Raw genomic sequence first — 72,089 nt, forward strand, 5'->3', positions numbered from 1 at the left:
TGGCACTGGACCTTCTCCCATTTTCATTTGTTGAGGCTGTGGGATTTCGAGAATTAGTGGCAACCCTCTGCCCAAAATGGAACGTTCCCAGTCGCTACTATTTTGCAAGAGTTGCTATTCCAGCACTACACCACGACGTGCTGGAATCGATTGGGAAAGCCTTACAACAGAGTGTTGTCCATTGTATCCACCTGACAACAGACATGTGGAACAGTTGCGAAGCTACAGATTACATGTGCATCACCGCACACTGGATCTCTTTTGCAGGTGTTAAAGACAAGCTAACTTTAGGCCTTGACGTCGCTGGGATTTTTAATGATACTCGCAGACATGCAACTGTAGCCATGTTTGGTATGGAGAAAACTCATACTGCTGAAAACATTTTGTCTGAGTTTAACAGCAAGGTCTTTGAATGGCTGCAAACAAGAGGCCTTAAGATTGGTTTTGTTGCCACCGACAATGGCAGTAATGTAGTGAAGGCAATGAGAGAAGGACATTATTTCAGGGTACCCTGTTTGGCACACTGCATTAACTTAGTCGTGCAAGACTTTCTGAAAACTGAAGCCAAAGTCAGCAACATACTGACCATCTACAGAAGAATATACACGCATTTTAACCATTCTTTTAAAGCACAGAAGCTGCTACGGGTCATTCAGCGTGAGCATAAATTGCCAGTCAAAGCACTGATCCAGGAGGTCCCAACACGTTGGAACTCTACTTAATTCATGCTTGAGCGTCTCTTTGAGCAGTACATACCACTGAATGCTTATGTCATGTCAAGAAGATTAGGGGATCCTACTGTTAATCTTAAAGCCCTGACCGTTGAGATGTGGCAGTGGGACCACATTAAATGCTTAACAGAGATGCTACTACCTTTTGAGGTCTTCACACGTGCAGTTAGCAGGGAGGACTGTACTATGGGCCAAGCCATCCCAATGTTGTACATGCTTGAGCAACAGCTGAAGGAGGTCTGTGAAACATACGAAGGTGACGAAGAAAAAGTTGATGCATATACCTTGGCCAAGGCCTTAGCCAACCGCTTATCTCTAAATGCAATGCTTCAAATGATTGTGCCAGGTCAACATTACATAACTGCAACAATGTTGGATCCACGGTACAAATTATTTGTCAGCAGTAGCGCAGTAATTCCTTTTTCAGATGGGGATGTTGCCAAGTACAAAACTTCCATAGCTGCGGAAGCTAATGATTTAGAAACTGAACGGCTGTTACTTAAAGGCCTGCCAGTGCCAGCCCAGGACAGTCAAAGTACTCCAGGCCATCCTCCTGAGGCAAGTTCTTCAGAGCATGAGAGCAGTGCATCTGCTTCCCAGCAGGCACCAACAGTACCAAAAGCAGCACCTACACGATCTGATTCAGCAGACACAACCAAAAGCATAACTGCTTTTTTTCTACAGAAAGGGATGGGTAAGTCCGTTGCTGTTGCAAAGGGGAAAGAGGACCAGCAAAGCCGAGCACCAATGAACACTGAGCGGATGGTTCAGGCCTATCTGGATGACACAACAGAGGTGTTCATGGAGCAAAGCCCATTGGTCTATTGGTATGAAAGAAGGAGACAGTGGCCAGTGCTGAGCAGGCTGGCGATAAAGTATCTGGCTTGTCCTGTAGCTAGTGTCCCTTCTGAGCGGGTTTTCAGTGCTGCTGGTGCCATTGTGACAGCGAAAAGGACCAGTCTCTCCCCCAAAAGCGTGGAGAGGCTGACAATGATAAAAATGAATCAACACTTCATACCACCAGACTATAAAGTACGTGAATCAGAGCAGGATGAAGAAAGCGAGTTCGGAGACATCATCACTACTGTGTTACATGACCTACTTCTGTCCGAACCCCCAGAGTTTGAGGACAAGCTCCTCTTCCCTGACAACTAGGCTTTTAAATTGTTACTTTCTCCCTTCCTTTATTTGTGTTATTTATTTTCTTATTAACAATGGCTTTCTGGTGCAAAACTGCTAATAAAAACCACAACCAAATCCATCCCCATCACTGATTCTTTTTATGTACCTACTGGAGTTGCACGCCTGTGAATTTATTTTCACTGTATCTTTTTATTTACCTCCTGGAGTTGCACCCCTGTGCATTTATGTTCCATGTTGACTGCACTCCTCAGAGTCTTGCTCCATCTTCTTGACTCCCACTCAAGTCAACACAATTCCATCTTGCCAGCCATACATTGGATGTTGTAGATATTGTACAATAATGTAGCCTCTAACAGTCCCTCCATAACAAGTGAACCGTACATGACTACAGCGATCCTCTATTTCATTTGAAATCTGCAACTTATCACTGTCTTACTCTTAAGGCTACCACCTCTCTCTGCAGGCATTCATAGACGACTCTTCAGTGTCAAAACTTGAGCAGGCATCCACAACTGAAGTCAACTTGTTGTGACTCGTCATTACTTTTAAAAGGCTCGGCAGCATCTGTGATCAATCATCTGACAGTGAAAGAGAAGAGCAAGACAGGTATATTAAATGAATGATGCCATGCATTGCATTGGATGTTTTGCTGACTCTGAGCAAATGTGCATGGAGTTGAAGTATACTAGTAACTTCAGACTCACGTGATAGCCAATTTTTCCATGTTATTTAATAATATAAATTATTTACGCACTTGTGTTCCTACTACTACAGGTGCAGCCAGGACTTAATTTATCGTAGTCACTCACTACAGACTGAGTTGCTGTTGCTGTTGGACTAGACGTGCCACACCTGATAATGATGGTGACCACCATATCTTTGCACGCTGTCAGGCAGTTGGATCTGAGCTGATTGATGTACGATGTTTCTTGGAGTGGAATACAAGGTAAATACAAATAAGAGGCACAGCACAGTAGACCCAGGCTACTACATGTGTGTGCACTGTGCAGTGGTAGAGTACAATAGTGGTATGATTGATGACTGAGAATGACGCATTGATTTTGTTGATTAATTTTGAAAATGATAGGTTGCTTTTTTATGCCCCTTTCTGTGGCTCAGTGAAATATTTAGGGAAATACAGATTGTGTTACGGGCGACCCTGTGTCGTGGGTCTGTTCTGTGCTGGCTCCTGTCTTTTCTTGTACTTCTAGATTAATAATGATGTGCAACTAGTAGGCTTATACATATTGTATTGAAGCCGCCTCAGTCTGAAAGTCCTCTCTTACGACTACTCCTCTTGTATTATTTTTTTGATCTTCACTGTATTACAATTTGTTTAGGTCATTCACATTCTTTTGTATTTGCCTTTTCTTTTTCAGGCTGGATGTTTTTCACCCACTGCTATTATACTATGAGCATCATCTCACCCTTACCACTAATCCTCATCATCAAGCAATTGGATGGCGGGAAACCAAGAATGATATTCAGCGTGTCCTTTTCCTACGTTTATTCCTTACATTCATTGGCTAGTGGATCAACATCATAAATCATCGTCTTCATTGTTTTGCTTTTGTTGTCTCCATGCGTACTGTTTTTCTTTCTCAAACCTTTCCCAAAACCCCCGTACCCATCCATTCAACAAACCCTAACCCTCTTCCCCCGGGCTGCGTGGTTTCATTGAGGTGTGATGTTTGTTACATTAAATATACACCAACAATTTGATCACGCGCTTGCTGGGGCAGATGTGGTGAAAGCCACAATAGTGAAATTTCAACAAGGCATGGCCAGGATCTTCTTCTGCTTCCCAACTCAAGCTCTGTGTATAATGCCAAATAATTTACCATTACCATCAAACAACGAATACATCTAATGAATTGGCGTCATTGTTTGGGTTTAAGTTTACAGCATTATGATTTAGAAAAGTTTGACGTTGCCGTGAGTACTACAACTACAGTTGAACTTCTTATCTTCTCTTGCACTTAGTTTCCAGTCCCCAAAACCATTGTTTTGTTTCAGTTTAGCAGTTGCAATATTGTTTTTGGGTCAGTCGTGTAATGTACTGTACTTAATACTTATACTACCGCCACATTGTCTATCACGCAAATGACTGCCTCTTTCTTTTTGTCTCAAAATGCTACTGGCAGGGTCTGTCTACTACTACTATCACAGAAGTTCAGAACCACAGATTCTTCTCCATTGTCTTGGGAAACAAATGCAGCCCTTGCAGTGCCACACTTCATCATCAATCATCATCAGCAATCACAGGTAAGATAAGTTTGCTGTGAGGTATAACGCAAGACAGACTGGTAGTTCTTCTAATACTACAAATATAACTCGATGAGGGTTTACCGCATCTATCTGTCTGCATGTTAAAGATGTGGCCAATATATTTTTTTATTCGAAAGCACTGTCCGCTGACCTGCATGGCCAATTAAACCTTGCGATGTTGCACAACGTACATTATTTGGTGAAACAGTCCCCCCTCCACCCCCCCAACAAACAGAAATGAACTTCAAATGTTTTCTTTTGAACATAACTTTGTGTCTCATTTATTTTACCATAATATAAAGAAAGATGATACAAAAATAAAATATATATTAAATCTTACCCCACAGCTGTCCCTACCCTCCCCTAACCCCAACCAAATTTCCAAGTTCAATGTAAACCCCAACACCCAATTCCCACCCACCAACAAAAGGATTGAAAAAGGGGCAAACAAACAGGGTCCATCTCAAAGCCGGCGGGCTTTCAAGTGTTTGTCCACAATGAGCTTCACCCGCTCCTCTATTTCATCCTCAAGCCTCGCTACCCGGAGGAGAATCTTTTTTTGAAATTGACGGCACCTACATTGGCATGCATGTTGTGGGGGGGTGACCGATGAGGAAAAAATCGGGCGGCGGGCGGCTGCCTGACCACGGCGACGTACTCCTGCAGGCTTGGGGGCCGGGGCATTGGAAGAGGCAGCAGCTGCTGCCGCCGCCTCCGCCTCCTCCTCGGCCTGAGCCACCAGCCGGCGGTAGGCCTCAACGATGGCCTGCAGTTTCCGCTGCCGGGCCCGGACTGCCAACTCCTTTCTTGTTGGTTTTGAAGGAGTAATTATAAAGAAAGAGACAGAATTGTTGTAATCCAAAATCCCAGCAAATCAATAACACAAAATGTATTCAACACATAGTGGCACAGTAGCACTAGCAAGCAAGCTGAGTACAAAAAATGGTGTTGTATCTATCTTGAACATTCTACGGCCTATATAATTAATTTGTTGGACTTTTTGGCACGGCATTATGCCTGCCCTAGTAGCATGGGTGTACTGCAACGGTCACACACATACGAACACCTGTCTTTTTCATATCTCGTTTTATATCATATACTCTGCTTCCGGGAACAGTGACAGTCTCAAACTAACATTAATTAACAGGGGCCAGCTAGTAGTAAATGTCTAGTGGAGACTATCATTCTTTATATTGCGCAACAAACCTTAGGTGGTTTGTGTTTCCCCAGCAACGACCCATGCATCCAGTCGTCCCCTCCTTCCCTTGCCTTTGGGTTTGACCAAAACACCGCTGCTGAGACTATCCACTACCCACCGATATTGGGTGTGTCTCCCACCCACGCAGGAAGCTGTGTTTTCCCCTTTCCATGCTTCCACAACAACCCATGCATCCGACTGCTATCAGCCACCTGCATTGCTGATTCCAAAGTATCCTTCTATATTAGATGATTGGTGCTTTTTCCTTGCTCCTTTCATCATACTTAAAATAGATCTCCTTAGTGTTAATCCATCGCGGTCATGTTGTGGATAAGACTTTTAGTCTGCCACCAACCTTTCACAGCTGAGTTGTAGTCAGATAGAAGAGGCCTGTTATTTTATCAATTCTCGCCAGTGGTAATGCTAAGCATGGTAATGACAAATAAAGGTGGCGTCATATATTGTCCAGTAGAACTTCAAGTTTATTATAAATCTCAGAGTACAGTGAGGAAGTTTTCTCCTCCCACCAAGTAATGCGGATCACTATTGAATGTAACTTACCATCGCCCACCGTTGTTGGCTCCTCCCCCACTGCTGCTGGTGCTGGTGTAGGTGCCTCTGGTCCTGTCCCCTCCGGGATCGCCTCTGCTGACGCTGCGCCGCTGTCCCCGTCGGCACTGGTGGATGGTACCGGTTCTGCACCTATAAAAATAAGTACACCTTTTTAGATGGATGCACAGCCCCCATTGTACTTGTTCACAAAGAATGGAGTCCTGCAAAACAGTTAAGTACAACGTAATCAGTAGTAGTCCACATTGCATAGTACAGCAGAGTCACTACACATATTAGCATTCATTTGTTATGGTATGGTACCCAAGCTCATCTCATCTCTACTGCTACTCTAGTCCTTGGAAATTTAGACTGAACCAGGTAACCTTTGTACATCAATGTCTACAGGTTTGCGCATGCTACCTCGCAGCTTGTTGCGCAGTACGAGAAGACGCCTTTGAGGCCACATGATTGTTCAATGCATACACCGGAAGAGGTTGGAAAATAAAAAGGCCCGTATTTACTTTTTGTATGTGGATTGTGGAATCGAGTTTGCTTACAGGTTACACCTTTTTTTTAGCATGACTGCAAAAAACTTGCATAAATGTATTTCATACTGTCTAACGTGCACCACTTTTGTAATTATTTTTCGGCAGATGAGAAGATTTCCTTCTACGAAGCAGAGATTTCCAGAGCTTACCAAAAAGAGGCATATGTAACCAGTATACGTTCAATGGTGAGGGGTCTCCGACATTTCCCACATTTCCCTATCGAGCACTGGTAGCTGTACAAATGTAGATTACTTTATTCAGCCTTTTTTAACTCTGGATTTTTTCTGGTGGGCCCTGACGTATTTCACGGAACAACTTAAAAACATTAATGTTACTTACTTACTTCTAACAAAAGAAAGCTTTTGAAGTACCACATTGACTTGGAAGTATATTTTCAGTGTCTGTTGTCTTGTAGACTTACACGAGTGAGTGAGCAAAAGGGGGTTACTTAGGTTATGGATTGTGTAATAAAAGCATTGGGCATCTTGGTATTGGGATAATTGAATAATTGACCAATGACTGAGCCCATATAGGTTGTCGTTCAGTGAATTGTGGGTTCCTCAGAGTTCTGTGACTGAGGTGTAAGTAAGGTCCAACCTGCCTATGACCAACATCCAATTTTCTGGTGCATACATAGTTATGTATGTGACTGCATAGAAGAATACCCACAAGAGTAGTAGTGGTATACTAATGTTTACAAAATACTAGACCAACATCTGGATGCATACTTGGTTGGTGTCAATTGGCAAAGCAGAGACATTACAGAGGAAAAAGCATAAGACAGGAGTGGACCCTGTGCCTACAGCTATTCTATCACAGATTTTTTGAAAAGATTAATACCTTAACAAAAGAGTGGGCAACAGGGCAAGCTTACCTACAGACAGTCTAATACTAGTAATAGCACAGAGAGTCATAGCAGAGGCTCTTTGAAGGAACAGAAAGGCAGGGACAGATACCCAAAATTTTGAAAACATAATGAAAATCAAAAAAGCATTTGTCACAATTTATTTAGGAAAAAATGTCATTAATCGGTTGGAAAAAAAAGCTCCGTTAGAAAGTTAGGGAAATATCATTGTTCCAAAAGAAAGCACTGTTGGACTTACTGGGGACAGCAGCAGGATCCTCAGTAGAGGAGCTCTGTGCCTGTGGTTCACCCGCCGACTCGGTCCCAGCCTTCTGCTTGCCCCTGGGTTCTGTGGTTCATGTAGGAAATAATAAAGAAAGAGAAAAACATTGAGTGCTGTGAAACATAGACATCATTTCAAAAACCACTGCTAGAACATTAAAAGAAACAAACATTGATCTACCAAATGACTACTGCCTTGCAGGATTCACTGACTGTATACTTGGAGAAAACAAATCAAATGTTCCATAAACATTCTGATTGCAGATTACTAAGTAACACAGAGGCAGTAACACCTGAACAACACCACTGATTCAAGAATGGGGTAATCAATTATCTGTAAGTAGGCATTTCTTTTTTATTTTTGCCAGCAAAATGCATAGATCACAAGGAGGAGACATGCTTAACTTTGTGCATACTAACACGAAATTGTACGTTCGTTGCATCATATTTTGTTCTGCTACTGACTGAATGCTACTGCTGCTAAGCCTACCCACTCACTAAACAAACTACATCAGTTCTATGGAGGGCTGAGGTAGGGGCGGCTCTAGGCTCATGGTGGTCCTGGGCAGGGAGCGTAGGTAGGGGGCCCCGGAAGAGGAGGTCGGGGTGGAGCACGGAGGCCAGTGAAGAGGGGGGAATCCGGGTGTTTGGAAGTGGAACAGAGCCGGAGGCACCAAATCCCTGCCAGGGGCCGCCACGCAAATATGTATCCATCCTCAGAGGATTATTAAATTAAGGATATATATTGGTGTGGTGGCCCCTGGCGTTTGATGGCCCTGTGCAGTTGCACAGCTTGCACATGCCTAAAGCCGGCCCTGGCTGAGGTAAGAAGAACAAAGTAACTTTAGCATTCATTGCCAGAGGAGGATTCATGCAGAAGAGAAGGCCGTGAAAAAAAAATGATACAATATGCAAACTACGTACAATTATCCATCCACCGCTATTTCACTGACGGACAAAGAAAGGACAAGACTCTATTAATAGCATTAACTAACTTCAGTTCTCTACAATAAAGAAAATCTCACATCAATAAACAGCAAAAGCTAGCGCCAAGTTGAAACAACACGCAAGAGTCAGTGAAGAAGCGCAGCACAGACCAGTGTCATACAATTACAGTAGATGTGGCATCCTGGTTCTCTGTGTCTGTGCTTCATGACATAGCTGCGCTGATGTCATGAAGCACTAGAATCACCTGCACATCTCATGGAATGTTATGCTTTGTTCAGCAGTCAGTTACAACCAGGCTTTGTTGCTGACTGGATGTTCACCTGTGGATGGGATCTTTATTCTTAATAAACCACAACTTATAATCATCATCTTGTGGATGTCTATTTTACATTTGGCGACGAGGATGGGATTTACAACAAGAATAAAGATCCCATCCACTCTTGCCTCTTTGTGTGTCAACATGAGGTATTTGTTAAAGAAAGGAGTGGAGTTTATTTGGGAAGAAAAGTGTCAGCAAGAATTTGAGGTCATCAAGGAGAGACTAGCCTCTGCACCTAAATTAAGCAGTTTTGATCCTTCTGAAAAATCCATTTTGATTACTGATGCAAGCTTGAAAGGTTTGGGAGCGGTACTTGTACAGAAGTTTGAAGGGACTGAGAGGGTCATCCTCTTTTTGTCAAGGAGTTTAAAAGGAGCTGAAACTCGATACTCGGTGATTGAGCGTGAAGCCCTCGCTGTTTACTGGTCGGTCAAGAAGCTCAAAAACTTATTATGGGGAACCACCTTTGAGGTTAGGACAGATCACAAGCCGCTTTGTGAAATTTTAAAGAAAAAGGGTATTGATGCAGTGTCAGGTAGGATCACGAAATGGGTTGTTGGTTTACAAGATTATGATTTTGATGTAAAATACCTACCTGGAGTGGAAAATAAAGTGGCAGATGCTTTGTCTCGCCTTGTTCCTGTTTGTGAGGCTGATGGTAAGGATGATTTTGATGATGATGATGATGAAATGGTTTGTGTTGTTGAGGAAGCTATCATTGATAAAGAAAGGTGGTTGACGATGGTTCAAGAGGATTTAATTCTTGTGGAAGTACTTAATCTATTAATGACTGGGTGGAAGGTTAAACCAAAGCCTAATGAAGGGATTGAGAAGTTTTGGCATGTCAAAGATCAGCTCTCAGAACAAGATGGCTTACTTTTTAGGGGCACTAGGTTAGTTCCACCTGTAGCTCTTCGGAATGAGCTTATGTCTTTAGCACATATCGGACATCTAGGAGTTTCAAAAACCAAGGAGATTTTGAGGAGATCATATTGGTGGCCAAATATGGATTTGGAAGTGGAACGTAAGGTTAGGGATTGTATTGACTGTGCTCTTAGTGAAAGGGTAGCGAAACCCAAGGTCCAGCCCATGGTAATTAGAGACAGACCGAATGCACCATGGAAAGAGGTTGGTTTGGATATTTTGGGGCCCATAGTTTCAGGTGGTTGTGAGTGGTATGTTCTTGTCCTTGTTGATTTCTTTTCCAGATGGCCAGAAATTGCCATTACTCGTGGAATTGAGACTAAAAATGTGGTGGCATTTTTGACCAAACTGTTCGCAAGAGAAGGCATTCCTAACACCATTCTCACTGATAATGGCCCCCAGTTAGTATCTAAGGACATGGAACAATTCCTCTTAGAACATGGTATCAAACACAAAAAATCATCCCTATACCACCCAGAAACCAACGGTACCGTTGAGAGATTCAACCGGGTTCTTAAAGAAACCATTAGGATGGCTAAGTCTGCTGGCACGGATTGGAGGGAAGATGTCTTTAAGAAAGTTAAGGTTTATAGGATATCTCCCCATGCTGTTACTGGGAAGACCCCCTTTGAACTTTTTAGGGCACGTACTCCTAATACACTTGTAGTACCCGCATGGGTCAATGATTTACAGCCATGTCCTCATGATGTCGGGGATGATTGGAGGGTGCGTGAAACTTCTAGGATTGAGAATAGAAAAAGAATTTTTGATGCAAGGAATTCTGTAAAGGTCACTCCTGTCAAGGTGGGTGATTGGGTACTTATTAAAAACCCCTGCAAAAACAATAAGGCACTTGCTGCTACTTTTAAAAAGCCTATCCGTGTCATCAAGGTTTTTAAGAACGCCATCAAAACTGCAGACCATCGAGTTTGGAATTTGAACAGGGTGGTGGTGGTTAGTAATGATATTGTGGAGGCTTCTTGTAGTCGTTATTCTCAAACCAGTGATCAATCTTCCTCACTTCCTCGAAAGTCTGCAAGGGTTTGTCATTCTCCTGAGTATTTAAAGGACTACATAACTGTATGATTTATGTTTTCATTTTAACTTATTCCTCTTTGTAATTTTGTTCTTCTTGTTAGAAGGGAGATGTGTGGCATCCTGGTTCTCTGTGTCTGTGCTTCATGACATAGCTGCGCTGATGTCATGAAGCACTAGAATCACCTGCACATCTCATGGAATGTTATGCTTTGTTCAGCAGTCAGTTACAACCAGGCTTTGTTGCTGACTGGATGTTCACCTGTGGATGGGATCTTTATTCTTAATAAACCACAACTTATAATCATCATCTTGTGGATGTCTATTTTACAGTAGATATAACGGAATACATCGGAAATGTAACTAGGAGCACCAGTCATTGCGTTACTTATTCAGCCAAGATTTAGAAAGATACAATAACAATACTTATACTACTATAGATATATATATATATATATATATATATATATATATATATATATGTATGTATGTATGTATGTATGTATGTATGTATGTATGTATGTATGTATGTATATATATATATATGTATATATATATACACTTTTTTTCTTTTGGGTAGCCACTAACCAAGACCCACGACCTCGACACCAAGCAGGTCCAACCGGTCCTGCTCCCGGTCCAAAATGTCTGCCCAGCGGTGGGAGAGCTGATGGTGGGTACGTCGGATACCGGAGCAGCGGAAGACTGCCCGGTGCACCTTTGCCCACCGCCGGAGACGCTCTTCAATCTGGTAGCCGGAGCCAGGCCTGCCGCCTGCTGCCAAGGTCAAGGGGAGGTGGCGCTGGATAAAAAAGACCAGGGCAGCCACCTCCTCCTCTCCAAAAAGTTGGCGGCCCGTCACCCCTGGGGGGCGCATTCTGCCGCAAGGCAGCCGGTTTTTTTTGGGCACAGGCGCCTTGCCCTTTGAGCCGCCGCTGCTGCTGGCGCCCTTCACCATAGTTCTGGGTGGAGGGGAGAAGAAAAGTTCAAGACAAAAAGGTAGGGGAAAGAAGAAGCTCGGTAAAAGAAGGAAGTAAAATAAAACAATAGAAAAGTTGTAAAAGTAGAAATAAAATGAAAAATATAAACCTAGGCACAGAGAGAGATAGGTAATAACTAAAGAAAGTTTGAAAAAGTGGGTAAAAAGACCAGGATTGAAGAGATATGAGCTAGATGCTAAAGTAGGCCCAAAACCATAGCCAGAGTGTGAAATCCAAGATGGCTGTGCCCATCGCGACCGCGTGGGTAGGTTCGCGCGATATTTAGCGCGATCACGCACTTTTGTAGTGCGAACGAGAAGATGAGTTCCCGAACATGTCTTGCACAACCCGAACACGTTACTTGTGACCCGGAACAGGAAATAAGGGAACGCAAGCGGGCGGGACAAACCTCTTGGGTAACTTAGCGCGCTAGCCATCCCGAGCATGCAGGCAGCGCCCCGAACACGCGCACTGCGCTCCCGAAGACGAAAAACGGCGCGCGAACGGGTCTATCAAGCAACTACGCATGTCTGCGGAGCTACGCGTAGGTCGTGGAGTGCAAGTGCGTCTTTGCGTAGCTCCGCGGAGTGCGGCTCCGGAAACTATGCCCAGGGTTAGACAGTATAGCATTTAAAGTATTTTAAATCTATGATATTTATATCACACTTTCAATAGTTTATTACCACTAACATCTTCACCGACCATTAATCTAATTAAAATTCACCTTTTGTATTCAACCTATTGTTCTCCATCTCTAAAAATGTGTCCACTTTCTAGCATACTTTGACGTTGCTACATTCAAATATTAGAGATAATAAGGGCCTGATTACGACTTTGGTGGTCCTCCTGCGGCAACGCTATCGCTTCTTCCACAGAAGGTCCACCAAAGCTATGGTGAGTCGCCCACCAGATTCGAAGTAGAATCCAGGTCCGGTGGGCGGTGCCTCAGCGGTCTCACACCGTTGGGCTGTTAGGCTCATAAGAGAGCATTACATGCAGTCCGCTGCTGTGACAGCGCCCGCAGTATGTTTCTTCACGGTATGGCATGCTTGCCACAACGTGTCGAAGAGGGGTGCAATTATATGGGGGGCACAACATGTGCCACCCCCGCATTCACCCCGAGCCCATATCCGGCAGGGGGCCCTGTTAGGGCTCCCTAAGTTGCCGCTCTTCCACCCTTTTCGCAGCGGTCTCACCTCCATGAAAAGGGTGGTTAAAAGGTAACTTGTAATATGCTTGGCGGTGCCAGCAGTGGCACTGCCAGAATATTCATGCCAGTTACAGAATGCGGCTCAACGGAATCCTTGACCCCGGTGGAGCCGGCGGTCTTGTGGCGGGCCGACTCCCCACTTTGAATACAGCGGTCAGACCTGCAGTGTGGGCGTGATCGAATGGCCACCAAGTGTTCTGTGTCCTGTGGACTGCCAGACTCGTAATTAGGTCCTAAGTCTTGGATGTGTCGTATCTGAAGCTCTCTAAAAACAGTTAATAATATTTTCCTTTTTTCAATTTTAAAAGCAGTGCAGAAAATTACATAGAGTTAAAGCGCCTTATGGGCAACATGCACGAAATCCTTTATTTGATTGTCTGCCTTGCAGCTCCCAAAGCTGTATTTTCGTTTTTATAAATGAAGGCACTTGACCTATTGTCTGCTTCTGCCTTTAACGTCAAGTATTTTGTGCTTTTATATCTTTAAAATAAAGTTGTAACTTGCCTATATAAGCTGAGCGAAATAAGTGTACAATTTGTGGTCTCTTACTGCCATCTTTAATGTCCGCTTGCAGAGAGTAATTTTTTAGCAAAGTTTTGATATCATTCTTAGTAGTGCTCTACTGCAATTCATTATAGGTCAAAGCTAACGACAAATTCAAAGCCTGCAGGAATTCCCTAGATTCAAAATCCAGCGGATTGCATTACTCAGTTATAACTGACATTATATCAGACACCTAAATGACCCCCTTTTTGATGACTATAGCGTCACACCCTAGTTTCGAATTATCTGCCAAATATCTTTGTTTAATATTAAGAAAGCCCACTTCCAGCATAAGCGCACTATTAATTGAACATTTTGACAGGTTCAGCCAGTTTTTCCATATTACCCTTTCTATTGATTGCAGGTATAATATATCAGTTTCCGCCATTATTTCCGAGCCTTACAGCAGCAGGATCACTGTTCTTAGGGTGCGCGTTTCTTTCAATAACTTAACAGATTTGTGACCCACAGCGGAGTCCAATTTCTCCGAAGACCAGGCTACAGCCTTCGCCCTCTGTTCCTGTGAGGCCAAATGAGCCTTAAAGTTAAGGTTATCTTTATAATGCCTACCCACATATTTGTATTCCTTTACGACTTCCCGTTTATTTGATCTAATCCACCATTTTAACTGATTTTGCTTTTTCCTTGCTTTTGACAATATCAATACTTTTGTTTTTGCAATATTAATTTTCAAATCAATTACTAGGCAATAAGTTGAAAAAGCATCCAGCTTCTTCTGGAGGCCTCATGGACTATTATCCAACAAAATGGTGTCGTCCGCATAAAGTATCACTGGAATTGGCTCTTCTCCTAATTTTGGATTAAATATTCAGCTAAGGCATACAGTTTCCAGGAGATCTGATACATATAAGGAATAAAGCAGCGGAGTCAATATACAACCTTGGCGTAACCCATTCGGAGTGTATATTTTCCTTGCTAAGGCTCCACATCTTCCCAATTCAACTTGGGTCCAGGCACCATCATGCATCAGCTTTGGTAAACACAGGGGTATATTCCAGTTCATCAGTTTTTCCCAAAGTGTACCTCTATTGATCGCATCAAAAGCAGTAGATACATTTATATGTAATACATATATCGCTTTGTTTCTTTATATGAAATAATCTACTTCCACTAACATTTTTATTGCAAAACACCCGTCTACAGTTGAATGCTTATTCATATTTGATAGTAATTAACTGGTTATGCCTGAACACCGAAAAAAATTAGATGTTTTTGCCAGTCTGAGAAGCTCCATTCACTGTTATTGAAAGGACTATGGTCATACTCGAGTCGGACTGGCCAGTCTGCCGCTCTAACATGTGCACAGTGAGCATCAGAATATGGGGTGCTACTTTCAGAGAGGGTGGGTTGCCCATGACCTCTTCATTAAAACCTCTCTAGCACCATTCAGGTAGCAACCTACAGCAGTGTGGATTTGGTTTGAGCATTTTCTTACCTGGGCTGATTTTTGTTTCCATTCTGGCCTTGGACATCCACACTCCTCACCAAGAAGGCTCAGAGTTTAGCAGTCATTCTTTTGAATGTCAAGTATAACTTATTATCAAATTACACAAAGCACAGATCTGTACTATTATGGTATTACTATTAACTACATTGGATAACACACATTCTCCGTAAGGCTGTCTTGCACTGTAAGACACACATTGACACACTAGCATTCCAATTTTCTCTAAGGCAGGTAAGGCACCTAGCTCCATGTCTTTTTCCTGTATAGTCTGCCCACTTACATCTACACTGACCTATTCAGACTCCCATGACCTAAACCACCACTATCATAGCAGCCATAATAGCTTCCTCACAAAAGATCATGGATGGAAAGCTAACATTAATCGCAGCCACTGGTAATTCGCCTGACCACACTTTGTTGTTCAGTAAGCAACTGGAAACATGGACTGACCAAGTGAAAACCAGTTTGGGACAGTTCCAAAAGGGGAGTACAGTCATAACTGCTATGAAATTCCCTCTTTCCACAAGCCACCTCACACATCGCTTAACTTGGTTGGGTCTCATCAGCAGGATGCAGCTTGTATCCAGTGTCACAGTGTGCTGAGCATATCCTTTGCATCACTTAGAACAATAAAAAATGGAAACACAGGAGCTTCATTTTAATCTCGACCACTGACCTTATTTGGAGTGGGCATGATTGCTGTGCTGCATGAAGTTCTACCTAACTCTAGTGGCACAGTGAAAAGTAAAGGAAGGACTGACCTGCAGGTCAGAATAACTACCAATGGCTGATATGAATATAAGCATTCAATTTCTTTGCTATTTCTCTGAGAATATCCGCTTTCTAATTTACTCTGCATAAATGTCAAGGGCCGCACGGGGTGAAGGCCTTTCAAGTCCATCTCTCTCGAGTGCCCGAATGAAGGGGGGCTCTTCACAGTAGCCTGAGTGTCATGACTTTAAAGGTACACATTAAATGTGTCAAGTGAATTTTGAACAGGATCTAAATTAAGAAGCGAAGCCACAAAGGGCAAAAAGCCTTCTTGTCAATCCTGTAGCTCTTGATTGAAAACCACGATGCAGAAGTAGGCACCAAATTCTTCTTGACAGCAGTGAAGCAGACAGAGTCTCGTCAAGACATCCAATACAATATTCAAAGGAATTCAGGCTGCATGGAGCAGAAATCAGAGTAAAAACATTTTGAAGCAAGTGGGCGATGAATGCAACCAAAAATAAGGGAATGAAGTGATGTGACACATCTATCACTCGTTAATGCCTCCTTTGTATATGGTGCAAACAGGGACTGACTTAGAAGAGGCATAGGAAAAGACTAGACTTCATCTTTGATTGGGAGTCTCAGAAAGAAATATCTGGACCTATCATCATATTGGAAAGTGCAACTCATAAGGGTTGACCATGTCTCTCTCTTCTAACACATGGGGAAGACTAGGCACTTGAGAAAGAAACTCAAGCTTGACATCTGTTATTGAATGCATAGCTCACAGTCTCACTGCCAGTCTCACTGACACACTTCCCGCCCGATGCCTGTCCATCAATTGTTCTTTTTGCATTTGTCACCCCGAGTAGGATGGGTATGCCCAGACTGGAGTGAAGCTATCCTGGCTGATGAGGGCTGAAAGCCCGAAACCGGTCCTAGAATGCTTGTTTCCAGTCCAGGGAGGACCTGGCCTGGCAGTTCGGGCTGGACTGTTCCCATTGGGTGAAGGGTCAAGACTGATTTGCATATGGCTGAGTCCAAACTGGAATGGCATGGTGAGCAAAAAAACGATGGATTTAGGCCCAGATCTCCATACTGGGGTGAATGTATGACATTGTTCTGTATTCTGTCTATCAATTGTTCTTTTTGAATGTTGCAGTTTGCACAGCACCCCTATGGATGATTGTGACGGAAATCCTGGCATGGTCTAGGCTGCAAGTATACGCAGCCATGCACTGAGCGTGGCATTCTACAACATACTGCCCGAGTGTATGATAACAGCACCTTCTTCCTCTTTATTATTATTATTATGTTTCTTATATAGCGCCTGAATCGACCCCCGAAGGGGTATCTCCGCGCTTGCCTTGGAACCCGTCCTGGCTTTTCCCTGTGAGATAGCCCCTACAGGGCATCCCCAAGGTGAAAGCCAGGCATCCCGCCGCGGGGGGGCCGTTGTGGAGATTAAGCAAGCTTAATGCCCAGAGTTGCAGAGTGTGAACCCATGATTAGGTCAGGCACCGAAGCGAGAATTATCGAGTCCATGGACATTTGAGCTCAAGACCCTGCCGCGTCGGGAATTGAACCCTGGTCCCGGGTCTAACCTCTGCTTCAGGGTCTGCCTGCTCTAACCAGTGAGCCACACTTCTCCACACTGCCTCTGGTAAGCTCTCGCGGGGATGTAGCAATATAACTCCATTGCTATGCACTCATACTGCATGTAGTAGACATTTCCAGGCCAGTTTCCAAATAGCTGAGATAAATAATGTACTATTAACATGCATGTACTTATTGCAGCCTCTAGTAATTATACTGAAGTCATGACTTTGATTTTGGTGTAGAAACTCCAGTAGCTTTAGAACAAGGCATCCAATTTGCCTTGAAACTCAAGTTCAGCCCTAAGGTTGTTCCATTCAAGATTCTGTTATTGAGTTCTGTAGTCACAGCCCTTGGTCAGGCTAAGCTCGATGAGCTAAGAGGTTGACCCATACCCTGGCACAGACAATTAACTTAGCCTACTGAGTATTATTTTGTGTATACAAGTAGTGCCCTAACTATATGTAACGTTATCTTCACCACCAATCTATGTTGTACACCTTTAGCTGACTATGATGTAACAGACAATGTTATACTATGTAAGCGTTTCTAATAGAAATGGTTACTTAAAATGAAAACAACTGAATACAAATATGCATGCTTAAACAGGTGGCCATAAGAGGTCCAGCTAGTGGTATCTAAGTAGTACAAAAATACAACAGTGCTGTCACTGCTCACTGATACTCATGTAACCGAATAGTATTCATCAACCTTGGAAGGATGAAAAGCTTTGTCCTCTTGGTCTGTAAACCTGTGACTTTCAGGTTAAACAAAGACCCACTGACCTAACCCAATCTACCAAGGTGCGGATGCTTTGTTTATCATAACACATGCACAGATAAGGCCAGTTTTGCATCATCAGTGGCAAACAAACCAGTGAAGTCGGCGTAGATCCTCTTGAGTCGCTATCACAATATAGAACACGACAATGCAAATGATTCCCATTTATAGTCATTGAATGGAAGTGCATCCCAATGTGGATATCCTGAAGCTAGGGCATGGTTTGGGCCATGATCCCGTAAGGTCTACACTGGAGACCCACGTTTAAAGGATCCTTTACTTAAATCCCTTGTTACCTGGCCTGGCATTTTTTTAAAAATACACTTCAGGATTTTTAACGAGGTAGACCTCAGAATTACAGGTATGTTGGTGGTTTCAGACATCTGATGTGTGCATTCTCTGACCACTGAACGAGGATAAAATTAAATATCATGATACAAATATAGATATTTATGAGTTAGAGTTTCATGTAAGGAAAACATATTCATCATTCATTTAACCTCATCAAAAGTACAGAAAAATAAATGGATTTGACCTTAACTAAATTCCATGTTGAAATGGTCAGTCCTCTCCCCACGCCAAAGATAGCGTCGGTGACTTCAAAAGAAAGGAAGGGGTGGGGGAGAACATTAAAATGCTGGGAAACCGGAGGGAATTGGCAAGAGAAATGAGCAAGGACTGGAGGAAAGGTCACTGCCCAGAGCACCATAATTATTCATAGTACACAACATTCTGATATTTAATTCATGACACAAAGAACGCATTGAGACCAGAATGTGGAAATATTGTTATTCATTTCCCAGACAAAGAAGTATCAATTGTGAGAAAGAGCTTAAATCTAACCACTTGTACTATCCCCCATCAGATGAGAAAGAGATTGCTGTGACACGGAAGTACAATGTGTCCCCACTCCCATCTTCAATCAAGCGAACTAAACATCCTTCCTGCAGGAACAAGCAAAGGCACTAGAAGTAGGGGTGTGTGGGGTGCTGCACCCCCAAAATAATGCTGGAGTTCAGACGGTTAATGAGCAATAACGATCCCTGTACATTTAGTTTTTATCTTGTCACATTAGCTGTGACGCTCAAATAGACTAGTGGTCAAATCTCAGGCTATGTCTGCTAACAAGCTGCCTGATATAATAGCCTGGAGATTGAGGTTTACTTTTCTTTGATTGCAAAGTGAGAGACCTTTTTTAAGCCAACTACAAGACTTGTGGGTTACAGGGAGTGTGAAAGGAAAGGCTCTAGGATGTCAATTGTTTTGGAACACACAACACTACTTAAATATCTTTAAATTATCTGTACAAATATTTGAAACTATATCATTAGCTAGTAAAGCACAAATGAAGTACATTTTAAATTCTATAGGGAGATGGAAACAAAGATTTTAATAGAATCAAAATAAACCAAATCATTTTACTTAGTAATGTGCAAATGATAAATATTGGCTGAAACCCATGTTCCACACATTATCGTTTGTGCGCTATTTGGTTTTACCAGTAAATCTGTGTCTGTGAAAATTTAGTGGGCATTTCAATTGAATGAAAATTGGATGTTTGCAAATGGCAATCTGCTACAACATAGGGGCCTCATTACGATGTCGGACACCTTCTTGGTGTGGGAACTGCCCGATCATAGGTAGGCAGTTTTGCACTCTGAATTAGGATGTGACATGGTGTGGTCGTGAACTCCCATTTCTCTATAGGAGTTTGTGTGGTGGGCGGAAACCACCTGCAGCACAAGCTCCCATTGGGAAATGGGAGTTTGTGAAAATCCCTACACCGTGTGGCAGGCACCTCATGGTGCCTGCCACATGGTGCTGGGATACTCGGGGGGCACCATAGGTGCCACCCAGGGGCAGAACCCGAGGGCCAGGGGGAGAAGGGGGCACTGCTAGGGGCCCCCAAAGTCGCTTTCTGACAGCATTTCCATGTCAGAAAGGCCGACATGGAAAGGCTGCAGGATAGATCATAATCCCGTCAGTGGAAAAGCCGTCCTTAGGGGTTATGAGCTTATTCGGCTGGCCGACGGGCTCTTTGAGCTCATTGGAACCAACTTGGTTTACCCAGCTGGTTTACACTCCGACCGCCGACATTGCAATTTCGGAGTGTAAACCTAACATGTCAGTTGGAAAGCTGGCGACTGACATCGTAATAAGGCCCATAATGTTTTAGAAATATATTGGGGACACTGATCTCCAAAATGCATCATCTGCTACATACTACACCCTTATTACTGTACTGCTGAATTAGTGAGGCTCAATTGCTACACTTGTCTATGTGTGATGCGCTTGGGTTTTTCACAATCCCTATGACTTCAGTGATGTATTATTGATGGCAGCACCCCATCTCTGAAAAATGTTCCTGCACCCCTGGGAATAAGGATGCTGTGCAAGGCTTCAGGATTTCACATTGGTAGAAGTGCAAAATTGCAAAACTTGACTGACCTCAAAATGACATATTTTAGTACAATAAAACATCAGGTTTTAAAAAAAAGGTGCAATTTTACCTCAGAGTGCCCAGTTCGTCAACTCTGCAGTTGTAAACAAACATGCCAACCTCCTATATTTCACCATTGCAAATGTTGTGCAATTCTATAGAAACGTTTATTAAGGCCACAATATTTCGAGGTTCGCAGTCTGAGATAAGCATATGCCATGTTAGGTAAACAGTTAGTGACAGACTTTCCAAAAGTCAGTCTCACGAGCTATGTATGATAGTTCAAAGTGGGAGAAAGCATGCACTTTGTACACTGCACACTTTAATTTACAAAATGGATTTTCACATGTGCAAAATGCACAGCGTGTGCACAAAGTGCATCACACATATGCAGCTGACTCCAGCACAAAGTCTTTTTCCATTGTATTCCCCAGTTTGTGCTAGGCGCTTATATCAGAGAGATGCACACATCTGTGTTTTGCACCTCCTCGTTTTGCTCCAGGGCAGTAGAACTGAGCTGGAGCAGAACTACCATCGTGGAGGGCGCAATGTATGCAGAGGACATAAAAGGCCAATTTCTGGCATTGCATTTTCCATATTCCAATACCCTTAAACTTCACGAAATTTGCCAACGGTTGCTTGTGAGAAATTCGTCCAGCCTTTAGTGTTTACTCCGGCATCAGATTTTTTAACTTTTTTTTCCTGCTGTGGTCTTTAATATATTGACCGGGATTCACTCGCTGCAATAACTAAAATGTCATTCTCTTCCATATAATTGGGGTCACTGATACCATGGACCGGGAACAATATTGTGACACGTCACTAAGATGACATTGGGAATGAAAGATATTAATAATAATAATTCCTATTTGTAAAGCACAGACATATCACCCCTTAAGGTTGCAAGGCACTGCGGGCCGTCAGGGAGATTACGTGAGCTATTGCCCAGAGTCATATGATGCTGAGCTGCCGCTGCAACCGTGAGCCCTGCACTCCAGAGTCAGTCGCTCTGGCCACTGTGCAACACCACTCCACTTTATTAACTACAGCATCATAAAATGACTATAGTAGTATTAGCAGTGCATGGCCCCCCCAGTCCATTTACATGTGTGTTATGCCATGTAATTGCGGAGGAGCAGAGTATTATTTTCCCCACCGTCAAATGTGTTCAGTGGCTTTTTTAAAACCCTCTTAAAACTACCTCACGTGGTTGCATCTGAATCTCCTATAGAACAGGACATTGGGCCTTAAATTACTAATTCAAGTTTGGTGGTGGCATCTATAAGCTTAAATAATACATGGGGTACGTATCACAGGGCTAATATGTTCATTGACTGCATTATAAGTATTATTTTATTTTCATAATTAATTTTTTTCTGACAATGGGCCAGAATGCCCAAATCGAACAGGCAATTTCAATGGTCTCATTAATTGTGTAATATAACTGTGTCTGGGGCCTCTGTTCTCCCTCATGGGCACAGGTTCAAATCCCAGCAGGTTCACTCAACCTTCTGAGGTCAATAAAATGAGTACCATTAGGATGGGAAACAATAAACATCTGTTATTCAGCTCCAAGATACCCTTGGGTGAACGTGCACTTTACAAATACACATGGTATGTTATAAAAGATGTAAAAATGAACAGTGAAAGGGCCACACGGGCCATGTATCTGATTGGGCATATCCCGTAGGGCAGGAGCCATTGCCGAACAGTTTTGAAATGGCCAAAGCCGGCTGCCAATGGCTTTTGTATTATTCTCAACAATTTCCTGAGGTTTATTGGCGGTGACACAGAAAGGCACCACCGGCTTGTGAGAGGCTACTGTTGCCGGCACTAATACAACATGCAGCATTTTGGAAAACCTGGGGCCATTTTGATTGATCAAAACATGGGAGCAGGTGAACCAGTTTTCTATACCAAATTGGAAGGGGTACATAAAATGAAGTGGCCATATGGTGACTACATTCAACAAGAGACGTGGTTTCATAGGACTGATAACTGGATGACTTGTTGGATCTTTCCAGGTATTCTAATCCAGAAATGCAACTAATACAACTTTTTGTCATTTAAACTTTGTGTCAATGTATTGAAGTAGAATTCTTAAAAGCTTTTACCACAACATTTAAAATAAATAAACTTACAATTCAAAAAAATACTTTCAGAAGATAAAATGTGAAATTAAATGTTCAAGTTACAAAGGTATAAGTATAACTTTTAAACTTATTGGCAATGAGGTCAGATAGCATAGACCAACCTGGGCAGCACCAGAACACATATGGTCCGATTTGGAATTTGGTGGCGAGGGTACCCAGTCTCAGTAGTCTCTCTGCCAAACAAAAACTACACCTGCAGACTTTCAGTTTATAGATAGTGGAGATTACTCTGTCTCCACCTCATACATACCCCCCACGACAGCCCGACAGAGTAAGAGCAGTCGGAGGATTGGCCATGTGTCTGCCCGCCTGATTTAATGTGGGCAGGTACATGGCCAATTTTTACTTTTACAAACCACCGCCAGTTGCGGCTGGCACAGATCGGGGGTGGTGGAGCAGGGGAGAGGGTGGTGGGTCAGGGGAGGGGGATGATAGGTCAGGGGAGGGGGGTTGAGTAGGAAAGAAAAAAACGCTTACTTCTTTGGCCGGCCGCATCTCTCCTCAGCTTCCCTTCTGATGAGCCTGGAACGGAAGCAGGAAGCACACAGGTTTCCCTTAGCCAATCACGATGCTGCTAATGGCAGTGTTGTTATTGCTCTGTGCACCATAGTTCGGTGCCCAGAATGTGGCAATGAGCCTGTGCATGTTCTCCACTCAGGCTGTAACTTAGCCTGGGTGGAGAAAATGCAAAGTGCCGATGACGGTTTGGCTGCCCAAACTTTCATGCACACTTAAGTGCTCACCACTCCTCCCCCAGTGCGATGAGCAGCCTAGCCCTGCCCCGCCATGCAAAACTGCCACAGCAGGAAAAAATAAAATAATAAAAAATGTGTGTTGTTATTTTATTTTTCCTTTTTTACAATGCTGAAAGCAGTGGGGCAACGCTCCTCCGCCTTAGCGAAGGAGCCGCCACTGATCACAACTGACCACCGCCCACAACAATGTGGCAGTATGTAAAAGTAAAAACTTTTCAATTACCTTCATGCATTGGAAAAAAACTCCTATGGCGAGGAAGTCTTTACTTTTTTATTTTTAGAAACAAAATCCCGGTTTGGGAAACGAAATTCTCTTGACTTTGAAATTAAAAAAAGAAAATGAAGGTGTGCAATGCGGCGCCATCATGTTGACTCAACAGTGTGCCTTTGTTGAGCTCACAAGCTTCTTTCGTTGAATGGTCAATGGCCACTGCCATTGTGGGTGAGGCTGTGGGGGGCAGTGGGCATGGAGTCCATCTGTGCCCTTGCCTTGCTGGAGAGAAAAGTGTCTGCTCCCCCGTAGTGCTGAAGGGGCGAGCAGGGGCAAGACTGTTCCTCTTGCCATGTTCCTGGCCCTGTCCAGCCATGGTTTTACTGGGTGCTGATCCACACCTGCTACAACCGAGTCCAGTGTGACCAGTCCCAGTTATTTCAGGTCCAGAAACATTGGACCCTTTGTAGTTGTCTTGACAAACTTTTTAAGGGGGAACTTAATATTATTTATTCAGAACAATCTACATGCCTTCTTTATATCAGCGAGATGATAGAAACAGAATGTATCTCTCTAGACAGAGATTTCATCATGAAACCTCACAAAACCTTCTTTGTCGCTAGGGTCTGAGAAATATCCACATGACACCCTCATACATGTCAGTAGAACTGATTCAGGCTAGACTCACAATTTCTTTAAGCCAAAATCGCTTAATTTTAGGTATCTCCCACCTAAAATTGCTTCTCCTTCAATACAAATCATGTGGCAAATACATTCATCCAAACTTGTTTCCAAAATCTCCAACATCCCACATTGAAAATGTTGGCATGTATGCACTCTACACTGTGTTGTCTAACATTTGGAGCTGAAGCAAGGACTCACTTCCCCTCTGGACTCACACATACGTGTCATACACGTGGCACCTTATTCTAGTCCCACCTTAACCTAGTTAACCCCGTCATACAACTGTACCAAAGTCATACTGGCCATGCCTCTACCGTAAGACTTAGGTGACGCAACCACTTTGGGCTGTCAATATAGGAGCTTGGGCCACACCATGAGTAGCTTGGATTCCGCCCTGATGGAGACTTTAAGTAAGAGCTACCCAGGAAATTTCACAGATGTGGAATCTTCACAGGATTCCTGATGGTTCTGAGGAGCACTGCACCTACTGCTAGGGTCCAGGTTAAGTTGTTTCTGCAAAGTTACAGTCACATAGAGAAAGCTTCATTAAACATTGGAATGTGGTATTACAGGAATCTGCCTGGAAATGTCTCCATTTTCAATGCCTGGAATGGAAATATTTGTGGGATTGCACATAACTGCACCTCCTCCAGGTGCATTGGTAGCCCATGTTTACAAATGTTTTCTCTACACATTCAGGAGATGTTACGATCTCAGTTGGAAAGCCTCCGGCCACTAGTTGGAGGATTTCCGACCGAAAGAGTTTGCGATCCGACCGACGGATTACGATGTTGGCGGTTGGACTGTCATTCCAACTCGGTTCCAACCAGCTATCGGAGTCTTCCAGCCAGTCGGAAACGCACGGTAATCCCCTATGGACAGCGTTTCCACAGTCTGGATTAAGAGGTCGGTTTCCCACAGCCTTACAGTGCCTGCCTTTCCGACACGGAAAGGCTGTCGGACAGCAACTTTGGGGGTCCCTAGCAGTGCCCCCTTGCCTCCGTGGTCAACAGTTGGCGGTCAACGGGGTACCTAAGGTAACCCCCTGTAAACCCCTGCACTGTGTGGCAGGCATCAAGTGGTGCCTGCCACAGGGTGGAGTTTTTCACACACACACACGTTTCTCTATAGGAGCCCGTATTACGGCCAGTTTACGGCCGTGACACAAGCTCCAATAGAGAACAGTGGGAATCTGACCGAACAGTGTTTGGTTGCATCATAATCAGGCAGTTGGTACTGCTGACCTCAGGTAGATCAGTTTCGAGTCAGAGACGGTGACGGTAGAAGGCAACTCCGTCGACATCTTAATCGGACCCTCAGTGTTTACTGGCTTTTTGAATTTTTGATTTCCGAGCATCGCCTAAAGACATAGGGAAAATTTTGTGACAGAGTCTATATTGTAAAACCATAACTAGGTTTGTAGACCTTTCAAGAACAGTTGTATCACCACAGAACCATAGTTTAAAAAACTTACAGAGAGGGTGCTTGAAGAGAATAAATAACTGAATATTTTAGCAAATCAGACGTAACGTACATTTAAGAGCTACTCAGTAGTGTATTTCATTGCTTGAACTAGCTGTACTGCCCTGAATAGAAATCCACATCTGGTAAGAACGACCAGATGCACTTAGTTGGTCCAATTATTGCCAAAATTAGCAATGCAGGCATCAATTTGTTTATGTATTTGCTCTCATATTGTGATCACACCTCTAAATTTCACAGCACTCCTACGATGAGACATCCACTGCACGTGGTGCTCTTTGAGTGTAGAACTTCTTTATGTAACAACAAGCCACCCCCTGGCAAGTCTTATCTCATAACTCCTGGCTCTGGAGGCACAGCTCTTCTACATCAGGTTTTACTCACCCTGTTCATTCATTTCCTTGAGGCACAGCCCCTGCCATCTTCAACTGCTCTCTTTTCGCTCTCTGGATAAGACTTATTGCAACAAATGTAGTCATAAATATAGTTTTGCTGTGGGAGTAGGCACACGGTTTTCAAGTCAAATTGGGTTACCAACCATATTTCAAACTATATTCACTCACCCTAAGCTACAATTTCAAACACAGAATCACTCATTCAAACCAAATTCTCTTGACTTCAGTCTCGCCAACTGTGTATTTGTAGTGCCTGTGACTGAATGTTTTGGTATCTGACAATTGGATGGGTTGATTTTGTGTGGTCAATTACAAACACTTTGTGATATGCTAATTTAAGTTTAAAAAGGAGTAGGCTCATCTACATAGTAGCCACTGCAAAATGAAGTGACTCTTGGTGTTGTCTATTGTGCCTATTTTTAAAATTGGTCGAAAAGTACAGGTTACTGGTCAAATTGTAATGAAAATCAGGGATTGTATGGATATCTAAGAAATCTAAACCACTTCACTGATCTTCCAACTGATATGAATGTTGCACTCACCACAAAATGTAATTTGTTTTCAAATATGTAGGTCATCTGCTTTTCTACCATTCTGGAATTTATTTGAGTTTTTCTGAACTTACAGTTTTGGATCACCTATGTTTACAACACCCTCAACGACCATTTATGGTTTAGATGGTAAACTTGCTCTGTACTGACTTTATGTTAATCAGCAAACCACTACACTGTGCTGGAATTATGACAGCTTAATCTGAGAGGAGAGCAAACAAAAGATTCCTGAGCCTGAACTGAGTCAGGATCAATCTAGCTATCTGGATTTGTTCCAAGAGTCAAAGCAAAGCCAATTTCTGGATGACTTGCAGTAATTCTCATTACGCTTAATCTCCTCTTCAACGGTACATCTTGACTGGCCATCCTTCCACCATGATTGTAACATGCCCTTAGTTTGGATGTTAGAAATTCCCTTGTAGTTCCAGGATGTAAAGGGGTGCAATGAGGTGGAGCAATGTCTAGGGACGGGAGCCAGAGGAACAAAATGGAAAGTTAGAAGAAATAGAAGACTTCTAGGTACAAAACAAAGGCCTTCAAAAAGGGTCTCGGGGAGGCAGCATGACTCACCTTCTCACAAATGAATGATGAAGAGGAGTTAATAGTAACTTTAGTTTAATTTTGCAATGGCAGTCCTTAGAAAATAAAAAATGTATAAGGAGCCAAACAGTAATTGATATACACGTGTAAACATTATTAGAACATTGGAATGTTGGGAGCTCCATTGAAAACAATGGAGTGCTCTGGGCTTATAATGGCTGGTATAAGCCCGGAGCTCCAACATTCCAATGTTTCTTTGTTCACAGCTCTGGCTGTGAACAAAGGCTTCAGGGAGCCTGAGGGGATTCCAATCCCCTCGCGCTCCCAAAAGGCTTTGTTTTTTTTTGTTAGAACATTCTGTCCTCTAGTGGCAGAATGTTCTAATAGCCTTATAGCCCTTCGTATATGGGCTATACCGCTATTAAAGTCCCTCTCCCTTGTTAAAGGCCCTCGCCTTCGGCTCGGGGCCTTTAACGCTGGAGAGAGCCTTTAATAGCCGGTATAGCCCTCTACGGCGGGCTATAAGGCTATAATATATCCGTTTGGGCATTCGAAATTAAGCTGGCTTGATCACATTACTTCTTGCAGAAAATATTACTCAAGTGTGGCTCTTTCTACAGAAAAAGAGTTGAGCTTATAACTTGGCTTCAGCATTCATTGGCTATCCACCTTACTCACAAGATATGTGTTTTAATTTCAATGAAGCATAATTGAGGTAAAAACATAGGGACAGTTTAGAGTTTAGTGGATAGGATACTATGTCACCAACGTGAAGGAATACTTTATCCACCAAACCCTCAGTCGGCCTGCCCAACTTTAAGTCGGGGGACCATCAGTATCCCAGTGGTTGTCTCCTCATGGGCACTGTTGTAGACAGAGTAGGGGCATTGGATTAAAGCCATGAGACCTACCACCCTATTTAAGGCTGATCGCATTATGACTCTTTATTCTGTCCATCACTGCCAGGAAAATAAACAAAAATTACCTGAAGATGGGGGTTATTTGTTTTTACGAAACAAAGTCCCGCTTTTGAAATGAAACATTTTATTGAAGGCCATCAAAACTGTCAGCAGTCGCCCACCAAACTTTTTGTACTTTCAGAGGCACAGAGATAGCTGGTGATCTTAAAGTTTAGCAAGTCGTGTTCTGTCAGGGTGGAAGACGTAATGTCTTCAGCCATCCTGACTGATGAAAAACCACCCTCAAAACTCTAAATCTGGCCCATGGTTTTGTGCAACTTTGTCCTTTTTACAGCCTTAAAGTTCCAAAATCAGTGCCTCCATACAGTGGAGAGAGGGATCTTTCTTTAAAGTGATGATATATACAAGGCTATTGTTTAATCTCTGTAAAATGTACCACATATGACATTACCCTACAGAGCGCCTTGTATGACAGCTCTGTAGAAAAGATCAGAGAAGTTGAAACGGAATTAAATTAAATATAATTTACTGAATCGCAAATGGTAATGGCATTAAAATATAAGCAACATTTACAGATAATGGAGCATGTTTACTTGTAATGCAAACGTTCACAGTCTGGTGCATCTTGGTACTTATTTTTACTGAACTCCCCATTATACTCATGTTATCAACATCAGAGTGATGAAACGCTGAGTGGACCCACAGATATTCCAGTCTGTATCTGTGAGGTCAAAAACGGATACAACGAATGGATGCATTAGTCCATTAAGACACCAAACCCGGCCTACACACTGGTTACCTGGGAAGTTCAGTTAAAAATGCATTCTGATCTATGCTTTTTTTTCCAAGTCAAAATATTTTGAGATTGATGTTCTGTTTTGGGAAAAATCACACAGTGACATTTCTGTCACCAGCCTTACAAATGAAGCCATTGGTGGAAATGTGCCTTTTAGATTAGTACATCTTGACCCTGCCCCTGAGTGCCTAGCTTCTCCAAGACGCTGGAATGTCTTCCTGGGAACTCCATTGAATAGCTCTAACTGGCAGTGTGATGGCCACCTACTGAGGTCCTCGCCCCCAGGTCCCTGCTGGGATTGCCAATTTCATTGATGGAGCCAATTCAGCAAACATAGCAGACGGCATTCACGGCCCGCATTCCCCCGTCTGAAGTGGAGAGCTATTGGTATGCGGCGGAAAAAGAATAACTTTGCACAAGATAGGGTTCCGTCGTCAATAAGAGAAAAGAGAACGAGGTGCGTTTGTTAATTAGCAAAGCAGCCTAATTTGAGGGACTTAATAGTCAGGTGCGCTGATACAACTAACGAGGAAGTAGGGGAAAATACATTCAGAGACCACGGTTTTGTTAAGCTGCACAGTTCGGCAGAGCTACGCTTTTCTACAAACCCCTCCACTACCTCTTGTATTTTTCTGGGCGGTTCTGAAGGTTAACTTATTCTGATTCTGCCCAATATATGTCTAGAAAGTTTAAGAGGAATAGAGAATGATTCGCAGTTAAGTGAATGAGATCATGTTCTATCATGCAACTGATATACACCATGACATCACAGTTGGATCTCAGTGATGCCCCTGAAATGATTTATAGCACTGGTCCTTATCTTGGGGTCCAAGGGGGTCTGGAAGTCTGCGAAGCCTACTTCAGAGGGTTCGCATTTGCTTAGAAAAAGAAATAATAATAACCGATTAATAGATTGCATATAAATAAAGAACAAAAATGTACAATTGAAAATTTAAGGAGAATCTGTAAATGTGAAGGATTTAAAATTGGAGGCTAACAATTAAGTTAGTATACTTAGATTGATTAGTGGTAATCGTGCAATTGTTTGAAACAGAAAATAGTATGAACGATGAGTGAATTTAGAAATACCAATATTGATTTTTTTTTAACATTTGTTTGTGAATTAAAGTATTTGTATTGGCTGTGTATTGTTTTGTGGTTCAAATAATCAAAAATATGGGTCAGAGATCCCTGGCTTCCAGTAATGTCTATGTAGGGGCCCGCAGGTTCCAATAATGAATCAGTGGGGGGTCCTTAGATTCCAGTAAATGATTAAGTGAGGGGGCAAAGAACTCAAAAGGTTAAGAACCACTGATTTAGAGCAAGTTAAAGACAAGGGGTCAGGTTTACTGTACATTTGGGAAACAAAGACTGAGCATGGCATATGTTCACTTTTTAAAGCTGTGCAAACAACAGTGCAGATCAACCTTTCAGCGCAAAGAAATGTGTGCCATGAAATTAATGCAAGTGCAATGCTAAAATCTGTTTGCCTTGTGGGGCCCCTAGCCCTATTATCTATGCAAATGGATCATTATTCTTTTGAACTGACGCAAACACCCACATGTTGTCATGCAGAGTCAGATTAGTTCATAGAAAAGCCAGGGCTTGAGCCTTCTCCTAAATTTCAGATGGTCTGACTTTCACTTATGGATATCAGGGAACTAATTCCACTGTTGAGCTGCAATTACCAAGAAGGCTCTACCATCAACTGTCTTACGTTTCATCTTCAGGACTACCAGGTTAATCATGGAAGCTGATCTCAGTATATGTGTTCGAGTGTATCGTTTAAAGCGGGTTCTGTGAGGTGGAAGACTTGGGGCCTCATTCCAATGTCATTAGAAAGCATTTCGACCGAAGTGGTCTTGGAATGGTTTCCGACCAAATCGGATTCGGGGAATCTCACCAACCGATTACGATGGTTCCGGATACTAGTCGGTTTTACTCCCATCCACTTCAATGGGAGCCTGTGTTCCGACCGAATACACAGGATCCCATTGAAGTCAGGGGTTGGTGTGGAAAATCGTGCACTCTGTGGCAGGCACCCCATGGTGCCTGCCACACTGTGCATCTTTAGAAAGAGGGGACCCATGGGTACCACCACAGGCCCCATTCGGAAGGCTCCGGGTGTAAGGGCGGCCCCCTAAAGTAAGATTTCGACAGTCAATCCTTGTCAGAACAACCAGTCGGAAAGCCTGTCCGAATCCAACATAGTAATACGTCGGTCGGAAACATGGACCGAAGGCCTGCACGAGTCCGCTCCGAATGACTTGGTTACTCCGAATGCCATTCGGAACAAGTCGGAAAGTCCAAACGCTTTCTGACTATCGTAATTGGTTGGTCGGACAGCTTTCCGAATCGGGCGGAAAGACAGGTTGCGAATCGAATTTGGCTGAGTTAAATCCCATTCGGAGACTTTCTGACCAACATTGGAATCACCCCCTTGGTTGGTATAACACTTTATGTGCTAAACAGAGGGCTTCAAACAAGACTATCTCCTTTCCTGGCTGCAAGTGAAATTCTAGCAGTGGGGAAATCTGAAAGCGACATTTATTTATTTATTTATTGCACACTAGCAGCTAATCTTCCTACGAAATTTTGAATTAACTGTCTTTTTTAATGAGAATAACTGATAGGAGCAAGTAGATAGAATTACAATAATCCAGGCGGGATGACACAAATACATTTGGATTAGTGATTATTTAAGAAGGAGTAAACAAAAGTCACAATTGATTTAGTGAGTGCACTAGATATAGGCAGGTTTTGGTCACTGTGGATCCTTGTTCTAATAAAGTCAGAGTCAAAATCTTTGTTTTGGGCCGTTGAGCTTTAGATGTTGCGAATTAATCCAACTATGCACTTTCTCTAGACATAGAATTAGATAATGATGCTTCAGGGTCACCCTTCCTAAAGCTAGCTATCATCATCGTGTCATTCACATAAACGAAACACTTTAGATGGAAAGATTCAACTAGCTGAGCTTGTGGAGATAGATGTAAATTAATGAGCAACAATGACAAAATGGCGCCCTAGGGGACCCGCATTTATATTTTCTTAATAAAGATTTGTGGGATGTTAATTTAACATCAGACATTTCTTTATTCTTTGCCCTTGTATTCCAATACCGGTTGCTAAATGGTCAAAATAAGTCTTTGTGTTTGATGAGATGACAAGATGGTGAACCCAGGGCTTCATTTGATCTGATGTGGGTGGTTTTATTTACTTGCACTGCCTGGCTATCACTATGATGCATACATGCAAGGACTATTCTGCCTTTCTTAGCCCCTTCCACTCCCTGGTCGCAATCCCATTAATATCACCTTTGAGTCCACTGGTACTGAAAAGGCCAATATTTCTTTAATTGCAGTCAGTTCTTCTGCCAACAAATCCATATTTTGGGGCAATCCCACTATACATGTAGTAGGATCCATATAAATCCACCTTTCCTCCAATATTTGTCAATGATGCCATCACAATTTTTTTTGCTGAATCTTTCGGACATCATATAGCAATTAACCACTGATTAACCACTACTTTAAGAAAGGACTGCCTTTATAGGACATATTTATGATTTGTCAATGTGTTTCTCCAGATATACCCCCACTTTGTTACTGCTATGCCTGCTTCAATAATTTTTCTCATTTCTGGATGCATCTCGATTTTAATAGACTCTTCAGGCTAGATAATAGGGTGTATATTTTAGACACCTCCTCCTTTGTCCAATCCTTTGTCAACTCTAATTGCAGCCAATTTGTTAAGAGTTTGTGTTACCCAGTTTCTCAGCTGCTGATGTCTAAAGCTCCCTCTCTCCGATGGCCCCAAACTCGCGCTTGCTGGCTTTATATGTCTTTAGCTGACCATAGTAATGCATGTCCGCTAAGGTTCTGCACTACCCTTCTCGCCATGTCTCAAAGACAGTTCATACACTAGAAGGAACAAATGCTGATTTGTAGTGTAAGAGTGTTAGCAGAGATGAGAGGTAGTGAGATCATGTGATTCATATTATTCCATATTCGTAGTGGTGAGTTTCTGATATAACTTTAACATGGCCACTTTGGCTGAGTCTCCGTAGAAAGCCCGGTTGACATGGACCCGGGTTTGGCTTGATTCCCTCAGAAACTTCTGTCCTGTTATATGAAGTTGGAAAGCTTTATAGCATTTTCCTCCATTTGGGATGCTCATGTCCCTTTTGTTTCTGAAAGGTTTAAAGGGTTTTGCCCAATACCTGCTGCAATTTACCCTTCCAGAAAAAGTTGAACAAGTCTTTTTATATACAACCCAGATTTGCTCTGTCTGTTTTAATTGTGAGTGCCTGAAAGCCGTAGAAGAACTTCGGTATTGCTACCATCTTGATTGCATTTATCCTTCTCACCCATGGTCAACGCACGTTTTCATCACTAGTGTCAATGGAATGTAATAATGTAAGTTTGGTCTTTAGGAGCATCTTGCATGTGCACCGTAAGGTGTAGCCCAGGCACTTCAAAGATCTCTCGCTAATTTTAAAAGTCACCACCTCCTTAAGTTTGTCTCTTATCTCAGCTGGGGTGTGGATTAGTGTTAGATTTGGAGGTCTCTAGTTGGCACAGGTAGGTACTTGTGAAAAATAGGGACCCTCTCCTCTAGTCAGGACAAGGGAATTACACTCCTAAAATAACCCCTGCTCACCCTCTAGGCTGTGTGGCGCGAGCAGTCAAGGCCTATTTCAGAGGCGTAAGTTAAGTAGTTGTGACCACATACAGTAACCCAGTGACAACACTACAAATGGACACCACACAGGTTTTATATAAAAAATAAGTAGACTTTATATAGAGTTACCACAGGCCATAAACGACAAAAATACACACTATGATTACTTTAAGATGGTAGATTTAAGCTTAGTTCAGTTCAGTTCTTAGATGCGACACTCTGCGTCAATGTACCTTAAGTTGCGTTGCGCTTCCACGACAAGCAATGCAGCAACGATGTCAAAGTCAGGTGCAAAGAAATAAAGACGTCAAGATCTTCCAGATGTGGCAGGCTTCTCGGAGATGCGAAAAGTTCTCTGTTCGATGCGTGGTCTGCAGCGGCGACACCCTTACGATGCGACTGCAACAGCTCCAGCGGTGACGCTCTTCTCCATGATGCGTGAAGCTTCCGCTCGATGCGACAACTACAGTGGCGACATCCAAGATACGACGGCAGCAGCTCCGACGGCGGTGCGCTTCTCGGGGATGTGAGGTGCTCTTGGTCGATGCGGTGCAATGCGACAGTTCCAGCAGCGACACCCTCCTTCAGAGTTGCGACGGCGGCAGCAGCGATGGCGACACGCTTCCTCTTCGTTGCGGCACGCTTCTCTCCGATGCGGTGCAGTGCGACAGTTCCACGGCGACATCCTCCTTCATAGTTGCGACGGCAAGCACAGTGACACGCTTCTTCTCATTGAGTCGCGCTCCCAGCTCCTTGCGACACGCAGTTCCTCAGAAGGCCAAAAACAGCAGCAGGCACTTCCATAAGAACTCTGAGGAGCTGGGGGATGAAGTCTGTTGTCCCTGAGACTTCAGCAGGAGGCCAGCTCTTTTCCAAGCCCTTGCACATCCTTCACAAGTTGAAAGCAAAGTACACAAAGATCCTTTCTCCTTCCTTTGGCAGTAAGGCAACCACTGCAGGCCAATCCCCCAAGCAGCACTTCAGCTTGGGAATAGTCTCTCCTCCGTTTCTTCAGGTTCCTCTCCTCAGTAAAGGTTTCTTCTTGTAGTCCAAAGTGATCTAATTCCATGGGATCAGGGTCCCAATATTTATACTCCAAAATCCTTTGTTCTCTGAGGGGGCCTTTGCCCTGTCCAAACGAGTTCTGAAGCACTCTGTCTACCAGACTTCTCCTTTCCTTTTACAGTGCAGGGCTTGTACCTCAGATGCCCCACAGGACCTGGAGCCAGAATTGTGGAAGACAAGTACAGTCCTGGAGCACTGTGTTTACAGGACTCCTTCTCTTATTTCAGTGTACAGGGCAGAGACATCAGCCACTCCCCAGGGGGTGGAGCCAGCATTATGAAAGGCAGGCACAGCACTATTCAAGGTTCAGGTGCAGCTCCTCCCTCCCATCTAGATGCAGATCTCTCTATTCACCTTTGGGTGACTCAGCCTGTCTCCTGGAATTTCCCAGCCCTGTCACTCACAAAACCAGACATAGGAATACACAAACTAGCAGAGGCAGGCTTGAATGGTTAGAAAAACAAATACCAACGTTCTAAAAGTGGTATTTGAAAACACAGAATATTAAAATAAACTTCACTAAAAGATGTATTTTATTATTCTGAGTTCAGGCATACTAAACTCGAATTTCTACCATGTTCTCTGAGACAGTTAGGATTATAAAATGTAATAACAGCCCATTCTGGCCTATGGAGAACAGGTAGCCTTGCAATAGTGAAAAACGAAAATGGGTGTAATTCACTATTAGGACATGCCAAACACATCAGGGCTTGTCCTACCTTATACTTACAAAGCACCCTGCCATTGGGCCTACCATAGGGGTGACTGATATGAAGAAAAGGAAAGGTTTAGGGACTGGGAAGTGGGTGCACTTGCCCAGTCAGCATGACAGTACCAGACTTCACACAGGCTCTGCAATGGCAGACCTTAGACACACTTTACAAGGCTGCTTCTGTGGGTGGCACAACCAGTGCTGCAAGCCCACTAGCATCATTTGGATTTACACGCCCTGGGCACACTCAGTGCACCAGACTAGGGTCTGACAAGTAAACCAAATAGCCAAACATGGAACCACTGATTAATACATCAATTTACAATAGGGAGCACTTGCACTGTGGAACTGAATAGCAGTGGCTCAGTGCCCAAAGCATACAACACCAGCAAAAATACATGACACAACAGCAAAAATGGAAGGGAGACCCACGCCAATGGTGCCAGGTCTAACAATTAGCAGCAATACTTATTTCCCAGAAGTGGCTGTATTTGCTAATACTGCTTTCATTCGTACCACCAGTGTCAAGGCACAGGGATGCTTTCAAATCCAGCAGTTCCTGAATATACAGCAGGACATCGCCCAGAAATAGAGGTATCTTATGTGTCACCTCTCCAGATTTCATAGCTTATATTCTTACCTCCTACTTACTTGCCATCACTGTGGAGGAGTGTGGCTCAATGGTTAGAGCGGCAGACCCTGATGCAGAGTTCTGGTCCGGGACCAGGGTTCAATTCCCGCCTCGGCGGGTCTTGGGCTCATAATTCCTCGGAACTGATTTCTCGCCTCGGTGCCTATTCTAATCATGGGTCCCATGCTGCAACTCTGGGCAATAGCTTGCTTAACCTCCACACCGGCCCCAACAGCGCTGTGGATGCCTGGCTTCACCCTGGGGGTGCCCAGGAGTGGACACTTCACAGGGAAAGCCAGGAGGGGTTCCACAGCGGTATGAGTAATAGCGCCAGGAAACCGCTTGGTGACAGTGCGCTCTACAAATACCTTGACATTTACATTTACATTTACATTTACATTTACATCACTAGTGGTTCTAATGCCATTGCAAATAGAAGGGATGACATTAGACACTTCTGTTTGGTGCATCTCTGGATCTCAATTGTTCCCAAGAATATTCAGTTCACTATGATATTCGCTGTCAGTGTTTCTAGCGGTGCCATGACCATCCTCCTTCAGTCTTCTAGTAGATTTAGCCATGCCACTACGTTCCTCAAGCATTGCCAGCCAAACCTGGTAAACTCTTCGACTTTTGTCAGAGCCAATACTTACAATCCTCTTTTTCCAGATTTCTTCTTAAGGTGGGTTGTCTTCATAATATTGTCAGATGTTTGTCTATGTTGTATAAACTCAGATTGGTCCTGCTGTATATGGTCAAAAGGATTACAGATAAGCGGAGACCCAAATTTTCACATGTTGTCGATTATCAATGTTCAGTAAGGCTACGGGACTTAAAAGTGCTGCATAGTTGGCCATCTTTCCACAGTTTTGTGAGCACCAACACATTCTGCATTGAACATGGAGTGTGCTGCTATTCACCCATCTGCAATGGTTTGGCCAAGCTTCTTAAACGTTGGGGCCAAGTGGTTCATAAATGTTTTATAAGAATCCCCGGATTATGCATCTGGGCCTGGTACCTTGTGGGGGCGCAGCTCTCTAATGACAGTTTGCACCTCTTTTACCATTATTGTGTCTTGCCATGTATCCTTCTGGCCCTCTATAATGCTGGAAAATTGTGAGAATGCTTCCTGGTTTGTACCAGTCCCCCCTCTATAGTACAGTTGGTTACAGAATTCTCTGAATACTGTCCTGTTGTACCTACTTTTCAACACACACCTTTTTTGAGGTCTCATAAACCCAACATCTATGTTCATAGCTGTTGCATTAAAGGGCCAAGTGGACCTTCTGTGATCTATTGAATATAGCATATTTAGTTTCCCTCTCGATTTTGTCACTTATTTAGGGCTTCTCTGATTCCTTTTGCTCTTTGCAATTCTTATGCCAATGTAAGTTATTCTTTTTGTTGTTCTTGTATCAAGATCCTATTACTCTTTTTCTGCAGCCCACAAGGCCTTTATTTTCCCTTTTATCATAGCTGTCTTGGCCTTCTTCAATCCCTCTTGAAAAATCAGATATGAGTTGGGGCTTTATACCACATTGATTTCCTCTGCTCGTACTAACTCAATCAATACATTATTCCTGAGCAGTAAGTCTATTTTAGAATATGCGCTCTGCCTATCTGACAAGAATTTTAAATCCTTTCCTAAGGTGTAACAGATACCAAATGTCTACTAATCCCAAATCATCCAAGATATCTATTGTTTTGTATTTAAACAGATATGTTTCTGCGTTTACCCCTTGGCTGATGTCTCCCCCCATAATGATGCCCCCTAAACTGCCTTTAACATTGTCACCCCCTGAGCATTCCTCAGAAGCACTGCCACCTCACATGGCTTGTTGGGGGCTGCTGCGTGTACCTTGTCACATATCCCATGGGGATATTGTCATCTTACCTTAGTTAGCATGAGTTCCCTGCAGACTATTTCCTGCTTTGCACGCGTTACTACAGGAGTTTATTTTTTGCAAATGCCTCTTTTGATATTTTCACATGAGAAACTACTGCTGCGTCCATGCTTTGTGGGTTCCTGGGATTTAATCTGAGCATTGTGAACAAGGTTAAACAACAATGCCCCTTATTATTCTGTTCTGGTCAGGCCCTAACACGTAGACAAAACATACAGATGCAGCTGTTGTTTGAGAGTACATACTTTGGTCTTATTGGACTACATGAATAGGTAGCGAACACTTGGAGAGGGACCTTTCCGGGAAGAAGAGAATGACAGCTCCAATGATGAAGATATACCCTCTATAGGCTAAGGTATGGGGTCGGCAGATAACGGCCAGAGATAGTCTAATAAATAATCATCCTGATTCTATGCAAGGGGAGGAAGGTTAGACTACACTGTCTTTCACTATGACAGCTCCTTTTATGATTTATGGACTAATTGCTATGCTGACCATCTTACTGTTATGCATTTTTCTGCCTATTGTGGCACGTATACTGCATATACGAGCACATTAGATAAAATAAATATTTTAAACTTGTTCGTGTGTGTCTGTCAGATCTTATTGTGGATAAATACAAGAGAGTGTGCGAACAGGTGTGTCTTGGAACCGCGATTCCTGAAAGAGCCGGGACTGTTGTGTTCTGGGGTGTCTAATCACTTGTTCCTCTGTGAGTGAGTAGGAGGGCAAGTGAGACACTATAGCTAGTCGGTCCTGGGGTCATGGGCACTAAGGTAGTAGGATGACTCAGTCCCTATATACTATGGTCCCGTAATCCCACACATAGTTCGGTGTTTGCGCATAATCTCTTCAACAACCTGAGGGAAATGATTGCATGTCTTAAACGGGAAACATCCGCTACATCGCGGTGCTCACACCGCAATACCTTTATAACGAGGGCATTACAACGCAAGTCATTACAATGACTTGCGCTGGATGGCGCTCTAAGCCAAGGAATAGTATGATTTACTATTCCAACACCTTCCTCACTGTAACATAGGCTGGAGTTGGAATAGTAAATCATACAATTCCTAAGTCCAGCACCCTCCAGCGCAAGTCATTGTAATGACTTGCGTTGTAATGCTTGCGTTGTAAAGGTATCGAGGTGTGAACACCGCAATGTAACATCATATATTCGTTATACAGCTCCCTGACTCTCATTTTAGAGGGGTCTCATGTGGAGGCAATATCTGCTGAATTACTTCAGCTTGTAATATACTTGCATTCTTTATGGGGGAACCTAACTCCTCTTATTATAGGTGAGGGTCTTGAGTAATGCTGAGTGTGTCTGTATCATTCAATTCTTTAGCCCTCTTTATTGGTTTTCCTTTAGTTATCCCCCAACCAGATTCTACCATTCTCTTCAGCTACCCCTTTGCCTGACTTACAACTAGAAACATGGTAAACTATCAGGCGCTGCCAAGCAAAGTCAAGAATAAAGTAAACTGTAAGAAAACACATAGAATTATCTACCCTCTAGGAGCCTATTTCCCAAGGTACTATCCACTGCCGTTCTACACCCAGAGATATTTGCCCCAATTACCCTTTCTTCTAAGACCTCAGTGAACTTGATCTTATCTCGTTAGGTACGCAGTTCTGCTTGAGGTCGTATAGAGGGCCACAGGAACTATACAGTTCTGTGGCCTTTGTCTTTTGCTGCATCATCATGGATTTACCACATTTGCCACATAATCCATTATCCACTGCATAATTTGCCGATTTTAACAGATCAAAAGTTACTAACATTTTAGCAACCAATTTTGCTGTGCAGTGGAAGGCCTATGCAGATGTCGACAGGTCATCTTTGACTTTATTATTACTGTATTTGGATATAAAACTGATACTAATGAGGTGAAACCTTCGCCCAGACAATGTTATTATGTGAAAAATTACAAAATTATGACGTAATACTGTCACAAAATGTGCCGTGTTAAGTTACATAAATAGGTGTCACTGTCTCCAGGTTATCCTCAGGATCTGGGTGAAGCTCTAAAGGGTCCACCTCTCGACAGCCCCAAGTCCGGATTTGATTTGATTTGATTTTACATTTTAAAAAGCGCAGCGTATGCCCAAGGGGGTCTTGGCGCTGAAATAGTTGGGAGCTAGAATACCAACTAAATCCCGTTTTGAATGCCTTATTGTGTTTTTATCTAGGAACCTAAATCAGTATTGCTAATTTATGCCCTACGGCTATAATCAATAATATCCCTATATTGGCATAAGAATCAGATCCATATTTAGTAAATAGCCCTTGCAGTCCAAAGCACGGCAAAGCTACTTCCTTAGATTCCTAGAGAGCACAACGAGTTCTTTCGACACACCAAACCTCCAGCAACCTAGGAAATCCCCATTTGCTTTTGTTTTGATTTGTCATTGAACTCCTGCGAACACTAAAGGAACAGTCAGTTTTTAGTGACATCTTTATTGACGTCTTATGTCCAAACCTTACGTCAAACTCGGCACCTTTCAGGTAAAAATATACCAACGTTGCCTTAAGCAAACACACGGTGGTGGTTTTGGAGCCGAGCAGCTATCTACTTGCCCGAGTGCCCAGCTGATGCGAGAGCCCACGGATGCTGCCCTCCCTTTTGACGCACTGAGAGAGACACTGTCCTTTCTCCTGCCGAGAAATCCAGCTCCGGTGTTCTCAGCCGCCTTCGCGGGCTGCTGGGATATCGAGTCCTGAAAGAGAGATACCAGATCTCCTGCATTCTATTACCCAGGTACGGAGCTGACTAAATCCTTAAAGAGAATTCTTGAGTCAGATTCTTGGCAAAACCAACTTAACTTAAACTGCTACTTACTTACTCCTTCCCACGTATTTGGCTTAGGTCAGATACACCGGGGTAGGCGTATTTAGAAGCACCAGTTGAGTACGTTAGTCAATGTATATATGTATGTATATCTTTTATCCATTTTAAAGTATCTTATGGCTAAGAAACCATATCAATGCTTTTACAGTATTATTTCATAATACTCTTTTTACTGTACGCACTATACTTTACATTAAGTATTGCAATTATGGCAATTCATTTTTCTTGCATGAGAAAGAAGACTGCTCAATAAATTACACCTTTTATTGAAAAAGCCCATCTCTCTTTTCTCTGCACTCTGGTGAAACTAAGTACACACAATTTGACTGAGTGAAATAGCTGTCTATTGTTTTCACACGACTCTAGAGATAAACTCTTATTCTGAGGGAGCAAAGTTGTCATGTTATATGGTTGTCAGAAGCCAATCCCTTCTTGTCTATCCAGGGAGGTTAAACTCCTCCTCGTTTATTCGAGAAAGTTTCTAGTGACCTCTGAGCTAGCTGGCAAACCTTAAGTCTAATACAGTCAGTAGAGAGCTAGTCGACCTCAGTCCTACGTCTACACTGCTGAATATATTATTCCAATGCGCAGAGCCTATTGGGAATATAGGAACTACACTACAGCCTAATCAGTTTTTAAACAGCCAAGTTTTCAGCTGACTTCTGAAACACATCAAGGAGTTGCTTTTTTTAATCTGCAAGGGAAGGGAGTTCCATACCTTGGCCGTGCCAACGACAAAACTCCTCCCCCCCCAAGCGCAGCTGCCTGTACCTTTGAACTACCAATAGGTGTGACTATGCTGATCTTAGATTTCTGGAAAGGGCATATTTTCTGAGGTGTGTTCTAAGATAAAGGGGTCCTTTCTCCTGTAATGCTTTAAATGCAAGACACAGTGACTTAAATATAATTCTCTTCCCCACCGGTAACCAGTGGAGATCCTTCAGTCGATTAGTTACTGGTTCATATTTAGGAATGTCTAGGATGGAATAAATCCTCTCTGACTAGTGGGATGGTCAAGCGAGGGAAGGAAAGGATAGGAACAGCAGGGAGGGAGACCTGTAAATAAAATAATGATGGCCTTAAATCGGGTGAGATATGAGGTACCAGCAAGTTCCTTCAGAAGGACCATGCTTGTCCCCTACCAAACTCTGATAGTTCAGTCAGCCCTGGACACCCCAACTGATCTCCCTTGTAAATGAAGGATGATACAGAGTCCAAGATCAAATGTTTAGCAAGCATCAGTTTCTCTTTACTAAGATACTATAACTGTACTTCCAGAAGGTCATAGAATAGTTCTATTCCGTAACCCATAAGACCGGGAAAAGCACACTCTCCAAAATAATATCCTCTTTGGCTCAACAGACTTAAAGTAGAAGTATAAAACACTTTCGCCAGTTATGGGAATACAAGATAGCCACACAGGTATCACTCTCGCTATTGCCTCATAACGAGAGTAATTATGGCTCTAGAGAATGTGTCCTATGAAAGCGGCAAAAACATTTCCTCCCGTATGAGACCATCAGGAAATGTGCGTCCCGCCAACGGGAGAAACCAAGAAACGTGATCCGGATACACCAGGGTACAATGACACCCTGGTGTATCAAGACACCCAAAGGAATCTCCTTTGAAGTGCAGGAGTCGATTACCCGCATCTGCAGGCACTGCAACAAAGCTGATCGGTCTGCTGGTTCTGAGCACCTACAAACCCAGAAAGGTTTAGCAACACAGGCGGTCATTCTCCAACTCTCTTGAGGCCTACACTGTCTTCACAGCAGGTTTGAAGGCAGTATCCCTCATTGGAACCACTGGAGCAGTAACCCTGCAACCCCATCAACTTCCTGTTGCCAAGGCTTATTGAAGCCCTCACCACAGATCTTCGGGCTGCAAGAAGCTCCAGCCTCAAACAACCAAGCTCTTTGCCTGCACTGCATCTTCTGCACCGTGGACATTCATCCTTTGGTGAGCTCTTCTCGCGACTCCTATGCCTTCGGCCAGTGGGTCCTCTTGAGGGTATTCTTTGGCTCCAGTGTGCTCCCCTGTTTGCTCTGGGCCTGCTCTGACTTACCTGCTCATGGTCAGTCACTTGGACCTAGTTGGTCCTGACACCACACCTTTTTTCGCATACTGCATTTGTTGCTGTTGCCAAAGCATGTTGGTGCCCCTGCCAGACACTGACCCCCTGGCTCTTGACATCCGACATAGGACAGCTCGTGAATGGCTCCGGGTCTTCCACAGCATCTCCTGGTCCGCACAGCAGCAACTTCAAGGCACTGTCAACTCACCTGCAACTCTGACATCAGTGGGCATTAGTCTTCCATGCCTCCTGGTCTCTTCGGAGTGGGATAGATTTTGTCCCCTTCTCTTGCAGGTACCTTTCGTCTTGAATCCACCTCTGGGTTCCACCGGACTCTTTTACCTTCTTCGTCAGTGGCATCTTCACTAAAGTCCTCCATTTTGGTTTATGGCGGTTTCCGATGTTACTTCGCTCCTATGCACCCTGCTTCCCTGGTGTACGTACCCTAGTTCCTGGGGAATCCACGGGTGGGGTGACTCTCCAAACTTTCATCTTCCACAGGGTTTTTCAGGGTCCTCTGGGAAGGGTCCTTCTTCTTAAAAACTGCAACCGCGACGTACCCATTGACTTGTATTGAGCACTCAGTCGTGTTCCCACTCTGCACACGGCCTCCGTGGGGTTCCTGGGTACTCACCTTGGGTGGTTTCTTTAGTCCCTACTTCTTCCACATCTTCTGGGCCCAGTCTCGACTTAGATCGTGTTTCATATTCCACTATTTTAATATATGGTTTGGCCTCCCCCTGGCGACCGCTGTGTATTTGTGCTACTTATGTGTTCTATTATCAAAACATTGTGTGTATTGTGGTTATATCTCTGGTAGGAGATATTTTAATGTGTTAGTGAGTGTTTATAATAAATACATATTTTTATAACTACGCTGTGTGGCTCTTTTTCACTTAACCTACACTATATGATTAAGTACTGGTAAAACAAGCAGCTTTACTCTCCTTCTGGACTAAGCCTGAAGGCTGCTCTCCACATCTACAACTTAGAGAGCTTTCTAAGGTTGTCTAAGACCACTAAAATCTCCATCAGGGTTGTCTGGATTAGTGCAGGGTGCTACTCTTAAATAAGTGAGCGTCATATACTAAGCCAGTCTCCTACGTTGATGGCAGCGGTACATTTTTTATATGTGGAGTTCCCCAGGATTCAATTTTCAGCCATACACTGTTTAATGTGTATATCTCTGGAAAAACTGATACAGAGCCTTGAGCTTTCCCTTATCGGATAACACTGAAAGTGTAGTCCCCATAATCAATGAGCCAGAAGGGGCAAATAATAGAAAATTTTCCCTGCACATCCTGCCTAGTTTGTTCTATAGTTCTGCTTTCAAAGCCTAAGGCACTGGGTTTTCATTGGCGTGATCTGGTTTTGTGCATAAAACCTTTAAGCAAACCAAGCTCATTCCTAAATACTTCTGGATTTCATTCTTTCCACCAATCAAATGCCTTTACACCTGTTTCACCTCACATACTCAGCACCTGGTCACTAGGATTGGGGTTAAGCATTATCCCAACTAAAGCAGCTGTGGCCACTGCAGTAAACAGCCTCCATTTTTAACTATGTACATTATGGTGCAAGTATTGTGACCTTTGATTTCAATCATGGTACTATAATACCCCTCCGCTTTGAATTTCTTCCTTCTGTGTGCCATTAACCTGATGTCAGATGATAACACTCTCTCATCTTAATACACATGCCCCATGTCCTCTTTAGAGTGTACCTTTTCTACTGAGTCAGCCATCACCCTAACAACCTTTTTGTTAATTGTAATGTTGCATAGGGGAACATAATGGTCTTCTTCTAACCTGCACACTTGTAAGATAAACACCACCTCCCCACTATATACTGTGTCTGATTCACTACCACACGCTGCAACAGAATTAACATTCCTAGCATAAGTATGCCACTGTAATGAGATGCATCGGTCATCAAACTGGGTTTTAGGTAGCCATGCGCCATGGTGCTGGAGGCCAGCATGCTAGTAACTGACACCGCTGTAACCAATCCGGTCAAAAGAGGTGGCAAAGTTTCTCATGGCGACAGAGACCCAAAAGAAGGAGACGAGCAAGAGGAATACAAAGAAGGAGAATGGAGGACAGAGGTGAAGAGAGTCCGCAAGAGATTGAAGGTAGCTGCGAAGTGCCACTACGGGACCAATTAGCCCTGTCAAGACGTGTGGCTGATGAAGGGAGCAGAAGGAAGTATCCCACAGCCAGAGGGAAGACGAGGCCACAAGAAGATGTCAGAATCTGAGAAAGAGGCAGATCCTGGTTTCCATCAGAAAGCGGTTTGGCTGACTCGGTGAGAGATGTGAAGGACAAGGCTGTTACAGGCAGCCCTAGGTCAGCCAGGGCCCTGGCCTCAGGCAAAGGAATCCAGACCTATAAGGTCGACAATACAGGAGTGAATGGTTGAGGGCTGGCCTCGGTTTCATGTCTTGAAGAGGCTTTGTTGTTTTTTTTATTCTGTGGGTCGTGTCTTTACCCATCTCTTCTCCCTCATCCCCACAAAATTCTCTACACACTTCATGGGCAACACAACTATAAAAACCATTGTACATTTGGTGATTATGAGTACAGGTTTGTGAGGACGGCCCTTTCCTTCTTGGTGTTAACCACAATGGTCACGTCGTGGTGTGTTGTTTAGGTCTGAAACCGGGCACAAGAGTCTAAATACTAAGGTCTATGTCTTCCTATTCTGAAGGTATACACAGCTGACTCTGCCCGAGGAAGACCCAAGACAGATAAGAGGAGGAAGACAAAAGAGACCCCAGCAGATCATAAATAGACCTTATTGGAACTATACAAAACGGTTTCTAAATAAAAGACACACTACCAACAAACACTGTGCCGTCAAGTCTCTTCCGTCTTCCTGTAACAGTGGTGTTAAAAGTGGGATCCTATATCCTTTCCAACAGGAAATGAATGCCCCACCACACATTACCATGGAGAACGTGGTGAAACAATTGCCAGAAGGACAGCACCATTTTCAGCTAGTACTCAAACAACAGACCTAGGCAGCCCAGTAAGAGAGAGGGGAGTTACACACGGTTCTGAAGACCCAGGTGTCTGTAATGGCTAGCAATCAACAGGTACAATACACAGCCATCCAACGTCTCGCTGACATCATTGCCCACACTAAAATTAATCCAAATGCCCCAAGTTCAATTCTACAGAAATACCAGCCTAGTGATGACCCTGATTACTACTTTACACACTTTCAAAGAGCCACTTCTGCAACATGGCCTACGGAACGATGGAGCCAGTATATTGATCCACTGCTTTCTGGAGAACTACAGAATGTCTATCAAGCGGTCAACTGTTCGGGACTACACCATACCCAGAAGTCAAGAAAGTCATTCTAGAGTGGTTAGTGTTTGATACAAAATACTACTGAGTGAGATATCGGAAGGAAAAAATGGAACCCCCAAAACAACCTAAGGGCCCTCTTCTACCGGAACCAGGTCCTGGGAAACCGGTGGCTGAAACTCAAAGGAACTTTACAGCGCCATCCAGGAATTCACCAAACCCCTTAGCGAAATCACAGACATCACCCCATCCCAGGACCTCTGCAACAAGCTCGGCTCCTACTTCCACCTAAAAATCAAGTCCCTCTACGACAACTTCAATGAACAGACACCGGACTCTGAAACCACTCCCTCCTCCAGCATCGCCAGCCAGCCCGCCATCTCCTCTTGGAACCTAGTCACCACTGAAGACACTGCATCAACCATGAAAGGCATTCACTCAGGAGCACCCTCCGACCCCTGCCCTCGCCACATCTTCCACAGAGCCGCCGCCCATTGCACCAGAACTACGAAGCACCATTCGCAGCCAAAGTTACAGAGAAGACCAACAACACCCAACTAACGAAATTCCTCAAAGAAAACTCCATACATGACCCCTTCCAATCCGGATTCCGCAGCAACTACAGACCCGAGACTCCTCTGCTCGCTGCTACAGACGACATCCTCACCCTTCTCGACCAAGGCCATGCCTTTGACACCATCTCCCACCGCACACTCAACTCCAGACTCCACGTCGCTGGCATACAGGGAACCGCCCTCCACTGGCTCTGCTCCTTCCTCACCGGCAGAACCCAAAGAATCAGACTTACACCCTTTCTCTTTGAACCCACAGAGGTCAACTGCGGAGTACCCCAAGGATCATCGCTGAGCCCTATGCTCTTCAACATCTACATGGGCCCCCTCGCCGCCATCGTCAGACAGCACAGACTCAGCATGGTATCCTACGTCAACGACACCCAGCTCATCCTCACCAAGGACCACATCACCACTAGACTCAGCTTCCAGGAAGGAATGAAGGACGTTGTATCCTGGATGAGCAACAGCTGCCTGAAGCTCAACTCGGAGAAGACAGAGGTCCTCATCCTCAGACCCTCCTCCTCTGCATGAGACAACACCTTGTGGCCCACCGTCCTCGGCAGCCCTCCCACCCCCACAGACCACACCCAGAACCTCTGTATCGTACTCGGCTCCTCCCTCTCTATGACCTAACTGATCAACGCTGTCACCTCCACCTGTTTAAACACCCTCCGTATCCTTCGGAAGACCTTTAAATGGATCGCCCCGAATAAGAAAGACCGTCACCCAGGCACCCATAAAAAGCAGAGTGGACTACTGAAATGCACTCTATGCCGGGATCAACAAGTTTCTGCTCCGCAAACTCCAGATCATACAGAACACCAGAGCCAGACTCGTCCTCTGCATCCCCCGACAGAAAATCAGCACCAAACACCTGCAAAACCTCCACTGGAGATACTCACCCACACCTACAAATGCCTCCACAACACTGGACCCCAGTATCTCAATGAAAGAATCTCCTTCCACGAACCAAGAGAAACCTCTGTTCCGCTGACCTTGCCCTCTCCACACACCTGTGCATCTGCAGAGCAAGAACGGGTGGAAGAACCTTCTCCTACTTTGCGGCTAAGACCTGGAACAAGTTCCCAATCGAGATCAGATACACCCCAGCTCTGCCCATCTTCAGGACGACCCTCATACCTGGCTCTTTGACTGACCGGAGGTGCTCTCCCCCAGCGCCTTGAGACCCTCACGGGTGAGTAGCGCGCTTCAAAATTCCCTGGTTGATTGAATGATTAAAGCCCTAGGAGCCTACCTTGCGGATGTGTTGGAAAAATCCTCCTGGAACAATATGTGCTCTTCCTGGGTCTACAAAGGCCTGGATTTAACAACAGCCTAACGTGGCTGTTATCATAGCTAATGAGCTAGTGTGTGCCTTCCATAGATCTACAATTGCCCCAGAAACAAACACCAGCAGAGCCCATGGAAGTGGGGTATTCCAGGGGGTGTTAAAAATTGGACTTTTGGTAGGCTAGGGCATGTGCCAAAACTAGGCAGAAACCACCACTCTAGTCAGGATAAGGGAGTTACACTCCTAAAATAACCCCTGCTCACCCCCTTGGTAGAGTGGCACAAGCACTCAGGCTTATCTTAGAGAAAGTGTGTAAAGCATTTGCACAGAACCAACAGTAATATAGTGCAAGCACTACAAAAAGATACCACACCACTTTAGAAAAATATCCAATATTTTTACATACTTAAGACAAGACCAAAAACAATATAAATCCACAATACAGTTCTTCAATATCTTCACTTATCAAAATATGCTTGTTCCTTGATATTGAAAGCTCCGTCCGGGCCTATCACGGCGTCGTATGCAAACAAATCCAAACAGTTCTGGCTGACCGCGGCGTCGCGGGCCAGCTACGGTATTGGGAAGACCCGCAAACCGTACCTTTTAAAAAGGCGTCGGCGACCTCTCGTTGGGCTTCCGTAAACATGGCGTCCGCTGGCGTCTGTTCTGGAGGTCGGTGCAGGAGTTGTCGGGGCCCTCGAAGTCACACGCGTTGCAGGTCGATCTCCTCTCTGTTGGAGTAAGGAGCGCTGGTGTCGGAAGGCGTTGTGTGCTGCAGTGCGTAGTGAAGCGGTGCAGCATGCGGTGCCCTCAGTTGGCGGTGCAAGCAGCGGCTCGCTGGCAGCGTCAGATGGCGGCATCGGTTAGACCAGGGTCTTGGTGCGAGATGAAGGCGGTGCTCGTCACGGTGTTGGCAGGTCACGGTGCAAGCAGCGACGTCATCGTTGCTGAAGCGCTGTCATCGGCTAACGAACTTGAGTCGATGGCGCCGGCAGGCCAAGGCTGTGGTGCGGGAAGAGGGTCGTGTGTCATGTGTTGCCCTCGTACCACGGTGCAAGCAGGGGCATTGATTTTGGCATGGAGGGGTGTCGTTGGGGAGGCCAAGGCGTCATCGTGAAGGGAGGCAGTGCGGAGCCCACAGGTCGCGGTGTGAGCAGCGGCTAGGTGGCGGCATCAGCAGGTGTCATCAGTGAGACCAGGGTCAGGTTGTGGTGTTGACCTCTGCGTTCCCAAGGCGTTGTCGTGAAGCAAGGAGGAGCGGAGTCCAGTTCCCACAGGTCGCGGTGCCAGCAGCTGCTCAGTTGCGGCATCAGCAGGTATCGTCGGTGAGACCAGTGTCGCTGTGCGGCGTTGCGGGGGTCCCCTCTGCGGTGCCGTCAGGACACAGAGTCTGCAGTGGCATCGTAGAGGTTGTCGAGTTGCTTTTCCTCTGTAGCACAAAACACACAGTCCCCAGTGCTTCTGGTAGAAGAGCTTGAAGTCTTTGTTGTTCCTGAGACTTCTTGAACAGAGGGCAAGCTCTACCTCAAGCCGTTGGAGAAAGTCACAAAAGTAGATTGCAGAAAGTTCAGTCCAGGCCTTTCACTTCCCAAGACAGAAACAGCCACTGCAGGCCAATACAGCAAAGCACACAGCAAAGTGGTAATTTCTCCTCACAGCTTCTCCAGCTCTTCTTTTTGGCAGTCTTCTTGATCCAAAAGAGTTCTAAAGTTCAGTGGGTCTGGGCCCCAGGATTTGTATCCAAAGATCCTTTGACCCTCTAGGCAGAGGGTGTCTGTGCCCAGCCAGAGACAGTTCTGCTTTCTCTGGTGTGATTTCCCGGTAGTGGGTGGAGACAGCATTGTCAGAGGCAGACCAGGCCCTTTGAGGTGCAAGGAAATCTCCTCCCTTTACCCCCTTTCACAACCCAGGTCTATTCACCCTTTCCTGACCTATCTAAACTATCGGGAGCCACTCTTGCTTCCTAGCCATCTATCGTCCAAAACCCAGACAGGCAATCCGCATTACAGCAGAGGCACACGGGATGACTGCGCAAGAAAATACCTACTACCTAAACGTTGTATTTGCAAACACAGAATATAAAAATCACCTTTACTAAAAGATGCATCGTTAGATTCTGAGTTCAGGCTTACTAAATATTATTTTCCCACCTAGTTCCCAGGGCCGGTTATAATCATAAGATGTTACAAACAAACTTCCCATTCTGTCCTATGGGGAACAGGTAGCCTTGCAATAGTGAAAAACGAAATGCCACACAAACCAGGGCAAGTCCTACGTTTCACATATACTGCACCCTGCCCACAGGGGTACCTTGGGCCTACCATAGGGGTGCCAGAAATGTAAGAAAAGGGAAGGTTAGGGACTGGCAAGTGTGTGCACTGGCCAAGTCGACATGGCAGTTACAAACTGCGCGCAGACTCTGCGATGGCAGGTCTGAGTTACCTTTTCTGGGCTACTCACGTGGGTGGCACAATCAGTGCTGCAGGTCCACTAGTAGCATTTGATTTACAGGCCCTGGCAGACTCAGTGCACTTTACTAGGGACTGTGCTCCACTCCAAACCAAGCACTAGGGAACCAATGGCAGAGGGAGGCCCCTTTTTGCGATGAGGCCATTGAAGGGGGTAAGACCCGCAATAAGCTGACTCATAGAAAGAGACGTAATTTGTACAGACATCATGTGTTGGCTGGAGTTGCTAATGCCTCCCCTGTTCGCTGACCCACACACACAAGGCTCTACACAACCAAGGACGACATACATTAACCACCACCTGAACATCCACCAACCGCCGAGAAGACTACGCTCCACCCCCATTTCACTTACCTATAATCCCTACATCTACCATAGCAGAAGTGGAGGACTCTCCTTCTCCCACATTGCAGCAAAGACCTGGAACAGCCTCCTCATGCACTTCTGGAATTCAGAATGGACCTCAAAGACCTGGCTGTTTGGATAATCCTCCAGGACTTGCAAGCGAATAGCCGCACTTTATAAATCCTGATTGATTGAACCTACTCAAGAGATGGGAACCCGGTAACAGAACCAGCAGGGAGGGCTTTTCTACTCTGTGACTAACTCCCACCTATTAGAGATCACATTTAACCCTCTGGAAAAGGACAGGAGATGCGTCTTGGGGATACTCTGAAAGCAAAACAAAAGCAACAGATACACATAGGGCACTATGCTGATGTGTTTTCAGCAAAACTGGGGTGAACCACACTTATCAGTCATGATATTATAACAGAGGCAGTCAGGTAGTACGGCTAAGAACCTATAGAATTCCTGAGGCACGCAGGTGTGCCTCAGTAGCTGCGGTAAAATACATGTCCATGTAGAGATTACTAAACCCTCTATTAGTGCTGGTGTTATCCAGTGGTAGTAGTTCCAAAACCTAATGGGACCATTCAGTTTTGTATTGATTCCAGGCAGCTTAATATGAGGTCAGTATTTGAAATGTATCCTATGCCCAGGGTGGACGAGTCGATTGAAAACCTGGGCTCAGCGACTTATCTCTCCATCCTGGACCTTATGTAAGGATACTGGCAGATTCCCCTTAAGCCTACAGTTAGAGAAAAGCCTGCATTCTGTACCCCCACAGGTCTTTACCACTTTAAAGTGAAGAGGTGGAGCTCAGCGGCCAAGGTGCCTGACTCCAGTCCATGGGGTTCATGGTTGGATTCCCGGCACCGGCAGAAGGTTAGCCCAGCACCATGTGACTCTGGGCAATAGCGCGCTTATTCTTTCCGACGGCCCCCATCGCCGGGACACCTCTCAGGAGGTAGCTGTGTGCTTTACAAACGCTGGCATTTCATTTCCTTTGGGCTACATGGGGCCTAAGCCACTTTTCAGTGACTCGTGGATATCATACTAAGACCACATCAGGGTTACGCAGCCGCTTACATGCATGATGTGGTAATATATAGCCCTAAGTGGGAACAATATCTCACACAGTTGAGTGCTGTGTTTCAGGCCCTGATGGAAGCAGGATGTACTGTGAGCCCTGAAAAATGTCTGTTGGCCATCACTTCTATTTGATACCTTGTGTATCATATTCTGAACGGACAAGCTAGCCTCCAGGTAGACAAAGTACAGACTATTCGTGATTTGGACAAACCACAAGACAAGAAAGGTGTGCACTCTTTTGTAGGCCTGGTGGGATACTACTGCAGTTTTATTCCCCATTTTGCTGAAAAAGCTGCCCCCTCAACTGATAAGTTGCTCAAATCCCACCATACCAAATACTTACCTGACTTATGAATAAGAACAGAGCTTTGAATTCTTCAGAACAGCCTTGTGCGATGACCCTCTCCTACGCTGTCCCAACTTTGACTGGCCATTTGTCCTCCAGACTGATGCCTCTGAGAGGGAGCTTGGGGCTTTTCAGTCCCAGCCTGATACTGATGACTGTTTGAGACCCATTCTTTTCACTAGCAGAAAGCTGCTTTCTCGTGAGCACCAGTACTCTAAGATTGAAAATGAGCATTTGACTAAAAAATGGGCTATGGAGGATCTATAATATGACCTGTTAGGTAGGTCATTCTTGTTGCTCACAGACCATGCCCCTCTGATCTGGCTCGTGGTTTTGAACCCCGTAACCATTTTTGTTTCAGGTCCGTCATCTTCCTGGTCGGCTACAGGACACGGATGACTTTCTCTCTCCGACTGCTGGATCCGAATGGCCCGAATGGCCATGCCTCGTTAGGAGATACTGTGATGAGTCATCGAGCAGGGTATGAGTAGTTGACACGACTATAACCATTCTGGTCAAAGGGGGGCGATAGGTTTCTCATGGCAACAGCGACCCAGAAGAAGGAGACGAGTGAAAGGTATACGAAGGAGAAGAACGAAGGACGGAGGTGAAGAGAGTCGGTGAGAGTGGGAAGGATGCCCCAAAGGATCCCTGCGGGACAAGCTCACCCAGCAAGACCTGTGGCAGATGGAGGGAGCAGATGGAAGACATGACAAAAAGAGCAAATTTCACTTACCTACCACATGATAGTGGTACAACAATACTTCAATTGCTTAATCAAATTTTGGTGACAAAGGCTCAAGAAATTACTTGCATTCTTTCAAAAAATATATATGATTTATTTCATGATTATAAATATAAATTCCATTGATTTGCATCGATTAACATTCCTTCATCAGTTTATCATATATTGCAAAATTATCGATTTTTATGAAGACAAAACATTTTTTTAAATAGATAAATAGTGTAAACAAAGAGAAGGTGAGGTGGTGTGGTGAGTCAAGCCCTAACGACTGATTTTCTATGGCCCCAAGTATAGTTGTGTTCCTGAGCAGAATTCCTGTAATATTACTTATCCCACTGTATTTGCCCATAAGTTTCTAGCTGGAAAAAACAGGAGAAGAACTTTGCCAGTGAAATTAAATTGCCATATCACTCTATATCTGGGGTAAGCATTGACAAAGCGAAAAAGTCTGGCCTATGATTCCCATTGGCTAGACAGTGCATTTTAGTCATGCTGTACAGCAGCTGTGCTGTTGTACAATATGGCTGAAAATAAAGTGATATGACTAGGGTGTCACGCCATTTTGTAGGACAACACACATGTGCATGCCTAAAAATTGAGGTGAGAACTTTTTTTTCATTTGATTTCTCAATCTGAGATGGGTTAGTAAATAAAAAGTTGAACAAAATTCACTTTTTTGATATGGAGCTAATGCATTTAAAAAAAAGAAAACAAACACGGGATTTATGAGCCTCAAGTACAAAGTATTTCAATGGTTGCAAACCCTCAGATTCAGTAAATGTAAATGTATTTGAGCTTGTATAGCGCACAGCTACCCGCAGTGGGTTTCCCGGCGCTTGCTTAGGGAACCCGTCCTGGTATTCCCTTGTGAGATAACCCCGGCAGGGTATCCACAAGGTGAAAGCCAGGCATCCCGCCGCGAGGGGCCGTTGTGGAGATTAAGCAAGCTATTGCCCAGAGTGTGAACCGGTGAGTCGAGAAGGCACTGGAGCGAGAATTATCGAGTCCGTGGAATTTTTGAGCCCAAGACCCGCCGAGACGGGGAATTGAACCCTGGTCCAGGGCCGATCTCAGATTCCAGGTCTGCCGCCTCTAACCCCTGAGCCACACTTCAAACAATCAAAAACAGCAGCAGGCCACCATGCCTGTGATTCTAGCCAATCATAGTGGGTTGCAAATTGCAACATACCTCATTAATATTTATGAAGCAAGTTGCACTGCGACCCACTACGATTCTGTATTTTGTGAATTGGCCTATTAATATATATGTCGGTCTGTAAAATTCGGTGTGCAACTTGCGATTACATTTACCTAATGCACTGTTCGTACATGAGGCCCAATGTCTTGTTGAGATTTGTTTTTTTTAACCTTCTTGTATTTCTCAAAAATAACTTTAAAAAATACGTGCTCTACTCGTTGGGCTTTGGTAACATCAGAACTTTTGTGACTATTTTGTACTCAAGTTTATTGTGATCTACTTTTCTCTTGCAAGTCTTGAGTCGCTCATGTAACAATGCTACGGAACATATGCACACTGGTATAAAATGCCAGCAAGTCACTGGCACAACTTGCCTTTGTGATACTCATGAGAAAAAGGCACATCCCTTTTTAGGTCTCGCCTGAGCCAATGCGTTTGCGCATTGCACCGGCGAGATTTTAGCACCATCGATGCTAGTGTTATTTTCCTCCTGTGCTGACCTTTTGGTTCTTCCATTGTTCATGACGAGCTCAGCTCGTCATGAGTGTATGGAGGTGTACATCACGACGAGCTGAGCTCGTCATGAGCGTCGAAGGAGATAGTAAGGAGAAAAGAACAGTTGCCAAAACGGTGGTTTAGACACAGTTCATGTGATCTAAGCGCCTGCACGCCAGCCACGTCACACACCACCATTTGTCTGTGCCTCGCATCAGACTTCAAAGGCTGCCGCCCCCCCAATCAGACGTCAAAGGCTGCCGCTCCCCCGCCCCCGCATCAAACTTCAAAGGAATGCGCTCCCTGTCCCCCGCCGCCCCGCCACAGCAATGCAGAGAGCTTATTTTGCTTGTGTGCTTGCATCTTCCTTCCTTGGCCCTGGGTGTTTTCCGTGTTCTCCCATTCAGTGCTTTCTCGACCCTGAACTTGATTGCTGTCCAAGCCCCAGCCCTCGCTGCCTCTATCATTATACACTCTCCCTGTGTTTTCCTGTTTCCCCTTGCTTTTTCCCGGCTCCATCATTCTGTGCTTTGATAAACTGAACGTGCTTTGTAGCACTCAACCCTGCGTGTTCTTAGCTTCAGACTCTGTGCTGCTGCACCACATCACTCAGGGGCACCACCACATCACTCAGGGGCACCACCACATCACTCAGGAACACCACCACATCACTCAGGGACACCACCACATCACTCAGGAACACCACCACATCACTCAGGGGCACCACCACATCATTCAGGGACACCACCACATCACTCACAGACACTACCACATCAGTCAGGGACACCACCACCACATCGCTCAGGGGCGCCACCACATCGTTCAGGGGCACCACCACATCTCTCAGGGACACCACCACATCACTCAGGAACACCACCACATCACTCAGGGGCATGTCCACATCACTCAGGGGCACGACCACATTACTCAGGGACACCACCACATCACTCAGGGATACCACCACATCACTCAGGGGCACCACCACATCACTCAGGGACACCACCACATCACTCAGGAACACCACCACATCACTCAGGGACACCACCACATCACTCAGGGATACCACCACATCACTCAGGGGCACCACCACATCACTCAGGGACACCACCACATCACTCAGGGACACCACCACATCACTCGGGGCACCACCACATCACTCGGGGACACCACCACATCACTCAGGGACACCACCACATCACTTAGGGACACCACCACATCACTCAGGGACAACACCACATCACTCAGGGGCACCACTCACGGGCACCACCACATCACTCAGGGACACCACCACATCACTCAGGAACACCACCACATCACTCAGGGACACCACCACATCACTCGGGGACACCACCACATCACTCAGGAATACCACCACATCACTCAGGGACACCGCCACTTCACTCGGGGACACCACCACATCACTCAGGGACACCACCACATCAGTCAGGAACACCACCACATCACTCAGGGACACAACCACATCACCCAGGGACACCACCACATCACTCAGGAACACCACCACATCACTCAGGGACACCACCACATCACTCAGGGACACAACCACATCACCCAGGGACACCACCACATCACTCAGGAACACCACCACATCACTCAGGAACACCACCACATCACTCAGGGACACCACCACATCACTCAGGGACCCCACCTCATCACTCAGGGGCACCACTCAGGGGCACCACCACATCACTCAGGAACACCACCACATCACTCAGGGACACCTCCACATCACTCAGGAACACCACCACATCACTCAGGGACACCACCACATCACTCAGGGACACCACCTCATCACTCAGGGGCACCACTCAGGGGCACCACCACATCACTCAGGGACACCACCACATCACTCAGGGACACCACCACATCACTCGGGAACACCACCACATCACTCAGGGACACCACCACATCACTCAGGGACACCACCACATCACTCAGGGACACCACCACATCACTCAGGAACACCACCACATCACTCAGGGACACCACCACATCACTTGGGGACACCACCACATCACTCGGGGACACCACCACATCAATCTGGGAGACCACCACATCACTCTTGGACACCACCACATCACTCTAACACACTATCACATCACTCTAATACACCACCACATCACTCTAATACACCACCACATCACTCAGCCCAACCACATCATCACTCAGCACCACAACAGCACTGTCCTTGCTTGCTACCAATAAGCATTGCCATAGCCAAGAGGACTCTCATTAGGAAAGTGTAAGCTACTGGCTTTGTGTATAACAATGCTATTAATGTATATATTTTCAAAGCCAACACATATTAAACAAAATTGTCATTTACAATACCAATAACTCACACTTTCCTAATGCGAGACCTATTGCATTGTAAATGCTTGTTTTTGTTACATCCCTCTGCCCCCCACCACCGCCCGCCACCCACCACAAGCCCGCCCACCCTTCCAGCACCCAATGTGAGGCGTACAGACTCCAAAAGAGTCTGTTAGTGATGAGCATGCAACACATAACCAGAGCACAGTCGGTACATAAATAATGCCAATGCTGAGCTCCATTATCAACCTTATTTGTTTTAGTTTTTCATTCTTTTTTCACCCTTTTACTCCTTTTTTAGTTTCTTTTCCCCCCTTTCTTAACAATAAAAGAAAAAGATTTTTCTGAAAGATACTACATTGTTCTCATTACGAAAGGACTCAGACAATTACTGGGGCAGCCTAACTTAGCCCTTCAAGGTATTCTTTGGCTTTGATTTTGAGAGAAAAAATTTAGTTGCCCCCCCCCCATCACTTTAAGCTGAGCAGGGTTATTAAGATACACCAGTGCCTTCTTATCTTGAAATGGGTTGATTAATTGGCACAGCCTCCACCGCCTTTTGACGATAGAATGACAAAAATCTGGGCGCACAAAGTAGGAAACACTATTTCTGGTTCGTTTAGACTCAGGTCTGGCGTTTTCGAAGACCGCCTGGCGGAGCAAAGAATTGCCAAAAAAGACAAGAATGGCACGGGGAAAAGCCCCAGGTTTCGATGGTTGTTGTAGAGTGAATGGCATGCGGTGAGCACGTTGGATTTCTGAAGCCCAATCCCAGCTAGAAAGTTCTGGAATAGAGTCACGAAAAAGGTCCACCACGAAGAAGCGAACGCCTTCCCCCTCCACCCCCTCGGGACCCCCAAGACTCGAAGATTGTTCCTACGCTGGCGGTTTTCGAACTCTTCCAGCTTCCATCTAACTTCTGCTAGCTCCGCTTCATGAGAGTTAGTCCGTACTAAATTCGCTGCGATTTCAGTTTCGTTAGAGACAATCTTCGATTCCAAATTAGTCAGTCGTTCTCCGGATGTACTGCAAGTCCTGGTTAGTTTGCGCACAACCCCTTGGACCTCACGTAAGGCTACTTGAGCTTTGCGCCCATCCTGGGATGTTTCCTCGCGATGTGCTGCGATAGCCTGGAGATTAGTACCCAGGGTTGGAGCAGCTGGGTCTAAATAGGCTGGATGATCAGATTGCTGCTCATCATTAGACATGCAACAGGAATTAATAAATTGGGTAGTCCGAGTATTATCTCTGGCCAAGTCCTTTGAGCCATGGCGATTCTTTTTCTTTTTCAAAGCAGTTTTTAATTTAGACCCAGTGTCTTTATTTTTTTCCTCGCTCCCACTCTCATCAGTTTTATAGGAAGCAGTATCCTCAGACCACTCAGCTCCATCTGAGAGGGAAAAGAAGTCACTAGGATCCAGCTATATGTCTGGATCAGCGCTGTTTTCATTGTTCTCATTAGCACGGTCTATATTTGGCACCCTGTTAGGATCATCCATTAATATTTGCGATATTTGGGGTGTATGAGTTGGATTGGTTAAATTACCTAGCTGACTTGGCTGAGCAAACCCCCCAAAATTAACCCCAGTACCGGTATCTGAACAAACTGTCCCAACAGATTTGCAGGCATCAGTGTCTATTAGCAGGGGGGGGTATCGGTAAGATCATACCTTTGTTGCTGCAAAGATCAGCTTCAGGTTGAAACCTCATACTCTGATCAGGCGCGGTTACCAAACTGGTGTCTTCTCCGGCCCCCTCAAGCATTACAGGTACAGGTAAAACCCTCACCAGGGCAGCACCAGTATTTTCATATTCAATAAGAGCAATTACAGCAGGCTCTGTGTCGTTGATAATCCGAGCTTTGCTCTTCCCTTCCAGACCCGGAGGCGCTTTTGCCGGGGTTTTCTGAAGTAAGTCAGCCACTGTGGGACCGGTCTTAATCCCCTTATGTACTTCCTCTGCACCCCCGCCTGTCTTGTTCCCTGGTTCCGCAAGCTCCTGTTGTACCTGCCTTGCTGCCCTTGTCTTAGCCGCTGCCGTTGCAACTTTAGGCGCCAAACATTTGAGGATCTTGAAGTAGACTTTGCCTCGTGGCCAAGATCAGTAGTTTTCTGTGGAGATTTTAATATATCCTTGGGATCCTCACATAGGAAACAAACCCATGATAGATACTTAGGCCAAAAACCAAGGGTATACAGAGCTATTAGCCAAAGCTATGTTTTGGTTGATGTTTGGGATGCCAAAAATCAGGAGAAGTGTGGCTCAATGGTTAGAGCGGCAGAACCTGATGCAGATGTCTAGGATGCTAGGACCAGGGTTCAATTCCCCGCCTCGGCAGGTCTTGGGCTCAAAATTCCACGGACCTGATAATTCTGGCCTCGGTGCCTATTCTAATCATAGAGTTCCACTCTGCAACTCTGGGCAATAGCTTGCTTAATCTCCACAACGGCCCCCACAACGCTAAGGATGCCTGGCCTTCACCCTGGGGGTGCCCAGGAGTGGACGCCTCACAGGGAAAGCCAGGACGGGTTCCACAGCGGTATTTGTACAAGCGCCTTGAGACCCTTGCGGGTGAGTAGTGCGCTATACAAGTTTCAATTTACATTTACAAAAATCAACCTGACCCTGGGTATACTTATTTCGCACACATCCATAACAAGTATGTCAGGATAGACTATATATTAGTGACAAGTGATTTCGCTGATCGAGCAGAAGTTGTTAAATGCCCTAAAATATTTTCGGACCATAACTCCCTAACTCTGACAATACATTTAACCAACTTTACCAGACTTCGTTCAAACTGGACCTTTGATAGGAAGCTTTTGGTAAATCAAGATTATATCAAATTTATTAAAGACTAGGCTCAAAGTTACTTTGATATGAATCATTATAGCGCATCCAGGGGGGTTGTCTGTGACTTTTTAAAGCTGCCCTTAGAGGGGAAACAATCAGCTATGTGGCAAAAACAAAAAAAAAGCTTGATAGGGAAAATCATCTATTGATGAAAGATTTGGCTAGAGCTGAAGAGGAACATATATCTTTAATAACTCAGGGAGAAGAAGGGGGGCATTCTGTGCGCCGCATACTTGTCTTAAAAACAGAATTAAATAGCTGGCTGACCCCGAAAGCAGCAGAGACTTTTCAATCACACCAATGCAGTATCTATGAAAATGGCGAGAGGGTGGGTAAGCAGTTGGCTTTACACACTCGGCAGAAGATCTCATACAATACGATAACCTCTATAAAATAGACAACCAGGAAAACACAAGCCCAGGGGATATTGCCAAAGTATTCCAACAGTACTATCAAAAGCTATATCAAAGCGATATCCTAGCTGATTCAGATGAAAGTTTGAAATTTTTAAGGGAATTGACGCTAAATACTGGATGGAGTACGTTTCTAGATAGTACAACCAGAGAAGATCATGAAAAAGAAATCAGTATTATAGGGCTGCAATTAGCCCTGTCCGGGTTAGCCTCTGGGAAAGCGGCTGGCCCCGATAAAATCCTCCTTGAACTTTATAAAATACTAGGCGCACAAATAATACCTTACTTATTGAATTTGTTTTTCGGTATACAGCTGAGTGGCAATCCTACAGAGTCCTGGAAGGAGATGAATATAATCATTTTGCTAAGAAGGGCAAACCTGTCGAGATTCCATCATCATACTGACCTATCTCCCTGATTAACTCCGACTCCAAGCTTTATGCAAATATTTTGGCTAATCGGCTCAGCAGGGTCGTTGAACATCTGGTCTCCCCCTGACAACATGGCTTTGTCCCTGGTAAGGGTACAACGGATCATACTCGCAAAGTCATCTCATTGTTTGATATAATGTCCAGGACGGGGGGGGGCCGGATGTCAATAATCCTCCTCGACACCGAGAAAGCTTTTGATCGGGTGTCGTGGGAGTTTCTTTGGGGCGTGCTAGAGTTAAACAACTTTGGGCCTGGGCTTATTAATTCAATCAGAGCCATGTACCAAGACCCAAAAGCTAGGCTCCAGTTAATGGGTATAGAATCTCGTCCTATTATTAATTCGAGAGGAATGAGACAGGGATGTCCCTGTCCCCGGATATTGTTTGCTTTGTACATGAATTCTTTGATTATTAAATTGCTACAAACCCAGAAAATAAAACCGGTTACGGTAGGGGCATACGAGACCAAAATATTAGCTTACGCTGATGATGTGGCAGTATTAACATCGAACCACGCTGAAGCTATTCTAGAAATAGAAATAATCACCCAGCGATTTGGTCAGTATTCCGGATACTCCCTTAACAAAGATAAGACGATCATTCTATGTCCTGACAATATGATTATGATGACCCCAGGAAAACAGAAAAGGCACCTACCTAGGGGTATGCGTAAGCTCAAAGATTGAAAATATTAACAACTTGAATTATGAACCACTAATTAAGAACACCAGGAAAGATCTTGTGAGAGTTAATAGCTTACTTCTGTCAATTATTGGCAGAGGTAATTTTTTTAAAATGAATATACTCCCTAGGATATTGAATTTGTTTCGGGCTATCTCATTAATGTTAGAGGATAAAATTATTAAAACGCTTGAGCCACAAATGTCTAATTTTGTCTGGCAGTATGGGAAGATTAGGAGGTCGCTGAAATATTTATTCCTACCACAAAATAGGGGGGGTTTAGCCGTTCCAAATATAATGCTATACCACTGGGCCGCTCTGCTTCATCAAATAATACCTCTTTTTGATACCCAGGCGGTAAACGAAAACAGGCAGGGCACAGAAATACCTTTTATATATGAATTATCAATGGGAAAGAAAGCTCAAGGGCTTTTTCTGTGGCAAATAGAAGCAAGTTATTATAAAAAAAGTCAGATTCAAGGTCATCACTAGTGCTTGGAAAGTTTGGAGGAAGGTCTCGAGATTCATGGCAATTCCGAAAATCAACAGATATACCCCTCTTTGGTAATCCTCTGTACTACCCCTACAAGCTAACAATGACATGGCTAAAAGGTGGTAAAGGATGGGGGTAAGAACGGTATGGGATTTCTTGGGGGGAGAAGCCAATAATAGATTTCTGAATTTAGAGAAAACTTTTGAAATTTCTATTAATGATTATTTTAAATTCATTCAGTTTAATACTATTCTTGGCTCCACGACTCCGATGATTTCACTGGAGAAGATCCCATTCTTAGACATTATACTTAAGAACTCAACCCGAATTGGAACAATATATGGCTACTCCTTGAGAAACTCCCAGACGATCTAAAAGAATCATCTTGGGCTTGTAAACTGGCTAATCCCAATATTGATATTGATATGAGAGCTTATTTTTAACATCACAACTACTTCTATCTTCTAACTTGAAAGCCCAGCTTTACAAGACCATTTTTAAGTTATACTTTACCCCTGCTAAGTTGTTTACATGGGGAACGAGAAAAGACGACTCTTGTCCTAGGTGTGGGCTAGGGCCAGCCACTATGCCACATATGTTTTATGATTGTGCTAAATTAATATCACTTAAGAGTATGTTGTCAGGATTTTGGGAGGAGGTATTTGGGCATAGGGTGGTGGAATCATCTACACTTTTTATTCTTGGTTATGATAGTACTCTGGGGTTAAGCTCGGAGGAGGAATCATGTCTTTTTGTGGGGACAGCTGTGTATAGAATATTATTGGCAGCACACTGGAAGGATGCTGATCCCCCTAGCTTTCAAATGTGGTTAGCTAGGTTTTTGGGGGTGTATAATCAAGAAAAAGCCATCTACGCTACCAGAGGGAGACGCTCTAGACTTCGTGGCAATAAGATCTGGTCACCAATTGCGGCCTGGACAAGCGATGTAAGAAGTCGGTCAGAAAGCTATACATGTAATTACTTGGATATTCATGATTTTAGGAGCTGTTTTTCTAGTACTGGTACCTTTTTCTATTAATTATGTATGTATTTATATATTTATTCATTGATACGTATTGCTATTTTTTCTATATGTAAAAATTGGAGTTGTTTAAACAATAAAAAAAATTCAAAAAGAAAAAGGCACATCCCTTTTAGCACCAACTGAGAGAAAATCTGTAAAGATATGGTGCAGGCGAAAGGCAATCAGGAAACAGCACGATCTAAGGGCCACATGCATCAAGCAAAAATCTGGGCGCAAATGGGCAGATTCGCAGAATTTGCCCATTTGCAACAGATATTTTTGCATGTGGGATGGATCATCCCAAATGCAAAAATTGCAATTTAAGGAATCGCAAAATTTGCGATACTTAAATTGTGATTGCATTTAAGGAACGCAAATTGTGATTTCTTAAATGCAATGCATGAACCAGTAACAAATTGCGGTTTCGCAAATTGGAATTGCAATTACTGTCAATCTCAAGTAGATGGTAATTTGTGATTTCTCTGAAAAATGCACTAAAGTGCATTTTTTTTCAAGGGCCCATGTTACACACACATGCCCTTGGGGCATGTGTGTGTGCAACATGATGATACATTGAAATTTCAGGGGTGCAAAGGGTGTCCTTTTTGGCACCCTTGCAGCCTTGAAATTGCATGCGCAAGTTGCGGGTACCTATTCGGTACTTGCAAATTGCGTATGCAATTTCCATTCCCATTGGAATGAATAGGAAGCAATTCCTTAATTGCAACTCGCAATTTGTGAGTTGCAATTAAGGAATGAGTACTAATCGCATTTATTTTGCAATTCCTACATGCATAGGCAATTGCGATTCTTTAATTGCGATTCCTTAAAAATCGCAATTGAAGAATTGCAATTGCTTTTCTTGATTCATGTGTACCTAAGACACAGCAGTGAGTGTGATCTATGCGCGTATATACAACTTCACAAACCACTACTTACGTTCTCAATAATTCATTCAAATGTTACACAACTATAACTAGCGGGAAGCTAACAGCACACGTAATGCATAAAAATATATGAAAAATTCTACTGTCTTATTTTTGCCATGTTTTCTTTGCTCTTATTCGTATATGATGCTCCTTTTTGCAGAAATATCGTTGGCTTGGCTTCTGATGGGTTTGGTTTTTGCTATTTCCAGTTTTGTAGCTTGGCCTATCTTCCATTTGCCTCCTGTGTCAAAGCCACTGTTTCGGGTCTTACAATAGTGGTTCAGGTCACCCACAACTGGCCAGGGTGGTGCGCAATACCACATCATAGATGATGAATATACTTCATATCTAGCAACCAATGATTGAGGAAACCTGTATAGAAGGCCTTCCTCGCACTTGGGAGGGTTTGGGGGCTAGTACCTCTGCCAATTAGGGTGACCACCAGCACTGTTTCAGAAATGTACTTTTGCTTTATAGCCTAATGCATAGTAGGTATTGCAGTCTTGCTTTTCTTTCATTGAATTAATTAGACCCACATACCTGAAATCCATGATTTGTAGGTGGAAACTTCAGGACTGGAGTCAGTGTCCATGACAACAAGAAGTAATGTGGTCACCCTACTGCCCATTGATAATATTGCATTTCCTAGAGTATACGAGTATAGTGGCAATGAACTGACCTAAAAAAAATCAGAAAATAAAGAATAAAATAACCTAGTATGAAAAGGCTTGTAGAAAACCGACTTCTCAACAGTTAGTGACAAACAGTTGACTGCGGCTTTGCTATCCCAATGTACGCATGCGCGCTCATGGTAACTTTTTTTTCACTTCATTTGACATGTCAATCAAGCTCATTTTCTTATAATAGCGAAAACCACCTCACCGTGATACTTTTTTTTTAACTAGGTTTGACGCACAGTTTGGAAAAGTCACCCAGTGTCTGAATTCATGTTGTGATGTCTGCATTCCACACGTGCTTACATACATGCCAACATTTAAGGACAGAGAAGTGGGAGATTTAAAATAAAAAATCGGGAGAATGAAAATTCCCCATTGACTTCTATTGTAAAAAATGCAATTTCAGGCGGGAGACAGATAAAATAAAGCCATTTTTGGCTTGGAAAATCGGTAGTCTCCCGCCTGAATCGGGTCTGTTGGCATGTATGTGCTTATCACGGACAACGCATGGTTTCGCCCTCCCCTCCTCCTCTTCTGAGATGGCTCCATCGTGTGTAATTTCAACGTGCCTCTCGCACTGAGCTGCAGGCGACAGAGGCCACGTTGTCTCTCTGACCGCCCCCGAGTGATAATGTGTCTGTCTGGAGTGTTTCTTAAAATTGCTCCATCACGTGCCGCTTCCGAAATTGGGCCCCTCTTGAAATTTATTTTAGAAAGTATGGCGGCGGCAAGTTTTCTTTTTTTGCTGTAAAGCAGGACTCGAGAGTAGTGCCACCCCTGAGCAGCGCGGTTTAAAATAAACAAATGGCCTCTGATTATCCCTCAGGCTACCTTCAGAGCACGCCACAGGAAGTAAACAGAGTTTATAGCACTGCCATGGCTCGTGCGGTAGCGAACGGCCGGATGTGGGTGTGCGCCACGGTCTGTCTAGCGTATGTGCTCACAGGTACAAAATAGATTCATGTGTTTTCTTCATAATCGGTTTGAACTTGCTGCCAGACTTCATTTTATCATTTCCAGGGATTTTATGTTGTTTTACTCTTTTACTATTTAGTTGTTGTGCTGTTCAGCTGCCAAAGTATTTTTGCATAGATAAGTATATTATTATAACAAGTCTATATTTACCCTTAACTAACTCGAATTAGGTATCAAGACCTCCTGCCAAGTTTCATGTCTAAGACCCACATTTTTTTCTTTCTTGCTATTCTGTTATTTACTTTTTTTCCATATTGTTGTGAAGTTAAGCGCAACTCCATTTGTGAGAATTTATGTAGTTTTACTATGATAACTTGTTTTCTTAGCGCTTCCTGCCGTTTGTAAGCACTATGAATTACAGGCGGTGTTATTACCAAATTTAGTGATAAACCGTTTATCACACCGAAAGGATGAAAGGCTCAGGGGGTTTTCACAGCTCGAAATCAGCAAGCGACATTGCTTTTTTTTGTTGTGTTTTTTTTGTTATGAAACGTAACACATTGGACATTGGGGGCTTCAGAATCCTTTAGATAGAGAAACAAGGGACAGTTGTTTCGCTTCATATGTGAAGGACCTCCATTTAGTTATCCCTGGAAAGATACAGGCAGGTAAGGAAGTCCAGTGAGCCTGTGTATGGCAGCAGCATCTTTATTTTTGAATTCTGGCCGGAAAGGAATCTGTGAGTTTGAATTTGCCGCCGCTTTTGCTATTGGTAAGCAGGCACGTTCCACAGATCATTGTGCAGTGTTTTCTAATTTCATAACTGTTGTACATCTCCTCTGTATCACTAGGTGTACAAAGTCCCTTGTGCTTGTTAACTTTTGGACCTTATGATCATCATTGGAAGCCGGAAGATGCAGCAGATAATCTGTGAGGTTATGTGACGCAGGCCGGTAGGTTATTGAGAAGTTGTACTTTGTGCCCCATATTCAATCCTTGGCCCTGGGTACTGAGTAGTTGCTCATGAACAGGGGTACAAAGGGTTTGTGGTCTGTAACCATGTGGAATTATTGACCCTAAAAGTAGAGGTGAAAATCGCACAACCCTACTAAATGGCCAAGGCCTCATTCTCTAACTGTGAATAGTTCTTCTTTGTGTTCATTAATGCTTAACTACAAATGCCACCAGGTCACACTGTTTCTGCAGTACTTCAGCATCTAGGCCTTCCAGACTTACATACACTACCAGTTCTGTGTTGCCTGCGGGTCAAATTATCTCATTATGTCCGACTTAGTGTTTAGTAATACGTTGTGTTTCATAAACCACTGCCAGGCTATCTCACTGTTAGTGAGTTTGTGAATGGGCTTTGCCAATTGTGACTAGAGGTGCAAAGCTTATGTTTTTACCTCCTTAGGGTCCACGCTGAGGCCCTTGTAGGAGAACACAGAGCCAAAGAAACTGGTGGGTTCAAGAATTCCGATTTTCCCTATGTGCAAAGTGAGGACTGATCCAGCTATGCATTGCAGATTGAGGTATAATCATCAGTGGTGTACAGCAATGTTTTTTTGTTTACATAGGGATATCATGACATATTAAAAATTCAGTGTAACCCATTCAGTGTCCTTCGTATGGTGTTTTGAAATCCATCAGTGGCTAACTACACACCAAAGTCTAGTTTAACCTGAAAAGTTTGTGATGTAATGACACGAGTCGCCTATTACCAGCTGGTGCTAAACAAAATTTAGATTGTTTTGAAAGCCACTTATAGCCATTATGGGCAGCCAAAATGTAATCTGTTGCTGGGGTAAAGTTGGCGTTCTTTTTGGACGGAAGTGTCGAGCAGTCTAATGTCGAAGCATATTCGCACTGCCTTTAATTGTTTAGGCTTGGTTGGACTAACATAGATGACATCCGTTGTGTGGCCAGTGTGAACTTTTCAATCAATCCCATTTCCTCCAGTCTTTCGAGTTGTGCCTCTACTTGGGCCCAAAAGTGAAATGGAATGATTATGTCCCTGAGGACAGCAGGCTTCACACATGTATCAATGTGTAACGTGACAAGCTTGGTTTTCAAACACCAAAGGCGGAAAAAGAGGTAACTGTATTCTTTCTGAATTTCTTCAATGTCTCACTTATTGACCCTGTGAGCAAAGAAGATGAAGCCAGGTATTGCCTGGTTGTTTCGAAATTGCCTGCTACTGGCTTCAAGATTGAACCCCCATTGGCACACATGTGGTTCCTGGTTAGTGTCAGCATGGATCTACAACTTATTTGTGATAGTTGTTGTCAGCCTGTAGCATTAAGTGATAGCTTTGAATCTATGAGGGCAGTGATAGTGAAGCCTTGAATCTTGCCCCTGTATTTAGGGGATGATCTCTTGTCTTTTGAAGAGCTATCCGCTAATAAGAGCATAAGATCTAGACCTCTTCCTCGCCTTCTTCAGCAGTTTCCCGTCTCTTCAGAATTTCCCCTGACGGAGGCCTGCACCACCTGTTACAATTCATGTGAAATGGTCTGCAATGTCCATGTGTCCACAGTGGTCATCCTCTTCCACTTTGTGTGGTCTCTTCTGCTCCCTTAACATACCTTTCTTAAATCGTTTAGTCTGCCACATGTGGGACGCAATTTTCTTACGCAGGGCTTAGGGTGGTTCATCTCTACCATATCTACACAGCAGCCTAACTAGATGCCTTCCTTGTCTCCTGTTGGAATTACCTTCAGCCTTGGATCAGTTAGGCTTGCAACTGAATAGTCAATTAATTTGCATTCTCTTTGTTGGGCGCTAGATTAGCCATTCATAGTCCAAATTCAACTAAAGGTTAAAATTTACTTTGACGACAACAATGTCTTTGCCATAATTGGAATCATCCTCCTGTGTTTGGCAGGTTCTGGGTTAGCCTAAATATCTCTTTGCTTGGATAGTGTGGAGTCGACTTCTCTCATGAGGTATTTGATTTGCTGTTGCTGGAGAAGATTGTTTGCTGGATGGAGGTAGTGGGCATAACATGGCACCCATGTAAATGCTTGGAAGCACAACACCTCTCTTAGAGCAGACATGAGCTCAAGAGGCTGTGGAATTTTGTCTCCTTGTAACCCACCATCCATTTTGCCAGCTTTTCAGTTGTATATTTAAATTTGACTGAATCATCCACCTCCCTGGATTATGAGTAGCCTTTTGTTGCATGGTCTATTTCACCTTCTATGGGGCCTCTTGGTGAGCAGACATAATCGAGATTCTAATCATATTCTCACCCTCTACTGTCCTGCAGGTGGTGATTTTCTCCTGGTGCACATGGCTCTATAGAAAGTGGTTGCATCACTTTTACTGGGAGGCAGGTGTCTTCTTTTCTTCTACTTTCAGATTCCTTCTTTCACTTTTCATTGCCCCATCGATGTCGGGCCGTGAGGAATGGCACTAGGACCCTGGGACACAGGGTGGGGACAAGGGACACCGGACACCACATCCGGTCAGTGGGAGGTGGTCAGGGGTCAGTAAGGAGCAGGACCTCGGAGCAAGAGGTCGGGGGTAACGCAGGACAGCGAACATATGTGCAACTATAATAAAGTTCATCTTGGAGCGTCCTACCGTCTCCTGTGTGGTTCCTGGGTCGGCGAACACGACATCTGGCGACGAAGACGGGATTCAAGATCCACCGACGAAAAGATCACGATTTTAAACCAGGAGCCCACCCTGGATCGCATTGTGACGAAGAAAAAGAAGAAAGTGCTGGACCAAGAAGTGCAGCGACGTGGGAGCCCACCCCAAGCGCTGCAGAGAGAAGATCAAGTGAAGCGGTAAGCGCCAAATAAACAAAGCGCGAAGATTTGAAGAAATCGGCGCGAGCTCTCGCGAGAGTCTCGGCGGCCATTTTAGAAACAAGCGCGAGAGCCAATAGGAACACAGAATAGACGGGCAGCCATTTTAAAGCAAGGCAGCGTCCCGATTGGACGGGAAGCAATGCGAGAACAACGGCGGCTATTTTCAAGTCATACAAGCTAGGTGTCCAAGTGGGAATAATTCACAACATACATTTTGCTTCCAACAGTGTCATGGCAATGATCACTAAATTAAAGAAGGTAACCCAAGGGGTTTCAGCAACAACAAGTAGTATCAAAAATATATTTTAATTTTTTTGCTTTTCAATTATAAAACTTTTTTTGTTTTACAGTTTTTCATGAATCAAAAAAGTCCGGCAACATTCAACCACCAAAACCATATCTCATAAATCATATGGTGGCAAATAAACACCTTTACCACATAGTGTGGACACACTGAAGGACCACATGCACGTTATTACATATGCAGCCTAATTCACAAATTGTAATTTCAAGTGAATTATACAGTATGGTTGTATAAAAGGTGTTAGGCGTCGACGTTTCGGTCCAGGAAGGCCATACAGATCCGGAGGACCATCTTCAGGACAAAAGAAGTTGCACAGGGGTATCTAATACAAACATAACAATATCAATAATCAGTGAAACCCTAGGGTACACGAAGATATTTTCAGCTCAATACAAAGAACAAAATGACAAGGCACCAGTGACACAAACACATAACTTCTGACCTAGAAAGGTGTGACATGCACCTATAACCATGTATATACAAGACCAATACACTTGTGCCAAAACACACAACCACCAAGTGTACTTCAAAACAACACAACTGTGCCCAAGTGCCTGTGGGACCTTAATAGTAACATGCCAAGCAAAAACAGAGCGATAATACATTACTATACGATGTACCTGTGTTTTAAATCGTGTTTACAAAGCCAACAAAAACGCCTCACAGGTCGTTCTGCGAACAAACAATGAATAACCAATGAATCAGTTACACTACGTGTAATCAAACGTCCTTTTAACAATTAAGACCGGTATTAGGAAAAGCATGCCTGAAATGTAACTTACATCTGGCAGCCGCCAAAAGCTCTGTAAAGATAGACAAAACGTCAGCAAACATGTCTATGTCGAACCTTGTATCAGTATACCGCTATCAGACCATAAACTTACCCAAAGACGCCGGCTCTCAAGAGTCCGTGTGTCTTCTCCGTGAGTGAACGCGTTCACTCACGGAGAAGACACACGGACACCTAGCTTGTATGATTTACTTTACCCAGTCCCGGTGGGATTATTGGGTGGCTCTGTTCTAATACTATTTTCAAGTCAGGCGCGAGAGCCAATAGAAAGCGAGGAACAGCGCAGCGGCCATTTTGAGGCCAGGCAAAGCGCGAGGAAGCACGAAGAGTGCAAAAGGAGGGACGTAAAGGCGAATTAAAGTGAACCAAAAGGGAAATAAGTCACAGAAGTGACATAAAAAGACAAAAGAAGTGATAAAGAAAGGAGAAAAGGACAATAAAGGGTGATAAAAGCGAATTAAAGTGAACTAACAAGAAATAAGTCACAGAAGTGACTTAAAACTACAAAAGAAGTGATAAAGAAAGGATACAAGGACAACAAATGGTGATAAAAGGAAAATAAAAGGAAAGAAAGTAACACATTAAAGGGGACAGAAAGAATAAAGGGCAAACAAAGAAAGGAATGGCAGACCCAAAACCAAGTGCGCAATACAGAAGACCACTGCCATTCAGCCTATCTGAACCACAAACAGGGATAAGATGGGAGAAATGGCTCAGGCGTTTTGAAAACTACGTTGATGCAACAGATGTCACAGCGGCCAAGAAACGAGGACTGTTTCTAAATCTAGTGGGCGATGAGGTCGAGGATCTGCTGGTGACACTGCCAACTGCAGACATTAACACATATGACAAGTTAATAAAGTGCCTAACGGACAAGTTTGATCCGCAAAGAAATGTCGATTTCGAGAGGTATAGTTTCACGATCGCTTTCCAACAGGCTGATGAATCACTAGACAATTTCGCAACGAGGTTGAGGAAACTAGTGACTCACTGTGAATTTGACAAATTCGATAACGAGCAGGCCATAAGACTACTAATCATCACAGGCTGTCGGGACATAGAATTCCGAACAATAATACTGAAAGAGCCGATAGCTCTAGAGAACATCCTAGCACTAGCGAGGGCAGAGGCACGAGCAACAACACACGCGAAATAAATGGAACGTGGCAAAGGAAGAGGTGGAGAGCAAATTCATTGGATGGCTAGCAACAACAAAACACAAAACTGGAGACAAGACAGAGGTGGCCAGGCCGGGAGAAAGCAGCAAGAAGGAACGTGCTACAGATGCGGACTAGAGTTCCCACAACGAGGCCCACGCCCAGCATTTGGCCAGACGTGCCGAAAATGCAATGGAAGAGACCATTACGCAAGTGTATGTCAAGGGGCACAGTTCAGGAACGACCGTGGAAGAACCAGCAGAGGAAGAATACAGACGCGCAGACACATCAGGCATGTCGAGACAGGAGTGAGAAATTCGTCCGCAGAATCAGGGGAAGATTGCAAAGAAGAGAAAACAGAGCGGCTATACCTCATGACAGAGGTCAACACAGACTCAGAGGAAGATGAAGAAGAGTGCAATGAAATAATATGCCTGGTGGACAAGAAGAAAATTAAGAAAACGGAGTCAGTAA

At 44.2% G+C, this 72,089-nt stretch overlaps 1 protein-coding gene across 1 annotated transcript; it reads right to left on the minus strand.

The window, feature by feature from the left end:
• Positions 1–4,539: 4,539 nt before the first annotated feature.
• LOC147717098 (uncharacterized) lies at positions 4,540–43,313 on the minus strand. The gene is made up of 4 exons (XM_086919843.1): positions 43,233–43,313; positions 7,544–7,640; positions 5,902–6,042; positions 4,540–4,970 (listed from the first exon to the last, which is right to left on the minus strand). The coding sequence occupies exons 1-4, from the start codon at positions 43,311–43,313 to the stop codon at positions 4,606–4,608; spliced, it is 684 nt and encodes a 227-aa protein (XP_086775969.1). The 3' UTR covers positions 4,540–4,605.
• Positions 43,314–72,089: the final 28,776 nt, after the last annotated feature.

The sequence above is a fragment of the Lissotriton vulgaris genome, chromosome 5, assembly GCF_964263255.1.
Source record: "Lissotriton vulgaris chromosome 5, aLisVul1.2, whole genome shotgun sequence".
NCBI lineage: Eukaryota > Metazoa > Chordata > Amphibia > Caudata > Salamandridae > Lissotriton > Lissotriton vulgaris.

Excerpts from the sequence above, each read along its gene's own strand:
- LOC147717098 (XM_086919843.1), bottom strand. The coding sequence starts at position 43,313 with ATGGAGGACTTTAGTGAAGATGCCACTGACGAAGAAGGTAAAAGAGTC. Across the intron at positions 6,043-7,543 it reads GGATCCTGCTGCTGTCCCCA|GTGCAGAACCGGTACCATCC; the intron begins GTAAGTCCAACA and ends TTATTTTTATAG. Across the intron at positions 4,971-5,901 it reads GCCAACAACGGTGGGCGATG|TTACTCCTTCAAAACCAACA; the intron begins GTAAGTTACATT and ends CTTTCTTTATAA.